The 72,089-nt window shown below is 41.7% G+C and overlaps 2 protein-coding genes across 2 annotated transcripts; one reads left to right on the top strand and one right to left on the bottom strand.

Annotated features, from left to right (window-relative positions):
- The first annotated feature begins 18,520 nt into the window (after positions 1 to 18,520).
- Positions 18,521 to 50,704, top strand: GALNT5 (polypeptide N-acetylgalactosaminyltransferase 5). The gene is made up of 10 exons (XM_032789142.2): positions 18,521 to 20,381; positions 29,901 to 30,067; positions 33,079 to 33,198; positions 34,691 to 34,826; positions 35,213 to 35,332; positions 36,941 to 37,058; positions 38,256 to 38,579; positions 44,101 to 44,181; positions 45,299 to 45,460; positions 50,113 to 50,704. Exons 1-10 carry the CDS (start codon positions 18,868 to 18,870, stop codon positions 50,251 to 50,253), a joined length of 2,883 nt encoding a protein of 960 aa, XP_032645033.1. The 5' UTR covers positions 18,521 to 18,867; the 3' UTR covers positions 50,254 to 50,704.
- A 7,825-nt stretch (positions 50,705 to 58,529) lies between these two features.
- On the bottom strand, positions 58,530 to 69,955 carry ERMN (ermin). The gene is made up of 3 exons (XM_032789130.2): positions 69,501 to 69,955; positions 69,018 to 69,110; positions 58,530 to 61,182 (listed from the first exon to the last, which is right to left on the bottom strand). The coding sequence occupies exons 1-3, from the start codon at positions 69,745 to 69,747 to the stop codon at positions 60,689 to 60,691; spliced, it is 834 nt and encodes a 277-aa protein (XP_032645021.1). The 5' UTR covers positions 69,748 to 69,955; the 3' UTR covers positions 58,530 to 60,688.
- Between the last annotated feature and the right edge of the window lie 2,134 nt (positions 69,956 to 72,089).

Raw genomic sequence — 72,089 nt, 5'->3', positions numbered from 1 at the left:
AATGGCCACAAGATAGATTTCATGCATAAAAGGATGTGTAAACAAAAATCAATTAAACTATAGCACACTCCTGAGATGTGTAGTGCATAGCTCATATTACCTTACAGCCCTGTGATCTCTTGTACTGATACCACAAACTTCTGACAGGTAATGCAGGAAGAATGGTAGGCAGAGTAGTAGCTTGCAATTATCATGAGCTAATAAACTTGATTAGCTCATGATAATTGCCCATCAGGAGATCTCTTTCTCTGGACCAAATTAAGTCTTGGCAAAGCACGTGCAACACCAACAACTTTTTAAACACCTGACTTTAAAGTTCTGAATTTTTTTTTTTAGCATTTTTAATACAGATGTACCTTTACCTGTAGAAATATTCATAATATTTGATGTTAAATTTCTCATTCTTCATAAATTTATGAAGCCCCAGTGATGACTAATACTGTTCAAAAATATATGGACAGCATGATCTGTTGCCCGAGGAGCTCACAGTCTAGCTCGGATACTAGGCTACACCAGAAAGCAGCTGAAACACTGAATAGTACAAACTGAGCAGCTGAAAAACTCTCTGGAAAAGAGTTTTATGATGGGATTTGAAGTGGAAAAGAAGATTGTTTAGATCGTGAGAAGCTGGAGGCAGATCTGGGTGTTGGAGAAGAATGGAAGAAGGAATGATACCAATAATGGTTAAAATATACAAGGAAGGTGGCAATTAAGGGAGAACATAGGGGAGAATGGAAGAGTGAGAGAGATTATTTGAATATTTAAGAGCGATTATCTTCACTTGAAAGTTGCTATGAAGAAGGTTGGCTCTGGGATCTAATTAATCAGTATTACTGAGTATTGGACTGAGTATTTTTCTATACTGCATAGTAGAGATGGGGCACTTGCATTAGACATGTTTGCCTATGTGAAAATCCTATAATGAAGTTGTCAGTATAATAATGAAGTTGCTAACCAGCAGATCTGCTAGTGTTGCTCTGATCACAATGAAATTTGATTATCTTTCTCCCTAATAAGTGCCATCTTCTTTGTATTGCATGTTGGGGCATGTATGTGACTTGGAAAGCCCTGGGGAAGCAGAACAAAGGATGAGTAAACATTCAGTTTTCCGGTTTGCTGTGATAAAATGATTTTACCTGAAACCAAAGCATTAACCATGGCAGAAGTTGTCAGCCTGAGCTTTGCCCAGGTTTATAGCTGACACACCTTGCAAAGGTATTGTCATGATTTGTATTAAGCTCAGAATCCTGAGGACTCTACCTGAAGGTGCTGTGCACAGTAAAAATGCGGAAGAGAGAGAGAGAGAGAGAGAAAGACATATTCATCATTAGGATCCTACGGTGAGGGATTTGAATATCAGGATGAATTAACTTTTCTCCTCACTCTTTCCCTCTATCCCCTGCCTTAGTGCTATCTCCCACTCAGGTTTTGCTCTGTGCCTTTCCCTCCCTTTGTAAAACATAACCTCCTTCTTCTCTCCAGCCTGCCCTCCAAGATGAATTTGACAGCCACCCCTCTCAAGGCATGGGGAAAACCCACATTATCTCCTTTTCCAATCTTCACCTCTAGGCTGCATGGCAGGAAGCCGTGACATCCTTGTCACAGCCACTGCTGTGATTCTTCTACTTCCTAGAATCTGGCTGGATTTTGCAGTAGGGGGAAGCAGGCCAGAGAGCAAGAGCAGGTCAGATAGGAAGAAAAGGTAGCAATAGGGTGAAATGGGGCTGGACTTTTTTTCCTTTCAAGGGTCCTAACCTGGACCCTCCTCAAAATGGTCATAAATTTTCTGTCCTCCCCTAGCACAGCAAATACGCAAGCATATAGCTCAGGAAAATGGCCAGTCTTAATGGTATAAGATATTTCTAAACTTATCCAGTATCCTAAGGGTTTTACGTATTTTAAATTCCATTTTCCCTATTACTCATCAATCTTTTTCTCTAGTTTTGGAGGAGAGAAGTCTTGGGACTCAGGAAGGAAGTGTGAATATTTCAGCTAAGCTTACAGATTTTCAGCTTGTTGCAATAAATGTGCCAGAAAGACAGAAGACCGAACAAATAGTTGGTGGATATGAACCTGTAACAGTTTGCTGCTTGCCCACTCCTTTGAGTTGTCACACTGTGATGATGATTCCAAAAATCTCCAGCTCCTCACCAACAACTTGACAAATTTAGTTTAACTATTTTGATGTAATAATCTAATTAGGTAAACGGTTTCAGCGACCGATTACGTTTTGCTAATTTCAACCATCTGCTTCAACATTTGCTCTTATGTGTACTAGATTTCAGAGCGCCTTTGCTCTAACAATAATTAATGAAACTGTTAATAAGCTACATATATCATATTATGCTGCAATAATTTATCAAAGATAATGTTACAAGACAAATTATATTTAACAATTATAGAAAATGGCTTACATCACTAAATGTTGCACACTGCTAACTAGTTTCTTTACTCTCTTCTTAATGAATTCCCTAATTAATTTAATGCACACTTTATGCATAATTTGAAATTTAAAAACATTGCTGGGTCAGGTTTTACCATCCTCTTTTACATGCTGTCTGCTTCTACAAGATATATATTAGCAAAACATGACCTCTATGCAAATTACAGAGACCTGCTGTTATTTTCATTCTGAATGCTCATGAACACATTCTAAACTGTGCTCTCTCTCGCTCTCTCTCGCTCTCTCTCTCTCTCTCACACACACACACACACACACACACTACTTAGGCCAGGTCTACACGACGAGATAAAATTGATTTTAGATACGCAATTTCAGCTACGAGAATAGCGTAGCTGAAATCGAATATCTAAAATCGATTTACTCACCCATCTTCACCGCGCGGGATCGATGTCCACGGCTCGCCATGTCGAATCCAGAAATCCGTTCATCTTGGTGGAGTTCCGGAATCGATCTAAGCGTGCTCAGGGATCGATATATCCCATCTAGATGAGACGCGATATATCGATCCCTGAGCAATCGATTGTAACGCGCCGATACGGCGCGTAGTCTAGACGTGGCCTAAGATAATGCCCTTTGGTATTCCTAAATTGTTTCTGTTGCTGACAGGAAGAATCTAGCATTACATAATAGTGATCCATGCTTACAAACACCACTTTAGAATTAGGTAATTATTTATACTAAAAAACATAGGTGGCTATTTTAATCCTTTATTATATAATCATTTCCATTTTGGGCAAGGATGTTTTCAGTCCTATGTTGTACTGCCAGCTCCCTACAAATGCAGCATTGCCAACCCCCAGAGTTCAAAAATCATGCGTCAGGCCCCAAATAATAGTGAGATTAGCTTTAAAATCATGGTGTTTTGAAAAAAAAACATTTTGCATTCTGTTTCTTTGCCTTTTCTTTTGTGAGCCATTAGGGTACACTCTAGGTCACATTTTCAAGATTCTTTTCACAACCATGAGGGTTAGACTTTTTTTTTTTTGTTAATGATAGCTGATGTTCTCACCTAATCACATGGCTTCAAGAGCTGGGACTTTAACTAGACCACCAAATATTTTGTGATTCCAGAGAAAATCAGAGGCAACCTTAATTTTGGCATTTCCTAACTTTGGAATGTTTGACTTTGCAGCCTTCATGTTAACAGAACTAGAGTTGCCCATTCAACTAATCCCTTCCATAAACTATTCGACAGTTGCACACTAGGTTTAGCTAGATCCATCAATATAAATAAAGCACTTCTTTCTAGTAGGCATATTATATGTATATAAAAATGTAATATTCTTATGACAAGTCTTGAGTTCTATCCCACCATTTGTAAACATGCTCTAGGATTTGTGTGTGTTTATATATTGATTTGCGTTTGTTCTTTAGTTGTGTAAACAACTTGTATTATAGAAATTATTTAATATAAATCTATAAATTTTGATTTTGAAAGACAACTCAGATACATTTTCACAGTTAAGTAGCAGCCAGTTGTTTGTTCCTGTAACAAAAACCTCAGATTCCTAAACATTTGTCAAAGAACTAAATTATCAGCTTTGCTCCTGACTTCATGGCTAACATTTAGCAATCTTTGCTACTTAGAAGTACAGAAGTTTCTGGAACAATATATGAATGCTGCTTACCATAGAAAATGCACATTACAGTTTTCTGCTATGCTTAAAATTACTTTGTTCCTGATAAAGACTGTGAAGGCTGAGCCAAAGGAAACAGTTATGTAATGCTGTGCTTAAATAAAACCTTGACTTAATGTTAAATGACAAATCTATTTCATTCCACTAAAAATAAGTATTTTGGTATGTTGAAATAAGGTTTTATTTGGAAGAAAACAGTCTGAACCTTGGAGTTATCATTGCATCCAGAAGCCAGGAACTGAAGAAAATGTAGGAAATTCTCTTTTCAGTTTATAAATATCCATCCTAACTCAACCAGTGACACAGTTCAAACACTTAGAATGTATTCCTGAAGTGTGTATGTAAAAGGTCCAAGTTTCAGAATCCTACAGGTATTTTCTGTTTCTTTTTTTACAGTGTTGACCCCAGAATTGACTACCAGGGCCCATTTTAGAACTTTGACATCTCAGATAGGTTGCCCAATTCCTCATTTCGTTTTAATAAATAATAATAATTCATGCTTATCTAATGCCTTTCACCCATACATCTCAATACACTTTAGACAGGTGAGTAGAAATCCTTATTATTGATTGGGAAGCTGAGAAGCAGAGTGGCTAACTGAATTGAACAAGGTCACACACAGCACATTAGTGGCAGAGCTGGAAAGATTAAGGCCTAGCTTAAAAAGCATCCCCCTGAGTGACATAAGTTTCACCAGCGTAAGTGGTAGTATGCACAGCGCTATGTCTGTGGGAGAGCTTTTCCCACCAACAAAGCTAATGCCGCTCGTTGGAGGTGGTTTAATTGTCAATGGGAGAGCTCTCTCTTGTTGGCATAGAGCAACTACATGAGAGATCTCACAGAGGCTCAGCTGCATCGGTACAGTTTGTGCTGCTATAAGGTCTGTAGTGTAGACATAGCTTTATACCCCTAAACCCTGATGGCTGGGGAATGAACAGCAGAAATGAATGACTTATAACCTACTGGGTGAGTGCTGAGTTCAGACAATGCTGCCAAATTTGCAGCCATGGGAAACCCTCGGTCATATGGCCGCACCCCACTCAAGACTGCTTAAAATGTTAGCATGTCATCATGCTTCAATGCAACTTTGTGTGAAGCATGAGCTGCTTTGTGGTGAATGAGATCCCTAGAGTGATAACTTGTGTATCTAATTGGTATGTCTTTCTCCTCTATCATGGCATTACAAAGGGTACATCTATACTACCCACCGGATCGGCAGGTAGTGTTCAATGTATCAGGGATTAATTTATTGTGTCTCATCTGGACGCGATAAATCGATCCGCGAACTGATGCCTGTACTCCACCTATGCAGGAGGAGTAAGTGGAGTCGACGGAGAAGCTGCGGCAGTCGAATGGCCACCGTGAGGACTGCCAGGTAAGTCAAACTAAGATACTTCGACTTCAGCTATGCTATTCACATAACTGAAGTTGCATATCTGAGTTCGAACCCCCCCACTAGTGTAGCCCAGGCCAAAGTCTCCTTTTCTTCTGTTTAACTGGAAACCTCCATCTACTATTTCCCTGTCCTCCTCCACAAATGCATAGCAAGTCTGGACACATTCCCTGTTCTCACCTCCCACCATGGGATGAACTCCCTCCCCTCCCCCTACCCACCTCCACCTCATCTCCAGACAGCAGACATGGCAGAGCAGTTTGGTGGTAGGAAGAGAGAGTTGCACACTGAATTTTGAGCCTTTCTGCCAGGAGCCTATATTGAGTGACTTTTCAATGGGTCCCAGATTTGACTGAACTGGCCCTGCATTGAGCTATCTCCCAGTCACTAGCCCAGCCTTCGAATCATATTTATGGCCATTGTCTCCCATTTACAGTACACTGATTTTAATGAAGAATAAACTATGCCAGTACCTTGATCCTTCTAGTTAATATGCCTCATTACAAAGGCACGTGATAGGAATTTTCATTCTATTAGTCACTCTTTGGAACCTTATGCAGGTCTCCTGCCAAAATCAGCTCAGCATCTGGCAAAAACCCCACATATATATAATTATTCTGGCAGATTGAATTCAGCATTTTGTTGCGCAAGTAATTCACAAGTAAAGCTCCTCTGCAACTTACTGCTCCCAACACTCATGTTAATATGAAAGATATGGGCAGATCTCAGACATAAAACTAAGAATTTTTTTGGAGAAATTCTCTGACTGTACAGATGATCGGAACAAGGTGGAAAAGAACTAGGACACCTCAAACTCTTAATGTTTTAGGTACCTAGAGGTCCCCAGAATGGAGTAAGGGGGAGAATTTCTGACTACCTGCCATATGTGCCACTACTGGAAAGAAGATACTGCGCTGGTAACACTGACAAGGGCCCAATCCTGCAAGGTGCAGAGCACCTCCTGAAAAGGCCCGAATACCCTCAACACTCATTAATGTCTACCTTGCCTTAATTTGCCTTCACAAATTAACTGTCATTATTCTAAGTAGGGTCTCAGCTTTTGAAGGTGGTGCTCCTGGTGATAACATCAGAGAACAACAGTTCAAGTACGCAAGGGTACTTGGAGAAAAAACTGGAATGTTTGAATCTATTCCAAATTACTCTTCATACAGTGTTTTATAACCACACTGCTTTAAAAATCTATCTTCTCTCTCTGCTGGTGTCCTCTCTTCTCTTTCTCACTTGCCTTTCCTGCAGGACTTCCCAGTTTTAAAATCTTTTGTTTTCACTAGCTTATTAAGGATCACTTGCCAGATTTTTCTGAATAGCACAACAGGCTGCAGAAAGTTTGGGTCTTCCATGCTCCTAATGAAAACATAATAGTCAGTGAGAATCAAAACAGAGATTTAAGTTACTGAGACATAATTTAAAAATATGTTTTGGTATTACAAGCAACCTGAGAAAATTTTAGGGTACAATAGTACCCCCACTCTAGAGCAGTCCATAGAGTTTGGGATTCCTAGAATAGCATGAGTCATTGCTGAAAGGAGAATTAGTGACACAGAAACTCAGGATTTTCCTTCTACTCTGTTTGCACAGAATTCCTGTTCACCTTGAATAAAGAGGGCAACGACACAGCTTTGTCTGTCCCTCAGTAGCTACACTCAGACCCTTTCTCAAGCACACAGTGCCAATTTCAGTTTGTGCTCTGTGTGTTATCCCAGCTACAAACACTAACAGAATAATACATTTCTAACTGAAGTCACTCTAAGTCTTTCCTTAGTTCCTCAATGTGAGTTAAAGGTGCAAGTACTGGCTTCACTCTGCAGCCCCATGGTGTTCTTTTCGTACATGTGGGCTGATTGTGGGCATTCTCTTGTGTACAACAACAATACCAGACATGGTGCCTCCAGCTCAGTAGGAGCTTTGGGTGGACATCTGGTCATCTTTGTTATGACAACCGTTTTAAATCAGATATATGCATATAACATTTGTTTTAATAACACCATCAAGTACAGAGTGTTACCTTTCAAATATATTCCTATTTCCTTCTATAGATGAGGCCACTTTCCTTAAATGCATTTGGCTTTTCAATATAAATTGGAACTGATTAAAGACCTTGATGTCAACATCCATTCCTTGGCTCATGTAGTTCCATGTACCATGGAATATTGTAATCCTCTGTGAGAGAGAATTCAAGCCAACAGGTGATCTTGTTTACCCTGTAGAATAATGGGATTAGGCAATGTACGTCATCATTCCTGTAGGCCAGGATGCTGCCTCTAGCAGTGTTTGAGACCTGATGCTTCAGAGAAAAATATAATTAATCAAGACAGTTGCATTATGGTAGGGTAATTTCTTCTTGACCTATAGGCAATCTCCTTGACCCTGAATTTTGCCTTACCTTACCGAGATGCAATACCTTAGACACCATGGGAGTAGCTATAAGGTCATCTCCTCTCTTGAGGCCCTTCTGACAGAAAAATCACCGTGTCTTTAACTCCAAATTTACTTTCCTGCATGGGTTTAAATCTGATCCTAACACTATTCTAATGTACCAATGATCTGGATTTAATTACTTAATTTGTCCCTATAATGGCAGCTGTCTCACATCAAGAAATGCTGTGCAAATGCCTGGAACCTTTGTATTGCCAAGCAGGAAAACTAGAGGATAGAGTTTACAGTGGGAATGTTTGACCACATCAACACCAGCAGTGCATTTGTCATGACACATAATGTGAAGGTAAAGTTTAAAAAAATGCAGAGGGTATACCACCATTCACAGTGAATGAGTCATTCATTGCCCGACTGTTCTAGATTACAATGGTAAGCATTTCCTCTTGAGTTACAGGTAATTAAGAGCCTAGTCTTGCCAGGTGCTGAGTGCCCCCTGAGAGGTGCTGGGAACTGAGGGTCTCCAGCACTTCAGACAATTCCATGACAAACCAGTAACAAAATCATAACTACCATCTAAGGCCCCAACTGGGCATTCAGATCCACTAGCATGTACCCTCCTGCTTTGTGGAGCTTGGCTGAGATGCATGGGTCTTCCATAGTGGAGCAAATGGCAGAAGCAAGACCTAGATCTGCAGTGTGCACTGTAATTCTCAGACATAATTTGTTTTTTATATATTTATGTTGTGTATCACTTTTCAAATGTCAGTGTTATTGTCCCAAATTTTAATGGTTGCAGAGCCATAGTACCTCTGGCTTTGGAATATTACCGTAGAGCCCATCAGTACCTGATTCAGGCAAGTGCTGCGCACCTGCAACTCACTTTAATTTTAGTGGGATCATTTAGCATTTCTCAGAACAAGTCTCAAAAAAGGAAGTGGACGGACGGTCCTGAAAAATAAGATCGTCTATATTATTTATCCACAAAACAAGATGCTAAGGGCCAATATCACATTTTCCCACTACTGTTTCTCACACTCCCTGTGCCCAAGGGCCCTCCCTTCACTTGCTTGATTTTTCCATTTATAACAGCAACACTGGGGGGAAACGTCCTTTTTGTTTTTATTTCCATGTCTCTGAGAGAAGGCAAATAAACAGAATTGTACAGTGCTGCAGCTGTTAATGCCAGTTTCACTACTTAAATGTGATTTTTCTTGCCAATATTTTCTCTCTTTACTTTACTTCCATGGAACAAAATGTCTGTGTGAGCCATCTCTCTCTTCAGATTTCACTCTTTGTGAGTCCGAATGCTGCTGATCATGTATATATGACTCACGCTGCAAAGATGTGCCCTTGTTCTGTTTACACCCTGACCTTTGCAATATTTGCACCTCACAGTGATATCCAACTTCTGTAAGTAGGAAGGCAGTTTTTTCGCAGTGGAAATGGCAAATATTAGCCCTTGGAGCAAAATAATGAATTTTCACAAATTTGACTCAAAGCAATTTTTTGGAGTGGGGACAAGAGGGGGAAAGACGAGGTTTGGAGTGAAATCAAATTTTCATTTGTGCTCGTGTGTGGGATGAGTGGGATGAGGAGCATATGGAAGTTTATCCATGTGTGAAAAACCTGTTTATTCATCTGTATCTGTGATACATGCTTTTATATTCCAGCTGAGAGCTCTACAAGTACAGTGCCTTCTCCAAATTTCACTATGGATTTCTAAAAATGTTCTTATGAAAAAATGTTGATGAAAGAAAAATAGAAGAAGTGGCAATATGGTGTGACAAAGTTCCTCCTCTATCTTGGTGGGTCCGGCGCTTATTGGCAGATTTGCTCGCCTTACAGATTCACCCTGTGGATTGGGAAATAGCCCAGAGACCTTCCCCTCTGGTAGAAGCCAAAGTCCAGGTCAATTCCTCCTGTGTTTGATCAGGAGTTGGGAGGTTTGGGGGGAACTCGGGCCTGCCTTCTACTCTGGGTTCCAGCCCAGGGCCCTGTGGACTGCAGCTGTCTCGAGTGCCTCCTTGTGCAACAGCTACAACTCCCTGGACTATTTCCCCATGGCCTCCTCCCAACACCTTCCTTGTCCTCACCACTGGACCTTCCTCCTGATGTCTGATAACGGTTGTACTTCTTAGTCCTCCAGCAGTGTGCCCACTCATGCTCAGCTTCTTGCACACCTCTTGCTCCCAGTTCCTTTCATGCACTTCCTCTCCTCTGGCTAACTGGCTCTCTTTGGCCTGACCGACAGCCTCACCTGACTCTTAGCAGGTTAATTGGAGTCAGGCGTTCTCATTAGCCTGGAGCTGTCCCTGCTCTGGTCACTCAGAGAACAGAAAACTACTTATCATCTGGCCAGTATATCTCCCTTCTACTACTCTGCTGTTCCCAGCTGGCCTGGGTCTATCACATAGGTCACTCAATGAGTGCAACAAATATTTCACATTTATGATATGCACAGCCATAAGCTATGCACTTCGGAAATCTCTTTGAAGTCCTATTCCAAAAATAATACAAAGTAGATGTGAAAGAAACACAAAATGAAAGATGACGACTAATGTCACTATGAGGACTGAGTTAAGGCTTTTTGGTTGATCTTAACTGTGCATTTCCATGCAGAAAATATTTGTATATTACTTCCTCCATTTCTAAAGGTTGTCTTTTGCTAACTACAATGATCTTTGATGGATTTTTTATAACTTTTTAAAAACTGATAGGTACTCTTAGCCTTGCTTCCATTTTAACTATAGGGGCCAGTCCTGAAAACTCTTAAGAATATGCATAGCTTTACTCATATGAGGTAGTTCCATTGAAATCAAGATAGACCAGGCAGAGCTGAGAAAAAGTTTTCACTTAAAAAGGAAAGAGTTGGAAAAATATCAAAACTGCAGCATCTTGAAAGCTCGTTCTAGTCTTCAAAGGGTAAACACAGACATTTGGGATTATCAACCCTCAAAAAGAGATTGATTTGATTCCACCTCGGTTTTTTTGGTTTCTGTTACTTCGCACATGCATTTTTACTGTGTTTGGCTGTCTCCCCCCCCTCCCCCATTTTTTTTCTGGCGTGTTTCTTTTTCGTTTTCTTCTCTGTTGCTACTGAATCTTGTTGGGTTTCCAGAAACGTATTGCTTTAAATTATTTGTTAATACCAGTATTCGAAGGATCTACAAATATTGGCCAATGCGAGATTTTCACTTTTTCACTTTAACAACTGTATCTTGAATTTCCTAAATGATAAGTAGCATTTTTGTGTTGGCTGGTAAATTTTCATGATAATTTTCCAAGGCTGTATGATTAGCTTTTTACAGAGGAATTTTAGAGGGGACTAGAAAGCCGTTCTGTTGCTCCATTGCTTGTTGTCAAGGGGCCACATTCTACATGCTCCCCCACCCCCAAAGTCTGAGTAAGCAGGATTTGTTCAGGATGTATAGTCAAGATTGCACACAAGGATTACACCAAATCCAGAAGCTGCACCACTGCTCTGCTGCCACTAGTATAACAAGTGTACTGTAGTAGATAGCCACTGAAGCCCCCCTCTATGTCCTTATTGGAAGGACAGGGTTAAGTTTGGAAAACCAAGTAGCAGTGAGCAGATCCATTGGCAGATCCATTTAAAAAAATTCAGAACATCATGACCAAAGGTAGGAGCAACTTAGTCATCCACCACCTTTTAATATATGATGGCTTATAGCAACCCTTTACGCAAAAATACTGGGACCAAATATTAATGATTCTATATACTGCAACATCCACTTGCACCTTAAAGCAAATGAGAAAAAGAAAATAAGTGTATCCCTTTCTGCTAATTCCTGGCAAACCTTTCCTTGCATTTACTTCTGCATATTAATGAATGTAAAAACTATATCATTTATTCTATATTGGTGGCTAACCAAATCATACCGAGAAGGACCCTAGACTTCAGAAAATCAGACTTTGACTCCCTTAGAGAACTGATGGGCAGGATCCCCTGGGAGGATAACATGAGAGGCAAAGGAGTCCAGGATAGCTGGCTGTATTTTAAAGAATCTTTACTGAGGCTGAAGGAACAAACCACCCGGATGTGTAGAAAGAATAGTAAATATTGCAGGGTGACCAGCTTGGCTTAACAATGAAATCCTTGCTGATCTTAAACACAAAAAAGAAGCTTACAAGAAGTGGAAGTTGGACAAATGACCAGGGAGGAGTATAAAATATTGCTCAGGCATGCAGGAGTGAAATCAGGAAGGCCAAATCACACTTGGAGTTGCAGCTAGCAAGGGATGTTAGAGTAACAAGAAGGGTTTCTTCAGGTATGTTAGCAACAAAGAAGAAAGTCAAGGAAAGTGTGGGGCCCTTACTGAATGGGGGAGGCAACCTAGTGACAGAGGATGTGGAAAAAAGCTAATGTACTCAATGCTTTTTTTGCCTCTGTCTTCACGAACAAGGTCAGCTCCCAGACTACTGCACTGGGCAGCACAGCATGGGGAGGAGGTGACCAGCCCTCTGTGGAGAAAGAAGTGGTTCAGGACTATTTAGAAAAGCTGGACGAGCACAAGCACAAGTCCATGGGCTGGATGCACTGCATCCTGAGGGTGCTAAAGGAGTTGGCAGATGTGATTGCAGAGCCATTGGCCATTATCTTTGAAAACTCATGGCGATGGGGGAGGTCCCAGATGACTGGAAAAAGGCTAATGTAGTGCCCATCTTTAAAAAAGGGAAGAAGGAGGATCCAGGGAACTACAGGCCAGTCAGCCTCACCTCAGTCCCTGGAAAAATCATGGAGCAGGTCCTCAAGGAATCAATTCTGAAGCACTTAGAGGAGAGGAAAGTGATCAGGAACAGTCAGCATGGATTCACCAAGGGCAAGTCATGCCTGACTAACCTAATTGCCTTCTATGAGGAGATAACTGGCTCTGTGGATGAGGGGAAAGCAGTGGATGTGTTATTCCTTGACTTTAGCAAAGCTTTTGATACGGTCTCCCACAGTATTCTTGCCAGCAAGTTAAAGAAGTATGGGCTGGATGAATGGACTATAAGGTGGATAGAAAGCTGGCTAGATTCATCGGGCTCAACAGTGTAGTGATCAATGGCTCCATGTCTAGTTGGCAGCTGGTATCAAGCGGAGTGCCCAAGGGTCGGTCCTGGGGCCAGTTTTGTTCAATATCTTCATTAATGATCTGGAGGATGGCGTGGACTGCACCCTCAGCAAGTTTGCAGATGACACTAAACTGGGAGGAGTGGTAGATATGCTGGAGGGTAGGGATAGGATACAGAGGGACCTAGACAAATTAGAGGATTGGGCAAAAGAAATCTGATGAGGTTCAACAAGGACAAGTGCAGAGTCCTGCACTTAGGATGGAAGAATCCCATGCACTGCTACAGACTAGGGACCGAATGGCTAGGCAGCAGTTCTGCAGAAAAGGACCTAGGGGTTACAGTGGGATGAGAAGCTGGATATGAGTCAACAGTGTGCCCTTGTTGCCAAGAAGGCTAACAGCATTTTGGGCTGTATAAGTAGGAGGCATTGCCAGCAGATCGAGGGACGTGATCATTCCCCTCTATTCGACATTGGTGAGGCCTCATCTGGAGTACTGTGTCCAGTTTTGGGCCCCACACTACAAGAAGGATGTGAAAAATTGGAAAGAGTCCAGCGGAGGGCAACAAAAATGATTAGGGGGCTGGGGTCAGGCTTGACAAAGCCCTGGCTGGGATGATTTAGATGGGGATTGGTCCTGCTTTGAGCAGGGGGTTGGACTAGATGACCTCCTGAGGTCCCTTCCAATCCTGATATTCTATGATTCTATGAAATCTGAGATGACTTCTTCATTCAATGGCTGGGCTAATAAGATTTCCAGATTGTTATTAGTTCTGTTAGTGCCAATCTGAAAATAGAAAAAAGTGCAAGGAATACCGTGGCACATGGTCACCACACAGTAACACCATAAGTACAGGATTTCCCTCTCCCTTCTGTCAGATTGTTGGTACACATGCCTGCACTTGGCAGAAGTCTGTTGCAGAATTTTCTTGGGGTCAGACCTCCTGTTAAGAGTTTTTAGCTTGACTGGTTAGAGTCAGGGCCGGCGCTTCCATTTAGGCGACCTAGGTGGTCACCTAGGGCACCAGGATTTGGGAGGGCAGCATTTTGTGGCCCTTGGTGGCAATTCAGCTGTGGGGGGTCCTTCCTCGCTCCATGTCTTCGGCGGCAATTCAGAGGCGGGTCCTTCACTCGCTCCGGGACCCACCGCTGAAGTGCCCCGAAGACCGGGAGCGCGGAAGGACCCCCCCCACTGCCGAATTTCCACCAACCAGGAGCACAGAAGGATGCCTGCCTAGGGCGCCAAAAACCCTGGTGCTGCTCCTGGTTAGAGTCATGAGTAGGGTTATCATGACTGAAATCATAGGTGCCGATTCCTTGGGTGTTCCGGGGCTGGAGCTCCCACAGGGAAAAAATGGTGGGTGCTGAGCACCCACCAGCAGCATCCCTATAAGCTCCCCGCAGCCCCCCTCCTCCCAAGCCTCCTGCCCACCGGCAGGCCCCATGGATCAGCATCTCCCCCTCCCTACTCGTGCCTACTACTCGCCACAATCAGCTGTTTCGCAGCATGCAGGAGGCTGGAAGGGAGGGGGGAGGAGCAAGGATGCAGCGCGTTTGGGGAAGGGGTGGAACTGGGTGTGAAGAGATGGGGTGGGGTGGAGCAGGGGTTGGAAGAGGCAGGGTGTGGATGTGGGCATGGGGGATGGGGAGTTGTGGGGGCAAAGCCTGGGACAGAGCCAGGGGTTGAGCATCCCCCAGCACTTTGGAAAGTTGGTGCCTGTGATTGAAATGCAAAAAAAAAAGGCACTCCTCCGAAAGCAAGCCTGCCATAACCCCAACCACAACAGCCACTTATAGTATCTAAAGAGATAACACAGATAGATAAGATTGATAACATCGCCCGTCTCCTCACTCTCGCATTACTCAAACCCTCTCACACAGACACACACACGGTGTGCTTGTGTGTCAGTGGGCAGACAGCTGCTGTATTTTCAACAGTTTTGATCTGTTACCGCTTAAACTGCAGAAGTGGGAACACTTCAGCATCTTTAGCTGCACAAAGAAAGTTTTAACAGTAAATATTCCAGTGTGTTGTGATAATAATGCAAATCTTTAGACGAATGTAAAAATGATTAAATTATTTTCCTGGCAACTGGAAAATCCATAAAAAAAATCTGGCCAGGCCAGTCAAATACCAGCCAGGTAGTAACCCTGGTCACTAGTGAATGTGTATCATAAGTGCCAACACCTCAGAGGCCAAAGGGGACATTTCCCTCTCTCCCCAACTGAGAAGGAATCAACAATATATTTCATTTGCCCCAAGTTTGAACACTGCTGGCAGGGAGACATTGTCATTCCAGCCCCAAAAGCAAGCTCCCTCTCTTCCTCCCCGGGGCCCCCTAACAGATGATGAACAGAGATTAGAGCTCCTCCAACCACCTGAAAGGTAACGTAGTGCCATATCCATCCAGCAGAGGGAACCAGAGGTACCAGACCAACATCCTTGTTTCTTGCAGCACTAGCAGGAACATGTGGAAGCAGGTGCATCCCCTCCTCACAGGCCTGGAGGACATGGAAGGAGGCAGAGGGTAAATATTAGCCCCTCCTCTCCCCATGGTATGGCGGGGTAGAGAAAAAGTTACTAGTGGAAGAGAATCAGACATATTCTACTGGGGAGACTGGATGTGAAGTGGAGTGGGGAAGACATAGAATGGTGGTGACACACAGCTAGAGGATACAGGATGCTGTGCAGGAGACCAGGGGTTCCAGACCATGTGAGTAGGAGGTGACGCAGCATGTGGGGGAACAAGTCATAGAGCACTAGGGGGACACAGCACATGGAGAGCGACATAGAGCTCAGGGGGGACAGAGTGCCAGGCACGTACACAAACAGGCCCTGCTCACACACATACTTTATGGTATCAGTGGAGGATGTGAGAATTTGGAAGTAGGGGAAATGAGTGCAGCTATGAAGCCAGCTCCCTCCATTCCCCCAACTTTTGGATCCATAGGTCCCACCTACCTTTTTTCTGCAGTTGCACCAGTGGGATCTGCGTTCTAGTATGTGGATATGTTCATGTACTTTTGCTCATCTTTTTTCTTCTCTTGCAGTGTTAGTTATAATGCCCTACCAAATTCACGGCTACGAAAAACGCGTCACGGACCGTGAAATCTGGTCTTTTGTGTGTTTTTACCCTATACAACACAGATTTCCCGAGGGAGACCAGTGTTTCTCAAACTGGGGCTCCTGACCCAAAAGGAAGTTGCAGGGGGGTCACAAGGTTATTGTTAGGATGGGGGGGTTCACGAGCCACCCTATTTCTGTGGCTGTCTTCACAGCTGGTGTCCAGAGAGCGGCGGCTGTTGCCCAGGCACCCAGCTCTGAAGGCTGCGTCCACCACGAGTGGAAGTAAGGGTGGCCATCATTACCATACATGCCACTCTACTCCTGCACTGCTGCTTCAGAGCTGGCCGGCTGGAGAGTGGTGGCCGCTGACTGAGGGCCCAGCTCTGCAGGCAGCAGTGCACAAGGAAGAGTGGCAATACCAATCCTGCCTCCTTCCTTCTTGCACTACTGCTGTGGCGGCTCTGTCTTCAGAGCTGGGCTCCCAGCCAGCAGCCGCCACTCTTCAGCTGCCACTCTGAAGCCATCACCACCACCAGCAGCAGGGCAGAAGTAAGAAGTAGGAGTAGTGCGACCCCGCTTCCCCATAACCTTGTGACCCACCACCCACAGCTCCTTTTGGGTCAGGATCCTACAATTACAATATAGTGAAATTTCAGATTTAAATAACTGAATCATGACTTTACAATTTTTAAATCCTATGACTGAAATAGAACCAAAATGGACCGTGAATTTGGTAGGGCCTAGTTATTTAGGATTCCTGTTTATGGAAAAGTAAAAAAAAAAAAAAAAAAAGCCATTTTAACCTAAGGTCCCGATGTCTACAACTAGAGAACTTTAAATGCTCCTCTGCTCCCTTCGGCTTTTCCTTATAGAACTATACCATACCAAATCAAGACCCTGTATACTGTTATGGCAGAGAACTCCAAGGGACAAATTCTGCTTTCAGTCCACCTCAGTAAACCCTATTGATTTCAGTGAGGTTGCCTCCCTGTAACTGATGTTGGTATTGTAAAAAAGGAACAAACAGCCAAATTCGCTCCTTTAACATGTATTGCGAAGAAGAGCAAATGTGTGCTGAATATGTGAAATCTAGCCAAATATAGCAACAAAAGGTGAACAGTTACCCCTCCTGGTGTTGTCATCTCTGTTCTCTTTTTAATTTAGATCCTGATTCAGCATGTGCAGCAGTGTTCTTCCTCATCTACAGGGATGCTTTCGTGAATTGAGCCTTTGATCATAGGCTTTTTGGGGCAGTGAATCCAACTCCTGGGCCGTAAAGTGTAGTGTGCATTTATGGTGCTTTACAGGTATTAATGGACAGCACTGTGGGGTGGGGTGTTCCTGGGATATTATGGGATAGTCTCCTGGGTGAGCAGACCTACAGAGCAGCTTCTTTGCATGACTTGCTTCCTTGGGAATCTGGCAGTGAATTCACCAATTTTATGCTGTTCAGAACAGGAAGTTAATGCTGGTGTAAACCACAGCACTGCGCCTCCTACTTCACCCTCACCCCTAGTCTGGGAGAGTACAGTCCTAGGGTGGAAGCTAGTGGCAGCTTGGCTGTGGTGTGAGCTGTGCTGCTGTACAGTCACAGCATTGGATGCAGCATGGAAAGGAAAGCACAATGCATGGATGTCCTGAGATCTATGGATCCTTGACCAGTCTGAAGTTACTGGGACACACGCCCAGTCCCCCCAAACGACCACTAGCTTTTCCCCCACACTGACCCCCAAGAAAAGAATGTGACGGGTTTTCAGTGGTATGAAAGCTGTGGAGCTTTTGTCTTTGTTTTCCCCTGGATGCATCTTTGTGCAGGGACAAGGAAAATTTGGCTCATTCTGCTTAAAGAGCATGTCCATTTTTTTGTCTTTCACTTCTTGGACCCTATGTAGAACAGCTCTGTTCACCCTGCAGCTAGCTACACCCCACAGTTCAAGTATATGAACAAGAAGTTTACAAGTTTTAAGCTAATCCATTTACTTCAAGTATATCTGCCATCTGCAGTGTAGCAGGAGGAATACAAATACTCACCAAAACACTGCAGTTATACTGTTAGTCTTCTAATTATTATACTTTTGTTACCTATTGCTAATCAAGATAGACTGTGGTCAGATGTTGAATTTTTGCTACCTTATCTAAATGAGACACTGAGCTATATTTATCCATTGATTTAGAGTTACACTGGAGATAAATTTTGTCCTTTTAATTTATTATTTACTTAAGGTGAGCCAGTGCAGTAGTAACAGTACCTTAGACAAGAAGAGTTAATGAAGGGTTAACTTTCAATACTCTAAGAAAGTATTACGAAACAGGAGCTAAAGTAATTGCCTCTGGACAGATTGCTGTATAAATGGTTAATAAACAGAAGAACTCGGAAGGTAAGAGCTGCACAGAAAGTTTTCTGGGTAATGGACTGAAGTAGTTTCCTTATGCGAGGAGGTGTTGAGTTACAGCAGGAGGAATGAGAGCTGGGTGGAGAGAAAGTACATCTGATCTGCAACCTTTCCCTTCTCGTAGGGCAACGTGTATAATAGTTAAACAAGAAAAGCAACGGGAATATAACGTGGAACTTGTGCTTGTTGTTTCTTCAGTGACCTAACGCCTGTGTTTACTGTAGATGAAATGAAATGCTGCTGGATTAATCATGAAAAGCTGAGGAGACGCAGATGCCCCGCTGTAAAATGCCACGCAGGCAAAGACTGACAGGCAGCAGGATCTGAGGTTTCCCCTGGATCACTAGTCAGACGTGTTCCAGGGAGCGGGGAGTGCTGGCTCACTAAGGTAAGAGGCCCAGGGGGGGCAAGCACAATAAAGAAGACAAACAAACTTTTCAAGATGAACAAGATCCGGAAGCTTTTCCGAGGTAGTGGGAGAGCTCTCGCGTTTATATTTGTTGCCTCTGTCATTTGGTTGATCTTTGACATGGCAGCTCTCAAGCTTTCATTCAGTGAGATCAATACCAGGGTTCTGAAAGATGAGATGATCAGGAGGGAAAGGGAAAGATTCAGAGTTTGGCGAAACCTAGAGAAGACACCTGAAAGCTCCAGAAGGGAACCAAGACCTCCCCCGAAAGGCTTTGAAAGGGGGAGATTTAGTAAAGAGAAATATAGAAATATAGAAGAGAAAGTGGTAGAGGCTGAAAATGAAATAGACAAACAGAATGAAAAGGGAATACCAAAACCAACAGAAAAGAGAAGCATGGCCTATAAGAAAATGATTGTTCCACTTGGGACATTCTCAGTGAAACTGCTAAGCCCCTATCCCTCTGTTCCCATGGAAAAGAAAGAGAGAAAAAAGCATGTAAAGGCTGTAAACTCCACAGACCTGCTGGGAACAAAGCAAACTGTTCCCAAAAGGCTTCAGCAAAACCCATTAGCTGCAGCAACTGGGAGATCAGTTGTCAAATTAACACACAGCACAGCTACTGTAAGAAACAAAGTTGCACAGAAAGAGAACCAACCTGTAACTAAGGCATCAAAGGGCATTGAGAGAAATTTAAAAATTGGGATTACAGAGAAAATCCTTTTGGCTGGATTAAAACAGGAATTGCAAATAGAGGCAAACCCCAAGGAACCTCAGAACAAACCCCCAGTAGCAGATTTGCCAATTCCTGGGCAAATCATCCTTGTAAAGCAAAACAGGATTGGGGTGAAAGCAATAAATGGCACTGAACACAAAGCAAATAGGAGTTTGGATGTACCTGTCAGCAAGCTGGCTGCTGCAAACAGTGCTGAGAAAAAGGGATTGTCCACAAAGACAACAGGACCGGGAAAGCTGCCGAAGGAAGACAAAACAAAAGCTGCTCATGAAAAGAAACTAACTTTCTCTGAAAATCAGTTTGTCATTATTAGTAAAGAAGGGATAAAAATCAACGTCCCAGAAACCCAGAATCTTGTAGCTGATTCTAAAGGAAATTTTACAATGAGCTTGAAAATGAGAAAAGAACAGCAATTTATTAGCAACAAAAGTGAAGATGCCCCTAACATGAACTCTGTAACCAAGACTGCTGAGCTTAATGGTCTAACTAAGAAAGCAATTTTGACTGAAGGTCCCGAGCTAACAAAAGTTCACAGTGTCAGGTTAGATGATAAGGAGCAATTAAGGAAAAGAAATCGAAGTAGCTATACGGTCCACTTTACAAGGGACACTGGGATGCACAAAGTCTTAACGATTGATGTAACACTTTCCCCAAGAAATCCCAAAGCTCCCGGTCAGTTTGGGCGTCCTGCTGCAGTCCCTGATGATAAGCAAGAAGAGGCAAAAAGTAGATGGAAGGAAGGAAACTTCAATGTCTATCTGAGTGATTTGATCCCTGTAGACCGAGCCATTGATGACACAAGGCCTGACAGGTAAGATCTGTTTCCCCCTGCATAAATTCTCTCAAAAAAGTTTGAATTATGTACTGATCAAAAGGATTTGATCATGATATGCGTTCTGGAATGCTTTTAACCTGTATATAAATGGCCCATAACTTTAAATAGTCAAGTGCTCTTTCAAAACTGCAGTGCACTGTTATTAGCCCCATGAAAAGTATCAATGAAATATCTCTATATTTTCAGCTAATGGCCTAATCACAGTGTAGATAAAATTTTCAGCGGTACCTAAGGGAGTTAGGAGCCCCTACCCTATTTTAAAGAGACTTGGGCACATAGAAGCATGCATCCTATTGACTTTCAGTGTGCTTAAGTCACTTTTAAAAATATGACTTAGGCTCCTAAGTCATTTGAGCACACTGGAAAATTTTACCCAGTGTATCTGTTGTAATATCCAGCATTTAAGGGCATCGTAAGCAAAATCAAATACTTTTGGCATATGGATGTTTGGTTTCCAAGTGAATTCTGTCACATAATTGGTCTAAGCACAGGGCTGGTAACTGGTAGCTCATGAGGGCTCATCTTTGCTCTGATAGTGTCTCCCTGTCTGATCTTTTTATTTTCCTCAGTTTCCCAACATAAATGGTGGAGGTAATATTTTATACTCAGCTATTACAAGCATCTTGTAAGGATTAGTTAGCTGATATTTCTACCATGCTTTGAAGATGAAAACCAATATGTAAGTGCTAATTAGTAGTATTTTTAAATAGCATTGTGTATACTGTACTTGACATATTGTTTGAGATATCTGTTAGGTAATGCACCCTTGCCTAAGATTAATCTAAATGACCACTGAGTGGCACTCTTAGTTTAGTGAAGGACCCATTGGCGCTCACTTTCTTGGTTATAGCCCGGGGCAGTTCTGAAAGACAGACGTTTGTGCATTTCAGGTTTAAATGCCTGCACAGAGTGAAAATGTAGATTTCTGTTTTTAAAATTGTTGGCGGGGAAACCAAACATTTCCTTGAAATTTGCAGATGTTCCTGGAAATTTCATTTTTGTGCTCCAGATGCAAAAGTCCATGTCCAAATACAGAAGTGATATGTAAGATACTCGTATGCTGGTCAATAGGTGTGACAGCGTCTCATTGAGTCTAAGGGAGCCTGAGGTAGTGAATTGTAATATACACATAGGCCTGGTCTACACTATGCGTTTAAATCGATTTAAAGAGCGTTAAATTGATTTAACGCTGTACCCGTCCACACTACAACACCCTTTATAGCGATATAAAGGGCTCTTTAAATTGATTTCTGTACTCCACCCCGACGAGAAGAGTAGCGCTAAATTCGATATTAACATATCGGATTACGGTTAGTGTGGATGGAAATCGACGTTATTGGCCTCCGGGCGGTATCCCAACATGCACCATTGACCGCTCTGGACGCAATCTGAAACTTCGGATGCAGCGGGCAGGGTAAAACAGGACAAAGCCCCGCGAAAACTTTTTGAATTACATTTCCTGTTTTGCCCCAGCATGAGCTCTGATCAGCACGGGTGGCGATGAATCTCAAATCCAAAAGAGCTCCAGCATGGACCGGACGGGAGTACTAGATTGATCTGCGTAATGGGGAGCAAATCTGTTGTATCAGGCGCCATTAAGAACAGATAAATGCCAAGCGTTTGAAAAAAAGAATCCCAGGATACACATCATGAGGCTGCAGTGACAAGCGTAACAGGAAGCCAAGACTCAAATGGACGCTCAATGGATGGATGGGTACTGAGACTGCCAGCTTATATCCCACAGTCCACGCGTCTCTGAAAGTATTTGCATCTTGCTGAAGCTCCAGGTCGTGTCAAACCAGTGTCTGGCGATTCATAGGAACAGCTCCTCAGTTTCTTCCCCCCCCGCCCAACCATGTGAAAGAAAGGAGATCATTTATTACGTAACTTTCCAGTGCCACACCATCTGTATAGAATGCTCTGGTAAGCACGATGCCTGGCGCAGTGAAGAGCAGTTCACCCTCTCCCTCCCCTCCCCGGTGGTAGACGGTGACATAGGAACCGTCTCATGAATCTAAAACATGTTGACATCGAGGCACATTGCTGGTTACTACCCAGTAGATATGACAGAATGGCAATAACCAGCTTCATCAAGCAACTGGGGCTTCAGCCCCTCCCTTTCTTGTTAAAGAAAGATTCTGGACTGTCATAGCAGCAGCATGCTGGGCTCCTCTCCCCACCACGCTTAATCCTGACTATCATCGCCGGAGGTGCTCCCTCCTCATTTTATGTCACTAACACTCAGTGTTTCTTATTCCTGCATTTTTTACTCATGACACAATGGCAGGACCGACAGGGCCAGGAAGGGGAAGCAACGAGTGGGTTGTTGCAGGGGCATCCGTTGATACCGACACGGAGCAGCTGTTTCTGATACACGGTCCTCTAATACACTTGCCCTTATTCTAGGCAGACTGACTCTATTTTAGAACAAAGGAGGGATTGACTCAGTCCCAAGTGAGTCATCCCAATTTTGCTTTTGCGTTGCCCCCGGCCAATTTCAGCCAGGGCACTCATGATGCAGCGGACAGTACAGAGGAGAACATAACCGTCATTTCATTGCCAGTTTTCTCTGGCAGTAGACGGTACAGAGACCAGTAACCATCTTGCTATCATTGCAAAAGCAAGTGAATCTGCGTGTAGCGCTGGGGTATCGCCTCTCTGTCCCAGCATCCAGTACACATACGGTGCCAGAAAAAAAAAGCTGAACGGGCTCCATGGTTGCCGTGCTATGCGCTCTGCCAGGGCAATCAGGGAAAACGCGTTGAAGAGATTGTGAGCTGATGTTTTCCCAGAGAAGAATGACTGATGACTTACCCAGAACACCCGCAACAATAATGATCAACCCAGAATTCAAGGGGCGGGGAGACTGCGGGAACTATGGAGCTACGATTAATAGCTATCCCACAATCAACGCTTCAAATCGACGTTAGCCTCCTGGTAAGCATGGACCACAACGAATTACTGTGCCTAGTGTGGCCGCATGAAATCGAATTTATAATATCAGTTTTATAAAACCGATTTTAGCTAATTCGATATTATCCCGTAGTGTAGACGTGGCCATAGAGGATCTGGAAGAAGGTTCAAGTTAAAGTTGGGGACTTAATTTAATCTGCTATCTACTTTTGTACATCTCCCTATTAGCAGCTTTTCTCACTGCAACCTTCTCGCTTAGTCTCTTGGTTATTGTACATTACATTTCATACTCCTGGGGGAATTCTGTGCCACTGCGCGAGTGGAGAATTAATGTCCTTTGCACCTTTTCCCCCCTGAGGAATAATTGATTCTGACAGTGAGGGGAAAGGAAGGTGCAATTATACCTTTTGCCCACCAGGGGCTGATGTGGCACCAGAAGAGAGGGCAGCTGGCTCATAGGCTGGAGCAGCCAGCTGTGGAGAGGGAGGGGGCAAAGGCTGCTTTCCTCACAATTCCCTGCCCACAGGGCTGCTGAAGGGGTCACATATACTGGGGTTCAGAAGGGCTAGCAGCGAGACAGACTGGGACAGGGCACAGGAGCTAGTGTGGTAACAACATTGAGCCTGAGGATGAATGGGTGTGGGGATACAGGGCCGCATGGGGACAGGGGCAACTATGCTTGGCTGAGTGAGGGTGCAGGGACACACAGGGGCAGAGGGAAGTTGGGTACAGGGCCACATGGGGACATGTGCTTATATGCATGGCTGAATGGGGGTGCAAGGATACACAGGGACAGGGCAGATGTGCCTGACTGATTGGGAGAGGCTAGTGGTCAGCCAGGGTCTACATAGGGGAGGCTCCCTATCTCCTGGACAATCCCTCCCACCCAAAAAAAAACTTCTATACTTCTCTGTCCCCCTCCCAAGAACCCTCTAGGTTCACTCCCAGGCTCCTTCCCTCTCCCTCAGCTCCTCTTTTACGCCTGATTCCCCCAAGCCTTTGCACTGCTTCTTAGGGGTGCAGGAAATACATTTCATGTAGTTTTACATGAATTATTACTCAAAGTCCCATATTAATATGCCTAGTAAGGAATCTATTTGACAAAAAACATTTCCTGAATCTTTTTTGTTGTCTGTATTGTTACAGATATACTTGCTGAAAGGTATTCTGAAACAAATTACCAAAATAATTGAAACTGGCATGATTATATTGTGTTATTTTGACAAATAAAGTATGCAGAATTTTGCAGAGTTTTAAAATATTGTACACAGAATTTTTAACTTTTTGGTGTAAAATTTTAGGCACAGAATTCCCCCAGAAGTAAAACTACATTACATTTAGACTCCCTGCGCTCTAGCCTGCTGCAACTTCATGTGCTCACTGATTTCAGTGGCAGTTGCATGCATTTATAGCAGGATTCACTACCCCTCCTGAGTGTTACTTACAACATTTTATACATCAGGTCTGAAGTTGGCTCCATGATCAAAGGTGAATTGCTACAATGTGTAACCTACCTTTGAAGTGATGAGACATTGGAAAAAACTATGATAGTTTTCCACTTTTTATTCTATGAAGCACAGCAAAGCAGAGAAACTACAAGTGATATGAGGCAAATGAAGAGCAAAGAGGCAACACTCATGTTTCATAGAACAAAGTTTTGTCTTGAAATAGTAAAGTGTCACCTGAAGAAAACAAAAGACCCACAGAGACCAAAATCAGGATAGTCTCCTTCCAGTATTATCAGTGCGTGTAACAGGTATATTATAGAACTGTAAGATACTTAGGTAATGAGTCAGAGCTGCCAGGAAGGCTAGCAAGTGGGCATCTACCTTGTTATCACAGAAAACACCATAGCCAAACATGGGAGTGTTGTAGGCATCATAGCAGCTAGGCAAACTGCCCATCTGATATTACAGCTTAGTATTACTGTGTCTGGAAAGAGACAAAAACCATACTTGGCTACATGGAAAGTTGGCTGGAATATTTTCACTGTGCTGGTAGCTTTTTCCATTTCTAGAAGGCAAAGATTTCTTCTTTGTTTAACTTATGGAGTATGCAGTTCCCAAGTTAAAATTTCCCATCAACAGACCCTGTATTCTGCAAAGCTCTCTAACTAGTGGTGTCTGATGTTGGGATAATAATTTAGGTAGAAAAAGAAGATGTAACCAAGCGCAAAAGTATGTACCAACTGGGATAGGCCAGTTGCTATTTAAAAATTCATAACCACTTAAATGGATGCCTTTTTTTTGACCCACATCAGCCAGAGCCAATCCAAATTCTTTGCTCACTTTCCATTGGCAAGGAAGCAATACTGCATGTCCAGTTTTCAAATAGCTCACAGTGCAATAAATGTATTAGAGAATCTGTTTGATAAAATTGCCATTTTTTTCTCTGAGATCTCCTAATCTTTCCCATTTACACCTCAGCTCCCCTTTTAAGCAATGCCTCAGTACTAAGCTAGTGAACCGAACCCCAGTAACCAGGTAGGCCTTAGGAACTTGTTCTATCAGTGTCTTATGCCTTTCTAGCCCTTAACACAATAAAAATAAAAACTCATTGAGGACCAAATCCACCCAGGTGCAGAAGTACACTGGAGGCCCCATGAATAGTGGGACCAGTACAGGAATGGGAAAGATCCTAAGAATCCGTGCGAAGAGAGATCTGGAATACGTAAAGTGGGATGGCCAGTGGATTTGCAAATGAAGTACTGGACAAAACCCATTTGTGGGATTTGGCTAGCAGACAATGGATGCTACTGCACACAAGGGTCATGGAAGGACTGCATAACTGGTCTCCATCTTCTCTGAACTTGGTGGGTATGATTCCAATCCCCCTCCCCTAACTATCATTGTAGTTCCTCTGTGCACAGCTATTTACCTGGGCTTTGCTCATTAACCTGGATTTGTTCCTGAGCATGCCCAACCCATAACAACCTCACTTGGTAGAAGAGCATCATTTCCTACATGCCACTCTGCATCTTGGCAACCAGGTATCCGTGCTCGCAAAGTCATGCATTTTAGCTGCCATTCTAGCAGCAAAAGAAGATATTTTAGGGCACCAACAGTCTTTGACAAAAAAGTGTCTAGTGACACCTCCAGATGATTAATGCAGATTGCGTGCTCTGACTCCATTATACTCTCAAACTCATGAATCGAGAGAACTGAGGTAACATTTTCAGAAGTGCCCAAGTGACTTAGGCTGCTAGAACCTACTGACTTTCAGTGTGTCTTAGGCTTCTAACTCACTTAGACACTTTAGAAAATGTTACCCTGAGCTAGGAAGCAGACGCAGGTCACCCTCATGGAAATGCAGAGACTTATCACTAGGGTGTCAGACCTTGGAGCTATGTTGATTAAAAATGTCATTTAAGGTGGGTTGTTCAAAAGCGTTCACAGTTGGTTTCTCTCTGTTGCTCTCTAAATCAATGGTGAGCTGACTTCAAGGAAAGCAGAGTCAGGCCAACGCTGAGCACTTTTGAAAGTCCCACCTTTAAGCCACATCATTTGGCTCGTTTCATTTAGTTGTCATGTATACATACATATTAATTTCAAAATTTCCCTCAGCTAGTGTGTCAATAAAAGGAAGAATGGACCCACCAGTCCCTGTGCGGGGAACTTATCCCTTTTCCTTCAGGCAAAAAAAGAGACACTGATGCCATTCCTTAATTTAGGTTGCTCCTAAGGGTTGCTTTAAGTCCTTAGGAGCTGTTGCATCATCCACGGATTCATCTTTGCTAGAGGAATTCCGCACTACTTTCTAGATGCTTTGTGCTCCCTAAAAGGCTAGAAAAAGGCCCAGAGATCTGGACTAGTGATAATAAAATTAAGTAGTTAAACATGGATTTAATATTCTTTTTTATATGTTACTCGCCTATTACCACCACTTGCAGTCTATTGAGTCTTGCTTGTGTCTTCATTGTAGGGCTACTTTTTTGCCCCTTAAATCTCTCTTTACAGTGAAAGCTGGCACTCTCAGCATCTCCCTTCTGCCTCCACTCAGGTCACCAACAAAATCATCCATGTTACAAAGTTTTTTAAGAGCAGAGAAGGATTGCAAATTCTCTCCTCTTCCCCCACCCCCATGATAAATGCTTCTCCTGTGGTAATTTCAGTAAGTGTTTTCTAGTTACTTTTGAGAGTCCTGAACTCACTTTCTATCCAAAATCTCCTGCATTGAAGCAAGCTATGTCATTGCTATGGGCCAATGTGTTGATGGTTTCCAACTAAAACATATCAAATATCACTATTCCCTTCTGGCTGATCCAGTGATGACTAGTGTCCTAAGATGAACCCCTTGTAAGTCAATTACAAAATAATTCTCATGCTATAAAAGGGGGAGGAAAGATATACTTAAAGGAATGCTAGAAAGGCTGATCTGAATTTTTTGTATAGCCAGTGCTAGAAAAGAAATCAAAACTGCACTTGCAATTAGCAAGATACAGATAGGCTCTGCCAATACTTCTTTTTTATGGTCCACACTTCACTTTCTTTCTGAGATATGCAGATATGAGAGTTGCATCTGAGCCTATAAAAGTATAATTTGATGGCTTATATTTCCAAATGTAATAAAAAATATGACTTTTCAAAATTATTCTGGCATGTAGTGCTCTGGTGCCTGCTTGTTTTTAAAGGGAAAGTATAAAAACAAATGGTGTTATCTGTTTTATGTTCACCAAGAAGAGCATTATTCCTGTAGTATTCTCAGTTAGCAGGTGGATTGATTGCTCTTCCTACATGTAAGAGGCCTATCCTGGAAGAAAACAGATCAAACCTTTGCCAGGCTATACTTTATCAGTAATAGAGAGCAAGCAAGCCCCAATAATGCTAAGGTATTCTAGGTGAAAAATAATATAATTCTAGGAAGAGGAGTTTGTCAGTAAGATGCTCTGTACTCCTCAAGATCCACTTGAAGATATCAGCGCTTAGGGAGTGAATGTCCCCTTAAGGCACATATCAAAGCCGTAGTTGAATTGCAAATAGAAGATGAGAAAAGCTGCTCATCGACCTTTTGTTCAAGCATTGTAGACCCAGACTTGACCCAGCCATCACATTTTGACTGTCATGGAATAAGATGACAAATTCATAGAAACTGGAGAAATTTTATCACTCCCTCAAATCTGCTGATTTTCATCTTTCCCTGTTTGCTAGGCGAGTAGGCTACATTCAGACCCTCTGGATGGAAGCTGTTGATGAGCATGGAGCATTCATAGGCTGAGTCAGCCGGGGGGTGGAGGGAGGGGGAATGAAGTTCATGTGAAAAGGAAAGGTCTACATATTTTGACGAAGAACAGCAAATGCTTGATGGTTTTAGATTCTGAGATTGTTTGAGAAATGGAACCTCAAAGATAGTTTTGTACGTGTTATGTGTGTACAGATTTAATTACAATATACCTCACATCAGTGCAATGTCATCCCACCCCCTCAAGATTAATCCATTTTCGTCCACTCAGTACAGTTACATTGGGTAAGTTTTCTTCTGCATCTGCATGTTTTGTGTATTGTTACTGTCCTGTGAATAGTCCTTTTTGGAAGTAATTATTTCCCTGTACCATTACATGTACCATTGGATTTTTTTTTCCTATACAGCTGATTTATATGCAGTTTGGAATGTCAAGGAATTCAGACACTCTGTGAATCCTCAGCATTTCTCTCAGTCTTTCTCTGCTTCCAGTTCAGTACAGCATTGTGCAAGTGCCAAGAAACTGATGCTCTGAAAAAACAGCAAGGCCACTGTGCCCACCCTGCTTGTTCTGACCAGGCAGCACTTTCTTAAACATAAAAGTGGTGATACCAGTTCAGGCTGTAGACTGCATTTTCTTTATGAGCAACTGGGGACTGTGCTTGGGGGAGAGACACAGCAAGAGAGAAATGAAGGCATGCCAACAATAAGGCAATTTGAGCTATAAGACAAAGACAGGGCAGCATGAGCTATACAATACCATGAGCAGTAGAGGAAACATTAGGAACAAACACTGTAATTATTTGTTGTTCTTAGGCCCTGATCCTGCAAAACCCATGAGCACATATGAAACTTTGCTTACCCATGAAGTCAATTGCAATCAATAGGAACACTCCCGTGAACAACTGTGTATCTGCTTATTTGGGAGATCAGGGCATTATAGGATGTTTGTTCGTGAAAATGAGATAATTGAACAGTGGCTAGTTTGCAGTAGATGCAGTCTCTGTGAGGTGTTAATACAGGCGTAGCACTCTGTAGGTGGGTAAGAAGTAGGTCTGTGAGTATGTGTGTGCACACGTGAGTGAGGGGACATCCTTGGCCTCTCTGCTGAGACTGCCCCCACTACAAGTAGCAATATATACATTATAAAAATCATCATCTAATGCACCTGAATGCTCATCTTTGTATCACTGGAATTTCCTTATTGGTGTTATATCTTTATTATTCAGAATACTTCTCCCCACACCCCCCCCAACCACCAGCTTATAAATCTCCAAGCTAAACACAAAACAAGAAGCCTTTCAAAGTTTTACTGAAACTTGCAGACGTTTAAATTCTCTGGCCTCATGTACATTGAAAACATCACCTGCTGGATGCTGTTCATTTGTGTTGTTGACATCTTAGGTGTTCAGAACAACTGGTTCACAATGACCTTCCAACTACCACAATTATCATGTGTTTTGTGGATGAAGTGTGGTCCACTCTTCTACGCTCCGTTCACAGTGTCCTCAATCGATCTCCTCCTCACCTGATTAAAGAGATTATTCTGGTGGATGACTTCAGCACAAAAGGTAGGTGAAGCTTCCTTTAAATTCAGGAAATGAATGTGTCCCAGGGCTAAACAGCAATTTGCTTCTCTATACTTAAATTCGATATAGGAGAAGAAATAATTTTCTTCATTAATTTCAGTTTGACCTCATGTTTTAATCATGAAGTTATGCCACCTGGTGCTATAATCACAGTTTGAATTGATTCGCACAGCCAGGACGTGGCCAATGTAGTGCTTGGATAGGAGATTTCCAAAAACACGTCAAAGGAAGTAGCATGGATTATATGATGAATCAGGAGATGGCATGCTTACTTCTGAATCAATATGAAGCCAATGCCTCATTGTGTTATGAATACTGTGATGCTTGAGGCTCCATCTTTCACATGAGATATAAAATAGGTGCTCCGACCCAAGATACTAAAACACTTGCATGACAGTTGGAGTGATAATCACAGAGTCCTGGCCAAATTCAATTACATTTGGCCTACTTCAGTGGCCCTGGAATCTCAGCTAGATACAGTACTGTTCTTCATCTCTTAAGCTATTGTGTAGTATGAAAGCATCTAAATGGTGACTATTATGTACAGTCAAGTTACATGCACAATCATAGTAATTGCAATGCCACTGAGTCTCTGCTTTTTAATTAGGGTGACCAAATGTTCCGATTTTATAGGGATAGCCCGATTTTTGGGTCTTTTTCTTATAGGTTCCTATTACCACCCACCCCCATCCCAATTTTTCACACTTGCTGTCTGTTCATCCTATTTTTAATACTTTGGTTCTCAGTGCTCCACAACAGCGTTCAGCCTTGAATAATTGGGATAATTCTTAGACTGTTAGCTCCTCATGGCAAGCCCTGTACCAAATCAAGATCAGGGCCCAATCATGCTAGGTGCTGTACAAACACATACGAAGACAGGATCCCTATCCCAAAGAGTTTACAATCTAAAAAGAGAACTGACATAAGGAGGATGAGAGGAAAATGAATTAATTCAGTATATAAATGTTATAGACATTTGCAATTTTTTAGGTAAATAAATAGATTTCTACACTATTTTCTAGCAAACTTTCCTTCACTTTTGCACTTTCCTTTGTATGGACTAACCAGCCTGTGGCATAATGAAAATACTGGGCATCTTGCAATAGAAATGTCACGGGTGGTGGTAATTAATGAGAGAACTGTGTTTTATATGGTATTGTATTTCTAAGAGTGGCAGAAAAAGCAGAACTTCTAGTGTGGCCACAAAGTTTAAAAAACTCAGGCCAAGATTTTCAGTTGGCTTTTGAAATGTAAACAATTGTTTCCTTTGGAAAAGTAAAAAAGGACATGTAAAATTCAGGAGCCAAATCCTAAGGCTCTTTCTCAGGCAAACTTATATAAACAGGAATTGCCACAGTGAATTAGTTCAGTGGTCAATTTATGCAATGCCTAGTCTGTAACAGTGGTCAGCTCTAGATGCTTCAGAGGAAGGTGTCAAACTCCACTATAGAAACTCTCACTGAAGCTCTCTCTCAGATTTCACTTTGTCTTTACTGAGGCAAAGATCTGTCCCAATGTATTTAACCCATACGCGCTTCGGATTGCTACTAACTCATACAGCAGGGATTGGCAATCTCTGGCAGGTGGCTCACCAAGATAAGCACCCTGGTGAGTTGGGCCAGTTTGTTTACCTGCTGCATCGACAGTGTCGGCCGACCACAGCTCCCACTGGCCACGATTCACTGTCCCAGGCCAATAGGGGTGGCCAACGGACAGCACATCCCTCACCCACACCGCTTCCCGCCACCCCCATTAGCCTGGGATGATGAACTGTGGCCAGTGGGAGCTGTGATCGGCCGAACCTGCTGATGCGGCAGGTAAACAAACCGATGAGCCACATGCCAGAGGCTACCGACCCCTGTTCTGATTTTATAGGGACAGCCCGATTTTTTGGGTCTTTTTCTTTCTCACACTTTATTCTTTTTGAGAATTTTGTACAATAAAACCCACTCCTACAATAAAGTCAAACAAATATAAAGTGCCACATGAGAATGATGACATGCAATGCTGCATTCCTCACTCAATTTAAGACCAGATGGATTGTTTAACTGTAGCCACTAATATTAGCCGTTGGAATTCAACAGAAAATTTGCAAGGAACAGCAAAACACAGCAAAATACAGTCACCCTACGAAAACCAACTTGAGAGCCAGTTTTTTAATGGGAATTATAGTATTTTAAAGGAAAAAATTCTGATTTTTATAAGTTCTAAAGGAAATGTTAAGTATAAGCTTCAATGGGGAATGCCAGAGGTTGGCAGGGAGCCAATGTCACACAGGCTGGGATTTTCAAACTGAGCAGCAATAACCTAATTCTGCTGTCATTGACATTAATGAGAGTTTTACCATTTACCTGCACAGGAGCAGAGTTTGGCTAATGCTGAGTGCTTTCGAAAATCCCATCTACAGCATACATATTTTTGCCCTGTCCCTTCTGTTTGGCTGTGTTCCAAACTTCCACAGAGCTCAAACACATGATTCATACAAAGGCCACGTCTATACGACGCGCCATTTCGGCGCGTTAAAATCGAAAGCTCTGGGTTCGATATATCGCGTCTCGTCTAGACGGGGATATATCGAACCCAGAGCGCGCTTACATCGATTCCAGAACTCCACCAAAACAAACGGAGTTCCGGATTCGACTTTGCGAGCCGCGCACATCGATTCGGCGCGGTGAAGACGGGTGAGTAACTCGATTTTAGATATTCGATTACAGCTACGCTATTCCCGTAGCTGAAATTGCGTATCTAAAATCGAATTTCACGCGTCGTGTAGATGGGGCCAAAGAGGCTTCCAAATAGTTTGGGGAGGGAGGAAATAGTGCTGCTACAGGGCCTAAGCCAATGCTTGGGAATTTCTCCAAGTAAAAAAAAGCTAGTGCATTTCATAGATGGTTTAAAATTTAGTGAGAAGGAACTTTTTTCACTGCTTTGTTATGGCTTTAAAAAGACAAGCCAATCATCTGTAAGAATTTGCTAATTTCTCTCCTGTTTAGAATACCTCAAGGGAAGCTTGGATAAATATATGTCACAGTTTCCAAAGGTTCGGCTCCTTCACCTCAAAGAAAGACATGGTTTAATACGAGCCAGACTAGCAGGGGCAGAGATTGCTAAAGGTAAGAGGAAAGTTATTCTTATTTGCCATTTTGGGCTTGTCTGAATAGGAGATTTATACTACTGTAACCGTTTATTACTGTCCTGTATATCATAGCATCTTGAACTAATATTAGAGAGAGCTGAATATTATTTGGCAAGTTTTGTCATTGTTTGGCAAAGAATTTTGCAAGTATTTGACCAGCTTGCTATGTTGTACTACTCAGCCCATCACATATTTGGAAAATAAAGGCAAAATTTGCAGGATACATTTATTTGACTTTTTTTCTACCAGCTCTAAGTAACCGGATGATTTGAAATTAGGCAGTAACAAAATAAAGGATTTGAGTAGGATTTGTGAAGTAAAACACAACAATTTTACTGAGCAGCCGAAAAGCTGGCCCCTTTGAGCTATAATGAGTTACCCTGAGGCTCTGTATTTTAGAAATGCTAACATCCTCTGTCTTTCCCTCACCTCTCTTCTTGATGCTCACAGACCCATATCATTTTGTCATTAAAATGTCTGTATTGTCTGCACCAATGATGTCATATACTGAGGGTGTGTGTGCCAATGCAAACACTTGAAATTCCTTCCACACTCCCTGAAATTCACCACCAGATGTCAGGGTAGAGCTCATCCTGACTCTGCTTACATCTACTAACAAACCAGTTTTGTCTGGTATGTCTTAAGCTTGTTTTGTCCATTGTTTTGTTGGCTGGGAACTTGTTTGGGTGGTAAGCAGAAAGGAGTGTATGTTTTTCTGAGGCTGTTGGAATGCGTGTTTGGAGTCATGGGTCCTACCTTTTCTTCCACTTTGCTCAGGAAGCATTTTCCCCCTTATATTGTGCATTGAGTTAGGGAAGAGTGCCCCTTTTCAGACTTACATTCTAGTTTTGCCTTCTCCACTAGGAGGTGCATTTTTGAGTTGAAGATTCCGTCCCAGTGCTCATACCCACTCTGGAGGAAGCATGGAGGGGACATGTTGCAGTTGGAACCCACAGGAGAAATTATACCTCACTTAGCAAGAATTCCTCCTAGATGCTTCTGGGAAGCACTCACTAAAGCAGCAAGGGGAGTTTGCTCCACATTCTGCATCTGACCAGCTCTGTCTGCCAGTTCAGATATGGAGCATGCGCCACCCACCTCTTTGTCCCTTACCACTCATCTCAGATGTTTAGCATCTACAAGGGTTTTAGGAGAGAGTAGGGAGAGTCCTTCCCTGGGATTCTGGCAACCTCTCTGGTACACATTCCCCTCCTGTCTATGCACATGTGCCAGGGCTGGCCAGAGTGTGGCATTTTGTGAGCAGGCAAACACTCTTTGCAAAGCAGTTGTCTGGAAATCATAACTGAGCTCAAAATGTGTTCAGACTGAGGGCCATACTTGGGCTCTTCCTAGGTGGGTTCATGGGAGTAGAGTATTTTTGTTAGGGGCAGTAGTTGCTGGACATGGACTTTACTGAACATATTTCATTCTCAGAAATGAAATAATCCCCTCTTGGTTCTGCCCTCTAGGTGATGTATTGACATTCTTAGATTCTCATGTGGAATGTAATGTAGGATGGTTGGAACCACTTCTGGAAAGAGTTCGTTTAAACAGAAAGAAAGTAGTGTGCCCAGTTATTGAAGTAATCAGTGACAAGGACATGAGGTAATTCCATTCTATGCCATATTGTACTTCCAGATCATAATACAAGCAACTTTCACAAAAGAACACTTACAAATACAAGTATCAAAAATATTAATTATGGGAAGGCAAGCTACTTAACCTGCTAATTACTTTTCACAAATTATTTCACTTAAGGAATAAAGAAAAAATTTACATGAACAAATATTATAATACATACAGTCATCTCAGTTACCACAATTTTCATTTACTGTTTGGTAGGTCATGAATGCTTAGTGCTCAGAGAAGATACATGAAGAAATTATTGAGATTTTTCCTTTAATTATATAGACAAGTTCATTTTCACTTACTCCTTTTGATTATGAGTCTGCTTAAAAACTTGATATTATAGCTTTCTCTTTCTGTGTTAGTTACATGACAGTGGATAACTTTCAGCGTGGGATTTTTACCTGGCCAATGAATTTTGGATGGAGGCAGATTCCTCCAGAGGTCATTGAGAAAGATAAAATCAAGGAAACCGATATCATAAGGTAAGTATATAAAATTAAGCACTTTGTGAGCAGAAATGCTCCTTCATCAGAGCTTCAGACAGCTAGTCTTCTGAGGGCCAAAAGTTCCCCTTTTACATAAATGGGCACAGAAAGGCCAACATTCAGAAAAATCTGTGAAATTAAGTTGTGTGGGAAGTTGCACCATCTGATGTGTGCCAACCTGAGTCACAGAGAGCACAGCAGGCATTGCTCAAAATCCCATGAACTGTAAATATTCTGCCGGACACTGCATGTCCTTAAGGGCTTAAGCATAACAGGTAAGGGATGCCAGTCCTGGCATAGCCAGAGATAAAGGTCATGTACTAGAACAATCACACTGCAGCAGCAAATGGTCCCTTTATGTCAGAAGCCACACAAGCTTTTGCAATTAGATGCACTTAAGATCAAAAGGACTGGGCTGACTTTGCACCTACCAGCCATAAATCATGTTTGGTTTGTTGTCAGCACTTGAAGTTAGGGGGCGGGATTCCTCAGCCAGTAAAGTCCACTTTGTGCCACTCGCTTTTTCCTTTGGTGTAGGAGGAGGGAGGTGATGAATCAGGGTTGCAGCAGAGTGGGCTAAGAGCTGATAAAGGGCATGATAGAATGGACCTCCCCCACTAGTGTAAGGACACAGATGGACCTCACACCAGCAAATAGACTCGATCAGCTCCCAGCAGCTCTGACTTGTACCAGGGCTGGACAGTGCCGGATCAGAGAGCCATAACTCATTCCTACACCTCATCCCCCTTCACTGTGTTCAAAACTAAATGGGTGATGTGGAGAATCCAGCCCAGACTGTTTTAGGAAGTATCATACGGAGTAAGTTTGTCTCTGATTCCTTCCATTTTCCTAGTGACCATCTCTCCTACACACCGTTGTTTGCATAGGATGAGAATCATCTGTATGGTGGCCTTTCTGGTTTATATCCATTCTTTTTGTATTACCTTGCTACTTATCTCATGATTCTACTTTGCACCACTGATTAAAGCATTTGGCCTCTAGTCTCTAATGGGAAAAAAAACCTCTAGAAATTAAAGCTAAAATTTGAGCCCAAGATGATATTTCAGTTCCTCTGGCACCAACCTGGATAGACAGACAGACATATCAAACTGTTATCAGAAAATTACCTTAGTGGTTCATTGAAATTTTCAGCTTCTGCTCAGCCACTTTGCCAAAGCATACGGTACTTTCTTCTAACCAAGGCTTAGCCTCATGTTTACTTTCCATCACATGCTTTTTTTAAACATTAGTATCCATTTTGTTAGTGTGCTTGCCTGTCTACAGCGAGGTAACACACATGGTGCTCTCCCTGCCACTTGGTTAACTTCAGATTTTAAACAGTGTGGTTTTGCATATTTTCATATCCAGTGGGTCTCTCTATTTCTTCAAACTGATCTGTTTGCTCTCTCTGTTCATTAACTATCTAATGTCTGTTTAGTTTCCATTTCTGTAAGTGCAAATTAACATAGGGTGTTACACTTAGCACCTGTCACAGGACAGCTGGGAGTCCATGATTTCCAGGCTATCCCTGTGTAGGGGTGCTGTGGCAGGTGCATTTTCGTTGTCTCACAGAATACCAATGTAAGGTCTGTGGTTCATTCCTAGGTGTCCCGTAATGGCAGGTGGATTATTTTCTATTGATAAGAAGTATTTTTTTGAACTTGGCACATATGATCCTGGCCTGGATGTTTGGGGAGGTGAAAATATGGAGCTTTCGTTCAAGGTATGCTGCTTTCCTAAGTAGTAATAATGTTACTGAATGCTTCTTTTAGTCAATTTGAATTCTCGTAGCCTTTAAATATTATTATCTCTGAATCTCATTGAGGCCCCAATTCAAATTCTTCAGTGCTTTGCTGAATCAGGGCCTTTACTAGCAGTTAAAGATGAACTTTGAACCCTCCCGATTTAAACAGTAACTCTTGCATTCACGTTGTTGCAAAAAGGAATCATGGCTTTGAAACCCGAGGCTCTCCTCCCCTTTCCAAAGATTGCTGTGGAAATAACTTCCTTTTTGGCCTGGAACATGGGCCACAAGCTATGCTCGTCATTTATTTATGATTTTTTGCTAATACAAGCCAGGTGTAGAATTATTGTTCAACTCAGCAATGCTCGGAGGATTGTTTATCAGTATTTTCAAGTTAGTCTGCATGAATAACACACTTGACTTGATTTTTAACAAGACCTCTCCCTGACCTCCATTTTTGTAGCCACAGTTTTTTCCCTGAAAATAATTCCATCTATAACTCATGGGTGAGTGTATTACAGATCCCCCTGTGTACTGACCTCCAAAGAAAAGGAGTTTTTAGTGCCAGTCATTATAAAGGCTTGGCTCTTCAGCTCAAGCTGTAGCAGTTCACAATTTTATCTCAGGAGGTCTCTTGTTCAATTCTTGGTCTATCAGCCCAAGAGGCATTTATCATATACTGCCAGTTAATTGCTCGTGCAAACACTGTCATTAAGGCATCTAAGTATTTGAATTGCAGAGATAGACAAAGGCCCAAGAAACCTTCATTTTCATCCCAAAACAGGGACCAGATACACCAACTACAGTCTCTGCTAGGGAAATCTCTAAATGGGTCAGGAAGAGGAAGGGCTTTGGCTGTGTGCCTCCTCTACACCAGCCTAGAAGTTGGTGAGATAGGCATATGCTGCTCTTCCCTAATGGATGGAGGAGTGGGTGTGGCCCCCTGTTTCCTGGGGAGCTCTGAAGGGATTGTACCTGATTGAGAGGGTTCCCCCTAGGGTAATATTGCTCCACAGACCATTTCCCATTGGGCTCTCTTCATTTGAGCCTACACATAAGTGCAAGTTACACCCACAAAATTGTGTTGTGCCTACAAAAATTGAGGCCACTTTTCAAAATCAGATTTATTGTATACCATTTACCAACATTTTTATCAAATCAAACTCTGTTTGCCAGGTCTGGATGTGTGGAGGAGAAATTGAGATCATCCCATGCTCCAGAGTTGGACATATTTTCAGGAATGACAACCCGTACTCCTTCCCTAAAGACCGGATAAAAACAGTGGAGCGGAATTTGGCACGTGTTGCCGAGGTCTGGTTAGATGAGTACAAAGAATTGTTCTATGGACATGGTTACCACTTAATCCAGAAAAACCTGGATGTTGGAGACTTGACTCAACAAATAGAACTGCGGAAGAAGCTTAAGTGCAAAAACTTCAAGTGGTATCTGGAGAACATCTACCCAGACCTGGAAGCTCCTCTTGTTAAAGCCAGTGGGCTGGTATGTGAACTTTACAAGGGAAAATTACACAACAAATGCATATTTACATTTCTCTGCTAACAGCCACTCTTTTTAAACTTACTTTCTATGGTTGGGCTGTGACACACAAGCTCAATGACTCCTAGAGGTGTGGAGGGCCTCATACTGTCTTCCTCAGCCATGGTGAATTTCACCTTTACTGCAGATCATGGTTTAGGACAAAATGGTTTCATTATGTTGTAGTAATTTTCTTTGCTCTATGACAGGTGACAAATCTGAAGATATGGCCCATTCGTTGGTATTTCTGTGGTTCTCTTCACATTTTCTATTGGGTGATATTTCTGATAATGAAGATTCCATCTTTTTTGCACTTCCCTCTTTTTTCCCCCCCAAAGACAAAATTTTACATTAACAAGCCTCTTCAGTGATAACTGACATGATACATTACCCCATAGTAGTCAAGATAATAGTGAAACATCTGAACAATTTACCTAATTTCCAGAGTTTATATTTCAGAAATCTTGTGGTTACAGACAGAGATATGGTGGATGCAGAGATATATTAGCTATAATCTCTAGTATTTTTAGGGCTTCAATAATTTATTCATGAAATCAATATAGTACATGAACAATAATTATTTTGTACTGAGAGCCTGACACCACTAGAGTGCACTAGAAATCTATTTTTCTCTTCTACAATAAAAACAGCCTCATTTCTGTTTTCAAACAAAAAAATAGACGTATCCGCCCAAACACAGTCATTTCTAGGGTGACCAGATGTCCTGATTTTATAGGGACAGATCCAATTTCTGGGTCTTTTTCTTATATAGGTTCCTATTACACACCACTCCCATCCCAATTTTTCACATTTGTTGTCTGGTCACCCTAGTCATACCTGTACCAAAGTGCAGCTAAAATCCGGTCTCCAGTACTTATACAAATGCAACAAAGGTATAGTGGACAGAATACTTTTTCAGAAATATTTTGGGTTCAATCCTGCTTTCCCTACCCACCCCAAATTCCCATTGATTTCAATGGAAGTTGTGGTTGTGTAAAGAATGTAGCAGGATCAGGTTGTGTGTATTCTCTGAATTTACTTCCCTTTAATTTCCTCTGGTATTATATTCATACCATTCTGTGAATTTCAATATCAAGTGAGTCTCATTTTCACAATGTGCTAATTATTCACATATTCACCATCTCTTTATGTGTGTGTGTGAAGAAAATGTAGATTCTGATCTTGGTCCATATTTCTTCACCAAAGTTCAGGGCAGTTGGAAACATTTCTAAAAATACAAGAGCATAAAATAGTCGCTCCTGAGGCATCATGGACATGCTACTTCATTTATAATTTCAGCATAAATTTAAATTAAAAAATCTGAATGTTAAGAACAAGTGACAGTGATCCCAGGTCACAAAATACTTTGTTACCATATGTAGTTCTGTCAGCTTCTGAAAGTCTTTCTAATTTTAGAGTTTTAGTTTAGCAAGAGTAGCACTCCTGAAAGTAATTGGTCAGATCCTCAGCTGTGCTTGTGCTGTCCTGCTGAGGGCAGGAGCATAAGTAGTGTTACACCCGTTGGCATGGATGCTGGCTGTGGGGCAGTTCAGCCTCCCAGTACAGCTTCTATTTACCTCCTAGGTTATTCCAGCAGTCAGGAGCAGACACGGCCATACTCTACCACACCTCAGACATGCCTCTGAGGCCAAGGGCAGTGCCAGGGGTGGTAAAGAGCTGCTCAGTTGACTATAAACTCCCAGATATTTCTCTACCCCAGGAAATCAGAGAAGAATCACAGAACATTAGGGTTGGAAGGGACCTCAGAAGGTCATCTAGTCCAACCCCCTGCTCAAAGCAGGGCCAATGTCCCTGGGGAGTCAGTGAAGCTGGGTTAAGGTTGCTTTACTTTAGCTGTGATGTGGACCATATTTTCCAGTAGAGCTGATCAAATAGCATACTACAAATAAATACTGATTACTGAAATAATCATTCAGAGGCTACCAGTAGGATGAATAATATTCATCAAAACTACTTGGAAAATATTTTATTAACAGCAGATTTACTCACAGAAATCAGGATTAGTTCATAAAAGGTTCAGTAATCTAAAAAGGGAGGAAAGCGGCTACATTTTTTTAATGATAGCTCAACCAGCTATAATTTTCAAATATTGCCATGATTATCTTAAAATACAATAAATATTCCTCAATTAGAATCATAGAATATCAGGGTTGGAAGAGACCTCAGGAGGTCATCTAGTCCAGTGCTTCTCGAAGCCGGTCCGCCGCTTGTTCAGGGAAAGCCCCTGGCATTCCGGGCCAGTTTGTTTACCTGCTGTGTCCGCAGGTTCTGCTGATCGTGGCTCCCACTGGCCGCGGTTTGCTGCTCCAGGCCAATGAGGCTGCAGGAAGGGTGGCCAGCACATCCCTTGGCCTGAACTGCTTCCCACGGCCCCCACTGGCCTGGGACGGCAACCCGCGGCCAGTCGGAGTCGCGATCGGCCGAACCTGCAGACGCGGCAGGTAAACAAACCAGCCTGGACAGCCAGGGGCTTTCCCTGAACAAGCAGCAGACCGCCTTCGAGAAGCACTGATCTAGTCCAATCCCCTGCTCAAAGCAGGACCCAATCCCCAACTAAATCATCTCAGCCAGGGCTTTGTCAAGCCTGACCTTAAAAACCTCTGAGGAAGAAGATTCCACGACCTCCCTAGGTAACCCATTCCAATGCTTCACCATCCTCCTAGTGAAAAAGTTTTTCCTAATATCCAACCTAAACCTCCCCACTGCAACTTGAGACCATTACTGCTTGTTCTATCATCTGTTACCACTGAGAACAGTCTAGATCCATCCTCTTTGGAAACCCCTTTCAGGTAGTTGAAAGTAGCTATCAAATCCCCACTCATTCTTCTCTTCTGCAGACTAAATAATTCCAGTTCCCTCAGCATCTCCTCATAAATCATGTGCTCCAGCCCCCTAATCATTTTTTAGTCCACTGGACTCTTTCTAATTTTTTCACATCCTTTCTAATTTTTCCACATCCTTCTTGTAGTGTGGGGCCCAAAACTGGACACAGTACTCCAGTTGAGGCCTCACCAATGCCGAATAGAGGGGGATGATCATGTCCCTTGATCTGCTGACAGTGCTCCTACTTATACAGCCCAAAATGCTGTTAGCCTTCTTGGCAACAAGGGCACACTGCTGACTCATATCCAGCTTTTTGTCCACTCTAGCCCCTAGGTCCTTTTCTGCCGAACTGCTGCCTAGCCACTTGGTCCCTAGTCTGTAGCAGTGCTTGGGATTTTTCCTTCCTAAGTGCAGGTCTTTGCACTTGCCCTTGTTGAACCTCATCAGACTTCTTTTGGTCCAATCCTCTAATTTCTCTAGGTCCCTCTGTATCCTATCCCTACTTTCCAGCGTATCTACCACTCCTCCCAGTTTAGTTTCATCTGCAAACTTGCTGAGGTTGCAATCCACGCGATCTTCCAGATCATTAATCAAGATACTGAACAAAACCAGCCCCAGGATCGACCCTTGGGGCACTCCGATTGATACCAGCTGCCAACTAGACATGGACCAATTGATCACTACCCATTGACCCCGACGATCTAGTCAACTCCTCATCTGTTATAAATCAATATTGTTCCATTAACTTCCTTGTGTGTGATCTGAAGGCATTTGGTACCTGGCAGAATTCAGCCCAGAATAAGCAGCATTCTGATATAAACTTCAGAATGCATAAATGCCCTTAGAATCCATTTGTCTGGTCATTCAAACAGCAGTACAAGAAAGCTTAGTGCAAGCCATAACTTCTCCAGATGGTCAAGCTAACAAGGTATCATGATGATGACTCCCTGATGTAACGACAATTGTAGAGAAAATAGAGCAAAAGAGGCAGAATGAAGAGATACAAGACACCTGAGAGACCTGAGGCCACCTGTACTGCAACAAAAACAAAGGAACATCTGGAAAGAGAGAAAATATTTAGACGCTTTTTAAAGAAAAAAATTCTCATTCGCATCTGCACTTTCTAACTAGCATTTCCTGACAGACAATGTTCGGTCACTCATTCTTTTTTTCCCCTCCAATATGATGCAAAAGTTTTTAAAGATAATCATAAACCTTTTGGCTAAGTTAGAATGGAAATGCCTTCTTTCCAAAGTGTTGGTGTGTACACAACTGCTGCTGACTCTTGTAATACCATAAGTACCAATACTACCCTTTCACTGATTGGATCAAGGGCAGCCAACCCTATCTGTGAGGGCTGAAGAGTTATCTTAGCAACATGACACAGATCACATTATATATAATAAAATTAAATAGATATAAAAATCCACAAACAGTTTTCCCTTTGGGGAAGGAGAAGGAAAGAAAAGGATACATGACAGATACTAGACATGTAATTTAATTCCCTGAGGGGAGATGCTCAAATGCAGCAATGAAGAGTGCAGTATAATAGCCTGAATAGAATAGAAATGTATCCCACCACTTGTGTCCTAAATCCATCACCAGTCAGAGGTCTGATGACAGCAGGTAGCCTTTGCCAGCTATTATGGTTTTTGGTTTTGTTTTTTTGACCTTCTAGTTAACAAAGTGTAGCTGCATGACTAGCTCTGAGCAGTTTTTAACTCTGAATTAGCTTTGGGTGGCCAAGATAACTGGAGATATCTGATCTCTGATTTGATTGGCCAGGCAATCAAATTGTCTGCATAAGGTCAATTTAAGAGGATTTTTCTCCTAACCTGCTGCCCATTTGGGTTGGTTAGACTGTGCTGCAGGAATGTGAGAGGATTTATAAATCATTTTTCAATAACAGTTACAGCATAAGAAGCAGCAATAGGAAAGCTGTGCCTAACAAAAAACTTACTCTCGCTGTCTCCTGTGTTCCAGAACAAGGCTAATGTAAAGCATCTCTTGGCAGACAAAAGAGTTCAAGCAGATATTGCAGGCACACTGACACCAGCAGAGAATATGGTCCGTTATCTTTAGTTTGCCTAGATTACACTATGTTTCTCTTATAGAGAGCATCCAGTAAAAGAGATAATGCTAACCAATTATTTCTGGAATAACTCCCTGCGTAGACAAGCCCTAAAAGATTCCTGAATAGCTATTCCTGGCTAAATCCATGTGTGGATGCTCTTATTCTCTTGTCCACCCATGGAGTTAATCAGTAATAGTTAATCTGCTTTCAATTCATCTCCTATCTTATTCCAGATTAATTTTCATGTAGAGACAAACTCTTATGCTAACCAGAACACCTCATTGTTTTTATGCTTATTAGAATGTAATACTCTTAAATATTAATATATTGGGTGACCTTGGGCAAGTCACTTCCCCGCTCTGTGCCTCAGTTACCCCAACTGTAAAAGGGGAAGAATGATACTGACCTCTTTTGCAAAGCGCTTTGAGATCTGCTAATGAAAAGCACTGTATAAGAACTAAGTATTATTATAATTGTTCTATTTTCAGTGTTCTGTCTCTTGCGTTTTTGTGCCTCACTTTGATGTTATTGCCTTTTCTGAATTTCCATTTTTAATTTTGCTCCCAGATTGTTAACATAGCCATGGCTAGATGCATTACTGTGGAAAACTCCACTCTGGCCTTTGAGGCTTGTAACATTAGCAACAAGGTAAGATGTATTAGAGATTGCTGGTATGTCTATTGGATGTCAAATATTGTCAATTTTATTGCTTATGCTAAGGAATCTCCCTACCCACCACCTCACTGACTTGAAGTCCATCTTGGAGGTTCATGTAATCCTTACTGCCAGGACACATTGCCAAAAGATGCCATCTTGTAAAACAAGAAATGAGTACTGGGCTGTGTTTGTAGAGGCAATAGATAAGAAATGGAGCCTGCACCATTTCATGAAAGCACCGAGACCCCCAAAACCAAGTAGAAGTCTGCAATTAGCTGAAATGCAACTCAGATGCAAAATTCCATACATGCCTATAGTGGAGAGAAAACTTTAAATACAGTAGACCCACTAGCGTACTCTACCACAGTAACAAAGCCAGCATAGGAGGGAGGATACATGGCAGTTGCTCCAGGAACAGGGCTACTTTCCTTTGCTGTCTTTTATAGGAAGTGCCTCCTGATGGGAATACCCCACTGATTATGAGCCAATATAGACATCAAGAGTCACTGACCTAATGGGGGCAGGGTTGGCCTTTTGTCATTGGGCGCTGTTATGCCATCGGGGGAGGCCAGTCCTGAAGCCCCACCATTGCAATCTGTTGACAAATCCCCTTTTCAGAGTTTGTTTGGGTGCTGTCTCCAACTCTTCATTTCTACAGTCCAGTTTATAAAAGATCCTCTCATGGATCCTCTCCTCTCCCACACTCACAACTACCCTGTACTCCTTTCTCTGTGGGCCACCAAGAAATGCTTTGTTGACCATAGTTTGAGAATCCCTGTAATAGTACATTGTTAACGCAAACATTAGAAAACTTTGAGTTATTGGGCTACGTACTGGTCTCAGCTACAGCCGTTTGAGAGACGGATTGTTTTCTAATCAAAGTTGGAAGTAGTCTGGTTACTGAGGTCACCAAGAGCACGATCAGGCCTTAGACCAGAACTTTATTCTGTGAATTCGCTCCAGATTCACACTAAAAGAACAGAATCTGGCATATCTGGAATAATTATACAAAGCCTAGGGTTATGTGGTTGGATTTTTTAGACATGTAAAGGGAAATAGCTCACATAACCCAAACTGAAATCAGTTTGCTATTGTTTCTCCTCCACAGAACCAGAAGTTCAACTACACTTGGCTGAGACTAATAAAACATGGGGACGTCTGCATAGCACCAGTAGATGCAAAGAGAACACTGGGCCTGTACCCTTGCGATAACAGAAACAATAGCCTGAAATGGTTGCATAAATCATTGGTGGCCTTTCAACCAGAACTGGTAAGTAGAGCATTTGTAATGATTTGCCCTCCACTACCACTGCAGTTACACCTAAAATAAAACTAAATAAAGGAAAACAATACTTATTGCTGGTGTTGTATGATTGTCATGTGTTTGGCAGTGAGAGAGACTATTCCAAATTCATAAAGATATAAAGAGAAACACACAGTTTGTCTCTTTGTGAATTTCTGAATAGATATGAGGAAAAAAGAGATTGATAAAAATTGCCTTTTTCCTAAGGTACACATTACTTCAAATTATTTCAAGCACTCTGATCGTTAGTCTGCAAACGCAGTTTTCAATCCTCAGGATTATTTTCCTCCAAGTTACACTGAAAGCTAACCAGCTGCCAGTGATTTCACTACCATGGCCCCATTTACCTTCAGGGTGGTGTATATCAGTGTGCTGCCTTAACATTGCATCAAGCAAAATGTAATATAGTGAAACTAACCACACATACACAATCATTCAAATGACATTTTGTTCTCTTTTTTCCTATGCTTGCATCCAACAAAGTCAAAGATTCAGGCTTGTAGATAACTCTAAGCATTAAAAAGTTCCATGAATAATTAGAAATGATTTTTCCCCCTCTGAAGTGACATGCTTTTAGAGGAGCCTTCAATTTAGGAAACAAAAGTATAGCTGTTGTGTAACCTGATCGATATTCAGTAACACATTCCATTATTGACTCTCCTTCCATTTGTTTCTTTTTAGCCAATCCAAAACAACAACAAAACCCTCCTCAACCCCTCCCTCCCCTCCCCACTCGCCAAATCCAAAGCCAGGATATTTTGTAAAAATAAAAGAAAAATGCCAGCCATTTATGAGACCAGATTGCACAGTAGGTACAGTGACAATTTTTGATGGTCAGAAACTGTTCCAGGCTGAACTTCAAGCCTTAAACTAGATACATGTGATGGTTCCTGCTAGGATACAGAAAGTCATGTTTCACTTTACAAAGCCACAATACCCAATTCAACACAATTGGACACAGATGATTGTACCTGCATAGGACTGAATTGGTGACAAGCCTGAACTATACCATTTAGTTCACTGAAGTAGATCAGATTAGTTTTTAGGAAAGCCCTGGACACTGGAAGCATATAGTACCAGCCCTCTGGGGAGAAAGACAGTTGAAAGTTATCACTGTGAGTCCCCCTCCTTTGAAATCAGCCATAAAAACTCACAAACCAAAAAGCCTTGAATGCCTTTCTCTCCCACCCCCCACTAATGAAATATTATCCTTTCTGGGCCCTCTGAAGAGCATAAGAACGGCCATACTGGGTCAGACCACAGATCCATCTAGTCCAGTATCCTGTCTTCCGACAGTGGCCAATGCCAGGTGCGCCAGAGGGAACAGAACAGGTAATCATCAAGTGATCCATCCCCTGTCACCCATTCCCAGCGTCTGGCAAACAAAGGCTATGGACTTGTAATTGTACAAAGAAAAACAAAGCACTGCCCAACATGTTACTATTAACATCTCCTGAATTTGGGTGTTTTATTTTATTTATTTTGTTTTGAATATTAATGAGGGTGACTATTATTCATTATTTGTATTACTATGTCATGTAATGAGGGCTATTTACACTAGTAACTGTACATACATATAATAAGAGCCACCCTATGCCCTGAAGAGCTTTTAATCTAAATAGACGAGACAGGGTGGACGAGAGGAAGTATTATTATTACCTCTATTTACAGGTGGGAAATTGAGGCACAATGAAATTAAGTTACTTGCTCAATATTAAGGTTTATTGTATCTACTATTTTTAAAAGTCCTGGAGGGAAAAACAAAAGTTTATATATTAAATATAGTAATTGGCTTTGTAACACAGGATTAAAGCTCATATTTTTGTGTTAGCATAAAATATAACCCCAGAATTTGAGAATGAGACAGCTGAGTGATTCTTATTTTGCTGAGGAATGTGGAAATTGCTTTATTGTTAAGGTTGCAGTTGAGTTTCCCTTTTAATTCAAATTTGGCCACCACCTAAAATCCACAAAATGTTAATCTCAGAATTAGTAGGTTAGTTCTGAGGCAAGGTAGAAATTTTCCACAAAAATTGAAATTTATTGAACATCCTAACAAAGATAATCAAAGTTCAAAATGTCTAACTCTTCAACCACACACAGAAAAAACCAAAAAGATGTGAGAAATAAGACTTAGGGTTTGAACCAAAACTTTCTAGATGAGATTAAAGTTCAATTTCAAAAGTTATTACTTTTTAAATCGGAAATATCACTGGGGACCTTCTGCACCGCTGAGCTTCATACAGCAAGTGAAAGAACTCTAGAGACATTTAAATAAAAAAATAAGTCACTATCACATTTCCTTGCAGAAACAGAACTTAGAATGTAAATTGCTCATTGGGGATGTGGGGTAATGGAGAGAAAACATCTTCCACCAAAAGGCTTATAAATGGAGCTAAGGAACATCCTTGGTTCTCCCCTCCTGCAGGTCTGAGGAAGTCCACACAAAAGGGATTTAATCTTAATCTTCCCCTCTCAAGCCCAGGGTTCAAATCTGGGGTTGTGGTTAGGGTTCATCTCTAACTAAAAATAAACATGGCTTTTTTGGTTTACTTCTGTGTGTGGCCAATAGAGTCAACACTGCTCTGGGAATGGAAGACTGTCATGGGGTTTACTCACCATTGGTGGCACTCCTCCAGGCCATTCCTGGGATTAGCTCCAGCCAGGTGTTACGCCATCTCCTGGAAGTGTCTCTCCCATTGTCCTCTCATTCTACCGAGCCCTCTCATTCTACAAATCACAGCTTCCTCTGACTTAAGCCCTACAGCCAGATCACTCCATGGTTCCCCCTTCCAGGGTAAATGTAACCAGGTTTTTCCAGGATGCCCAGGCAGTTTGCAGTCCTCTGCCTGGCCTGTGCCATATCCCCAGTGGTTGGTAGGAGACCCCAGGCCTACCCACTGCTCTGGGTTCCAGTCCAGGGACCCTATACCTGTAACTATGGCCTGCTTTCCCACAGCCCTTGTCACTCCTTCCCTGGACTCCTTCCTACCACTCCCAGTTCCCCTCATTTCTCTGGGTGTATTAACTCCAAATCCCCCTCCCTCTTCGCAGGGAGCGGCTACAGCCTTTCCTAGCAGCCTTTGTCTGTTACCAGCTTCCTGGCTTTATAGGCCCCACCTGTTCCTGCCCAGCTGTCCCTGGTTTCAATCAATTCCCTGCTCCCTGGCTCCCTCTCCAGGCACAGCCTGTACAGTTAATTGGCCTGCCGGGCCATGTTGTGTGGGGGTAGACACCCCACCACAAGGGCTACTTAACTCTTAACACAGTCAGCTGGTGGAACACAACATCGCTCTTGTCCAAGTCCTACAAAAACAATGGCTATTGTTAGTTTTGTTTCGAATTGTTCAGGAATGATAGAGTGTAATGTTAGAAGTCAGATACATTTAGAGTTCAGGGGGCATTAGGACAATCCTAAAGGCGATTAAATTTGGAGCCTAACAGGACTGAAGCATTTTGTGGTGTTCTGGCAAATGTTATTTCTGCAACAACAACAACAACATCATTCCTGAATAATATACAGTTTGGAGAGGGCACCAATATAACCGAATCTCTAACTTTCTAATGTGCGTGTCACTGTACTGTCTGCAAGAAAAAAGAGCATTATTGCAATCCAGTTAGGTTCGCATTCACTGGCTTTCCATATGGTACTGGATGCTGTTTTTCTGAAAGATTATTTGGAAGCTGATTACAAAGGAGACTAGTTTGAGTTACTATATAACAAGGGTTAAAAACTAGTCACTCCAGCAACTGAATATTGCAAACCAGAAAACAAGGGGGAAAATGGGTTAATGCTGGCCACAGGAATAGTGAAGTCCTCACCCCTTATCAGGTGTCATAGTTCTCATCAGAACAAAGGCACGTTCAATGCATTTGTCATGCACATACAAAGCCTCAAATAAAATAGTCAGTTGGTGATTTCACTAATATTTCACTAAGATACATGACTGAAATTATGCTATCAAATATTATACAATAAAGCAATAATGTAAAAATGTCCCTATCACTGAGGATACTTGTAGTATTACAATACTTGCCATATGTATAAGTAGGTTAAAAAAATTGCACACAAGTTCAAAAGGATAAGAATAAGGCCCCTAATCATTCAAACGCCTCACGATGTCATAATCCAATTTAGCATCCCAGCTCTTGGACTTAATTAACAAATTACCTAACACACTTTTCATCATAGTAAGTGTGTTTTTACTTCATCAGCTGCAAAATATCACAACATGAAAATCAAAGTCTCCTGCCATACGTTATTCTATATTGCAAATGCATCTGGAGTCATTTCCTTTGCATGATAATTACCATTCAGACAGCAAGCGAACTAATCTGTTAATTTCCAAAGAATTAAAATCCCATGAAGCACAGAAGGTGTAATATAGTTCTAGTTCAACAACAGGTGTAAGCTTTGGATCCCACCCAAAATTCCCTTTAAGCCTATGAATGAATCATTACATAATGCAGAAATGCAAAAATGGGCGCATCCTCGGGAATCAAAAATCTCCACTAGGGAACACTGAGTATAATTTCTGAAGCTTTTTTTTCCCAGTTGCAAATAACAACAATTGCTGTATGAGTCCTGTTACCGATTGTCCTATGCTGTTTCTTTTTAGATGGATCACATGGTTTTAGAACACCTTCAGCAGCCAACATGTTTGGAAGTGGATCAGTCTCACAAAATCCTGAGGGTTAATGCCTGTGATGCCTCAAATCCTTATCAGAAATGGCAGTTTGGAAATTATTATGCTGACTGAAGAGAACACGATCAAAACAGAAACAGAGAATTCAAATCGTGTGAATTCAAGAATGACATCTGTGAGACCTGTGACAGCAATTACAAAATTGGAGGTTCATTTCCTAATGGTAATTTAAATCCGTCATTTTAAATCACCATATTGAGAGATCAAAATATCAAGCGACAGCACATCTGGTTTGATGTGGTTTAAAACATTCAGGCATATTTTCCACTCACTGTGGGGCACTTGGGGAAGGTTGAATGAAAGTTTTTTCAGTAAATGGAAATACTTTCTAAAGTTCCTCATTCCCACCTTAAGCAGACCTTCACTGACTGGCTTCAGAGAGATTAATGCAAGCTACCAGAAATAGTTCCAGGGTTCAACCCCTATGACTGCACGTAGCATCTTGTGCTGCTGTTTGGAAGATCCACATTTGCTCATTTATCCCGTCACAAACCAGCAAAATGAAAGTACCTAAAAATCCATCCAGGATCACAGGAATCTGCTCCTACCAAATTGGATTCACTGATTCTGAAAGGTAGGTATCTGGAGCCACCTTTGAAGCTTGGTTTCCCATGATAAGAGCCCATCTTTAATCACAAAAAATATAAACCTTTAAGCACTTCTAACCTGGCAGCAGGCAAGGGTCTATAAGTGCTGTATTTGCACACAGGCACCGTGAATTTGCTACCTTGGTTTGACCTCCTGCTTCCTAGATGGGCAAGGAGTGGTTAGGCTGCAAAGCAGTGGGGTGTGCCTTATCTAGCTTTACAGCTAACCCTCTGGGCCAGTGCAAGAACAGTATGAATGCAGTAGACTTTAAAGAGACTCTCCATTCAGCCCTTCTCAGCCAGAAGGACGTGCCTCAGCACAGCACAGAATCATGAAAAGGGGAAATAAACCAAACGGTGTGGGAACCGTGTGCTGATGAAGATCCTCAGAAAGGGCCTGCTTAACCTGAAAAAAACAGACCTCCAGGAACTTGTTTCTCGCTACTAGTAAATCCAAGATGGCAGCCACACACTGTTGGGCATGATTTCATGGCCTCTGGGTTGGCCACATGTTATGCGATAGTACTGTATATGTATTCAATGCAAAGCAAACCAGAAAAGCTTAAATAATGTTAAACTTTTAACACAAGGGGACAAAAGATGAGAAAATCTGCATCTATGTTAATTGCCTGTTCCTTTCTCATGCCACTGTGGAAAAAATGGAATCTGTTTTTCTTAGAATAGAAAATGATCTGTCATGGAAGCTTTGAATGTTTTTGCACCTAAGATGAGTGAGAAGGTGGGCAGTTGTTAAAAGTATGTAATAGCAGATTAGGCTTTTGCTGAATACATTCCTGTCTGTTGAGTGTAGACATCCATATATTTTTTTTAAATCCATTTGATTGGCTGAACTGTAGCTGGTCTATGATGCAAACACATAGATAGGGCATTTTCTGCGCTTCACTGGCAGAGCCGTGCATTGGTGGGAGCAGAGTGGCGGTGGCAGCTCTGTACCAGGTAGAAGCGCAGGACAAGAATGTCTCAGGGTGGGCAGAATGCAGCATGTGCACTAGCTGACTGCAGAGGGGCGACGTCTCCTAACTGACTTTGCCCGCTTGAAGTCCCAACATCTTGGATGGCATAATAGCTGGTACTATCTCCTTCTGCTCTCCTCAGCACTAAATAGTTTCTATCTTGCTGCTAGTAGGGAGAGAAGATGAAAGTGATTCCCTGTGTCTGCTTATGCCCCAGTGCAGCCATATAGCGGAGGGCAGGAGCTAGCCTTGGTATTGTATCGATTAATGATAAAGAGCATGTGATGTTACTCTTTGACGGGCAAAGCAGTTGTTATAAAAATTGGCTAGAATGTTTGCTTTTTACAAACCAAGCTTGAACCTTTTGAAAAGTGTAGGACTGGTTTATTAAAAGAGCCCCTCTCATAGCCTTACCATCTAACTCCATCCTGATGAATCTCTTTGCCTGGCCTACACTAGCACCTATCCACAGTCCTTCAACTCCCCTCTTATGACTACCCATTACCTCCTTCAGACGACCACCAGCTATGCTGACCAGTTCAATAGGCATGGCAGGGTCATGAGCCTTTGGACTGGCTAATACCACTAGCAGCAGTAGCTCCTTGCAGACCCTGTGCCCAGCTGAACATATGGACTCATACCCTCCTGAGTCCCTTGTACATTTCCTCAGAGCCAGAGCACAGTCAAGCCTTATACTTGTTTTGCTTTGCATTCTCTTCACTGGAAAGCAACCAAAGGGAACACCAATAAAAGTTGCTGCCAGAGAAAGGGTATAATGGTGCCTCTTTGTTCTGATCTTCCCTTTTTGTGCATAGAACCCTCCAGACTTGATTTAGAATATTCATAGGAGGGGGAGACAGCAAGTCGGAGCTCCACATGTCCAGGAACAGGAGTTGTTCTGTGCCTGAAGAGAGGGTAGAAGATCGAGTGAAGATCCACCCTGCAGAATTGAAGGCAAAATTGTCCCCTAAGACTGTATGTCCCATATTTCCATTTCAGACTTTCCAAATAAGTTTTAAGCCTATGAACGTAGAAGCTGAGGACACGTAAGTGCTAACCCTTCTCTCAAAAAGAGTTGATTTGAAAGATGGGTTTCCATGTTTACTCTCTTAGACCAAAGTGCTACAGTTGTTAAGTCAGTGGGACATATAGGGCTAGATTCTCCCCTGCATCTGGACTTCACCCAACACAGAGGAATTGGGGGAGATGTTAGGGAGCAAGTTAGAGCCCCTGAATCTGGCCTGATCCTGGCCAGTCTGCAATGGCTCAGCTTAGAGGCAGTTCTGATTTATATCTCTGACCTAGGATCCCTAGGGGACCCTACACGAGTGGAGGATTCGTTTAGTGCAGCAGAGCTCTGCTAGCCTCCTTATCCACCCTAATACTCCCCTTGTGCCATGGGTGGTAGGCTGATACAGGAGCCGGCTCTGACAGCTTTACTGCAGCAGGGGAATTCTTCACTGGCTGTTTGCAGCCAGAATCTAGCCCATAACATTAAAAACCCCATTAAAGTAACTAAGAGTTTTGTCTGAAAAAGGGCTGCAGAATTTAGTGCTTCCTGTTCTTGACCTTATTCATGTACCTCACATGGAAAATAGATGTAGTGCAGTAAAAATGAGAACTCACCTTTACTCTTACAGCTTTTGGAATCAATACACTCAGCTGACAAAACTCAACATATTGAATACCCCTCTGAATTAACTCTCATGTACGTTTTTCATACTGTGAAACTTTTTAAAAGATCTTTTATGTCTGTTGTATGGGAAGGGGGGAATCGTACTGGAATAACTGTCATCATTTAGCAAAAGAACATTTATTACTTTTTTGATAGGGTCAAATTCAGCTGCGATATGATATCTACATCCAGGGTATCGTAATGTTTTGCACATGGGACTTTCTCCTTGAGCTTTTTATTATGCCTTTTTCATGTTTTTGTTGTGTTTTGTAACAAACTGGAGATTCATGTTAAGTGTGAATGGTCCCTAATAGAAATGTAATTCTTACACTCCTTGGCCATTGCCTTGTATGTTGAAAAATTGGTTTATCCAAATATGAGCACATTGCCTTATTTCTCTACATACATAGGACTGAACGTTCAGCTCAGTTCGTATCTTGCTGTTCATGCCAGCCAAGCCTTCTTCATCTCTAGTGTTTACAGGCGGTTACACAATAACTCGTCTTTTCTCTTTGATTTTTCAAAGGGGCCTCTGCATAATTTTACCTTTCACATCAAGGTGCAACACTGACAGTATTTGACAGGCTGAGCCTGCCAAAATATTGATTTGCCTAACAGACTTTCACAGTTGGTTTCTATCCTAACTGTCTTCCTGATTTTTTCCCCTTTTGTAATAAAACTAGCCTGCAGTGACTATCAGAAAAATTACACAGATGTTGTTTGTGCAGTCATGTTTTATCAGACGCATGAATTTCATTAAATTCTGCTTGCTGACATTCAATCATTTGTCACTTAACATGCACCAAATGGTCATATGTCATGGTCACTTCACATTTCCATCTTGTCACTTGTACTGTTATTCCTGATTTGTGTAAATGTTCACTTCAGTGTTGATATCTCTTACTTAACATGTCTAACATGTCCCTAGGGACTACTGGTAATAATACTGTTGCTGTTCTGTTACACAATATTAAGAAACACTCAGATTATACCAATCAACGTTGTCTGAGAACATTTTTCTGGCATACTCAGGAAATATTCAAAGAAGAAGGCTGCATATGTTTTTCTTGGTTTCATGGAACCACTCACAATTATATTTGTCCAAGAGGGCCTTCGAGAGCCCGTGAGGCAGTGAAGAACACCTTTATCCCTGCTCACTCATTGACATTCCCATGTAAGAGACCAGATTACCATTACCACCTCCAGTGTCCTTAGTTCACGGATGCAAATGAAAATCACTTCTAATTAGAAAAATGTGAGACCATTTACTAGAATGAGCCTTACTCCCTTTGGCAACTCTTCTACAAGCGTGCATATGTTTCCGGCTCCTCTGTAGCCATGAGTGGCTCTGACTTGTTTGGCTAGGATACAGACAGATGATTATCATGCTCATCTTTTCAAAAATCAAATAAACAATTTTAAACACTTTCCAATGATGTTATTCACAACCTGAGTACCAAATGCTGCTCTCTGATACCTTTCATGTCTTTGGATTATAGACATTAGAGATGCACAAGACTTCTTAAATCATATTCCATCCCCCTGTCGATGAGGGATCATCTATTATACATATATTAGAGCTATGATCCAGGCTGTAGTCAGAGTAGCATGTGCATTTAAGATAGAAATTAACACAGTCTCATTCCTATAAGGATGATGAAAAAAGCCGATAACACTGAAGTTCACATCAATCTTTTCCAGAGATTTTTGCCAAAGACAGCAAAAATTAGGATCATTCCAAAACAATAGAAATATTTACCTACATCATCTAACTTTTCTAATGAGTCATAAAAGTCACTACATGAGAAGCTTGGGACCAGAGCTTTGGGACAAAGAATTTGGCACTTGGGAGGGTAGGTGCTGCAAAGGCTGTTGGCAAACTTGGTAGGTCCTTGATTCTGAGCCTCTGCGTGTTAGTCCAGTCCTCAGGAGCAACTTACTGCAGCAACAGCCCTGTTCAAAGCAATAACAGCCACCAACAGGTCATTCCAGCATCCAGAAAATGCCAAACCACAGTACTGCTTGTCATTCCTCCTTTACCCCCTGGCCAACTGCCCTATGATGGAATCCCCGACTAGCCAGTTATGGTATGTCTACACTGCAACCAGGAGGTGTTATTGCAGCATGTACAGACATACCTAAACTAGCTTTGATCAAGCCAGCTCACTAAAAATAGCACTGAAGCTGTGGCAGCACAAGTGGAGGTCCCATGCAGGATAGTACTTGGGCTGGCAGGCTGTGGTGACACCATGTCTACAATGCTATTTTGAATAAGCTGGTTTGATCAAAGCTAGGTTGGGTGTGCCTATACCTGCTGTGATCGCATTACCCCATTGCACTGTAGCGATACTCTTAAATCAATTTTAGGCCTGTTTTGGTAATGTAAGCTGTGCAAACCAGCCATCTAGCAGTGGCCAGAATCTGACCCATGGTCGTTGTCCTCTTGCGGCTCAACTGTTTAATTGAAAATGGTGCTAGGTACTTTTTATGTTTTAAGCAATGAATTGTCCTATGTAGGTATCATTCGACATATAACTGCTCTTCCTGAACTTAACCCTTTTATTTTAGTTTCCATTTGTACCTATTCAAAACATTGAGATTATTTCTACCTAAAAGCATTTTTTGTGAATTTTAAAATGTACCCAGGGACACTATGCAATGTAAATATCTCAAATGTAAAAGAAATTTTAAGAGTGGTAGCTTTGTTCATGACCATGTTGATGAGAAAGGTGTACATGTTTATAAAATGTGAACAAATGTCTTCTATAAAATGTGATTTATGGGGAGTTTTAACAGTCCATATATGCTGTAAGATAACAGGCCTTCACCATGTCAATTTATCTAAGTAGTCTGGATCCAAAAGGCTGAAGTTGAAAATCTGATTTGATTTGTATACAAAAATAAGTTAGAAAACATGGCAATAAAGGACTGTACATGAATATCCTGTTCTGGAGTGTCTCTATGGTTACTGTGTCACTAGCTCTCCTGAATTCCAAGGAATGTTTCCTTCTCTGGGTTACTGTTGGGTAACACTGCAGATCAGTGGCAGTCAACCTGCAGCCTGTCAGGGTAATCCACTGGCGGGCCACGAAACAGTTTATTTACATTGACTGTCCGCAGGCACAGCTGCCCGCAGCTCCCAGTGGCTGTGGTTTGCTGTTCTCAGCCAATGGGAGCTGTGGGAAGTGGCAACCAGCATGTCCCTAAGGCCTGTGCCACTTCCCGCAGCTCCCATTGGCCAAGAACGGCGAACCATGGCCACTGGAAGCTGCGGGCAGCTGTGCCTGCAGACGGTCAATGTAAATAAACTGTCTCGTGCCCCACCAGCAGATTACCCTGATGAGCCGCAGGTTGACTGCCACTGATCTGCAGGCCGCAGGTTGCCTGTCACTGCTGTAGATTATTAAAATGCAAAGCCCTTTTAAATCTCCAATTCACTTTGTACTAATAATGCTGTTTATTTGCATTTTGCATTTCACTGAGTTTAGCTAATGAAAATAGACCTTCCTCTATTGAATCTGATTGTTGTTCATGGTAATTGTTGCTAACACAGCAGGAAGATGTTGAAATCCAAATTAAAATGTTGCCATTTAAATAGTTAAATTTTAAAAAATGTATCCATTGGTATCAGCTTTTCTAAAACCCTTAAAAAAATTTCAAGTGTGCACCAACATCACATGACAGGGTACCTTCACTGTGGAAAGGAATCAAGTCTTTGAGATATGTCTGAGCTATGCCAATTGGTCATCTATCATGAAGCCTGATCCTGCACGATTTAAGTGAATGGGAGTTTTGTCACTGGATTCAATGGAAATAGAATCAGGACCATAGATCCTTCCATCCTATAAATATTCCCTTCCCTTTGTTCTACTCCTGAGATGATGGATTTCATAGATTATCGCCTGCTGAAGACTGCCGAAAGTCACAACTTAGCCTCTGGCTGCACTCACTCCTCCCAAGACTAAGCTTATTTGACCTACAAGTAATAAAAACTAACCCACCCCATTCCACTCCACTCCACTCAGAAACGTGTGCGTGTGTATTTATATACACATACACTTGCAGAAAATTGCCTGCTTCTCTGAGGTAAAGTAGTCCATTTTTTTCTGTACAGAATACTTTTAGCCATATTGGCCTTTGACAGAAATAGAATAAATTCCATGACTTTTATTCAAAGGCAAGTGTTAAGGAGATTGAATGGCGAGGCAGGGAACTGTTAAGCACAAGGGGCCACATTTCAAAGGCACTTAGGCCTCTAAAGATGCAGGTAGTTGCCTAGTGGGATTTTCAAAACCATCTCAGTAGGTAAGGCACCTAAATCCCATTGACTTCAGTGAAACCTAGATATCTAACTTCATTATGTGCTTTTGAAAATCCTACTATGTGCCCATCTGCATCTTTAGCCTCCTAAGTGCCTTTGAAAATCTGGCCTTTAAGTGATTGGTTTCAAATAAGACTCAAGCAATTAGAGTACTGATAATCAAAATCACATTGCAGCCAGTGTTTCCCACCCTCCACGCTCATCCTCATCCCAAGAAGATTCCACCTTTTACTTTTAGGCTACCCATTCTAATCCAGCCCCAGGTTGGTAATCATTGAAATTCATGACTATTTTGATGGCTGTTTGGTGGCCACATGAAATGAATTGTGATCTCGTTCCAGCTTCTGGTCAAGAAGTATCTAGGTCATAAAATCACCAGCACAATTGGTTCTAATTGTCACCTTTACGATTGTTTCAACAGCAATTTTTAGTTTGAATAGTCCTGAAGATAGAATTGCCTTCCAGCAGTAGAGACAGTCCCTCCAGGATAGGATTGAAACACATTGGTGGGGTAATGTGGGGAAACTTACATTGCTTATGTCCATGCTGTACCTGTTCAGTGGATAATCAGCTTCATTCTCCAGGGGTGTTTATCTAGCATCTTTCATAAGCCAGTTAATTAACTCTCAAGTGGTGAACTTGATGGGGTCTGGTTCTTCAGAAATGCTTTTCAATCACAACTTCAGAAGTCAATGGAAGTTACAGGTGCTCAGCACCACTGAAAGCCAGGCCCAGCAATGAAATACTTTTTAAAGAAAATAAGTAATTCTCACTTGAATGCCCAGGAATGAAGTCTGGTTTATCTCATTTTTTTAATAAAACAGCAATACAACTTCATAAGAGCTAACCACTGGGTTTTCACAAACCAAAGAGCAAATAAACAAGGCTGAATAGTACAATGAGCACTGTGTTTTGTTTATACAATGAAGAATTGTCTTTTATTTTTTTTTGTTGCATATAGCCAATACATAATTGCCTTTTATGTAGGACAAAAAATTCAGAACAATATTTGGTGCTGCTGAAAATGTAACACTAGTTATAAAAAGAGCCATTATTCTAGCAGGTATGGTAGATTCCCCTGTCTTTTACACTGAGTTCCAACTTCCTTTCTAACCTCCTCTCTCACTCTTGTTCTGTTGCTGACCACTTTCCCAAACAAATTCCTTCTGGGATGAAATTTGCCAAGCTCGTCTCAGCCCAAGGTGAATTTTTCTTTAAAATATTTGAGCAATGTCAGCTCATGCAGACTGTAGTTATTCAAGAGTTTACAAATATACTGAAATGTGCTCAGGCAACTTAAAACAGCTGATGCTTCAAATGTGCCTGGTTTTGAAAATCTCACTAAGATCTGAGATTTAAGCTGCATTTAAAGAATATTGACTATTTTTAAAACTGATAAGAAATGTTGTGAGAAAAGCTTGGATCCAAAATGGCAGCATTTGAAGAGTACTGATTTTCAGTGTTGTGGGTTTTGATCAGGCAGACAGACAGACACAAACACATGATATGTGCCATATATATGTATGTGTATAAAATGCTGACCTTCAATTTGTATGGTACAGTATCTATGCAATTTTCTAATTTACCAGTAACTGATGGAAGATTCACAAAAGATACATATGAGCTGTCTGGATATTAGTTGCCACAGCTGCTCATGGATAAACTAACCATTCACATCATGTTTAGCCAGCATGCTTTCTTCCCCTCCCCTCCCCTTTTTTTTGGCGGGGGTGGGGAGAGAGAGAGAGAGAGATAATATTCATGTAAGCTCTGAATTGAAAACAATTACATCTCCCCCCACAGTAGCTGGCGATACTCTTACTACAGCTGACACAGGCTACTAAGGAAGGAATTTTATTATGAAGTGATTCTCTGGGAAAGGGGAAAAGATACCAAAAAAAGGGGCTGCTTTTAGTTACTGGAGATATTCTCATATAGCTTAAAATTATGTTAACTTTTTTTGTATTCATTTTATATTTAACTTAATCATATTAACTAAAATATATGGACTGAAACAAAAATATCTATTACTGTAATGAAACCATTTAGTGCAGATCTGAAGTAATATATTATTGTCTATTTCCTAAAGATTGAGAATATATCAACCCAAGAATGAGTTTAATTGAAACATGAACATTTTAACAGCAAATGCCAACATTTACAAAATGAATTATATATGGTGCCAGCCATTAAGACCCAAAAATTAAGAGGTGCCCTCAGATGATACTAATGGTATTAGATGCTGGATGTAACTGTTTGTAATTACACCAGTGCATTCCAGATTAAAGTTATATATTAAGGAGCACTACCAGGTGTGGGCCAGAGAAGGAACCTTTGTCAAATGAAAAATTATGTGTTTATTTTCTGTTAATCTATATTTATGTGTTTATGCAATTAGCCCTTTATTCCATCAGCACAAAGTGGAAACGGACTGGTGATAGCACAAGGCAGCTTTAGTGCACTGTAAGACACCAACATAAACAGATTTCAAAACAGAGAGCATTGCTGTTGCAAACAGTTGTCTCTTTTATTATCATTACTGCACTCTCTAGTTTTACTGGAACTGTTCTGCTGCCAACTAATTACCAGAATGGCAAATAGCATAGGTCATTTTCTGCTGCGTGCAGCTACAGAATTTCCAATTAGTTCAAAAAATTTCTAGTGCCTGAATCTTGTTACAAAAAAAGGATGGGGGAGATGGGGATGGATAAACTTTAAATCAGGTTGTATTATATTTAGCAAACTGTTGATTTTATTTTTCTCCTATGGATGCTTCTGTATGATTTCAAAGTGAAATACAGAGGTTAAATTTTCACAGTGTATTATGAAATTACATACAAAAAGGATATAATGATGACTTGATATGACATGAAGCGATACGTCTTGAAAAAACAAAATGCACTCTCAGCTTAGGCAAATTCCCCACCTCAGTTTATAAATGCATCATGGACTCAAATTCATCAATTCTTTGTTTAGTGTTTCCTTTTCTGATCTTGCGATAGGAGATTGTATTGTATCTAGAATAACTGTGTCTAGAGATATCATTTTTTTTCCCTGAGCCTGGCTGCTCCTCAGGTTTCTCAGCCTGGAAGTTAAAACTGGGGCTGGTAGGAGAGCATTCCTCCCTGTCATTTTCTTGCTTCTTTAAAGGAGACTGCCCACCATTTTCTTTCTTGCTTTCTATCAGCTGTGCTTCCTCCTCCTCCTCCTCTTCCACATTCTCTCTGTCTTCTAATTGTGTGTAAGCTTTAATTTGCTCCTTGGGTTCAAGCATCCACACTTCTTCCTGGGCTCCTGCTGTTTGAAACTCCTTGGCCTCATTAGCATGAGTAGCTGTTTCTTCCTGAGGTTGCTCTGTGTTCCTTTCCTCCTGTCTAGTTATTTCACATTCTTTGGTGCTTACAGGAATAATCTCCTCACAGGGCCCTGCATCAAAAAACAAATTAGTTTCGGATAAAGTATGGGATGGGGGATTTCTTATGCTGCAATATGTTAAAGTTGTATTTGAATTTTAGTCTGGATTTCCATAACTCACATATGCAGATCCCACCACCCTGAAAGTGCAGGATAAACTGAACAACCATTTTCCAGAACAGGACTATGTGTCAGGAGCTAGCTATATCTTGAGGCTGGATTTTCTATCACCAGGAACACTCAGATATGCGCCACACCTTCTTTGTTTATACCAACCTGCCCATTGGTGGATTTTGTATCTAGAATAACTATTTGTACCAGTTTGTGGTTTTTACCAGTACCCTCCTCTATACCATCTATCACACATCCACCATCTGTCCCTGAAAAGGAGAGGTAGTGTGGTAGCACATGGGCCTGGGAGTCAGGGACACCTAGAATCTATTCCTGGACCTGCTCTGTGATGCTTCCCTTCTTATCCTTTGTCTGTTTAGACTGGAAACTTTTGGGGCAGGAACTGTGTCTCTCATCATGTGTTTATATAACACCTAAGCAGCATGGGGCTCTGATAATGGTTGGGGCCTCAGTACTGTAATGCAAACCATAACAACTTCCTTCTTCAAGGAGAGGTGTTTGTATGTACACACTTGAGTACTACTATCTAGTTAAAATAAATAAACCATGTGGTTCAACCCCCCCAACTGCATGCAAGTAACCTTGTGTTCATATTGTCTTCAAGCTCTTCAAACCCCAGCCCTTTCTGTCCTATTGTCTCCTCCTAATCTCAGTTTAGAGCCTGATTCTGAAAATTGTTATTACTAGGTATTAGTGCTCCCAGGCATAACTCGTTGACATGAATGGTACCACAGACAGAATTGGGCCCTTCAACTGTAAATTCTTTAGGGCACAGATCACGAGCTTACTTGTTTTGCAAAGTGCCATGCACTTCTATAGCATTATAGGTGTGATAAATAATATCAATTTGTGCACCTTCATGATGCTGGAAAATGATGGCTTGTGACATAATGTGAAAGCAAATCTAAATATAGTAAATGTTTTGCCAAGGTTTGTTATGGCTAATGTAAATAATCCGTCTTAATGCAATGTGAAAGTCCTGAAATCAAGCTCTCAAAAGTCAGGAAATGCCAAAAAGTCAGGAGATTAGAAAGGTGTCATGGGCCATGGTTTCTCTTTCAACGTCAACACGGTCACAATCTTAGAGTCAAATGATGGCTAGGCTCCTGCATGGGGGTGGTGGGTGAGAAGGGGCTCAAGGAGCCTTTCTACTCTCTCATTAAGATGGGCATGCTGGCCTGCCACCTCCTTCCAAGAGTGCAAGGAACTAATGCAGCCCATGCTCTTATGAGGCAATCTTGTGCCATTAATATTGCATTAACATAGTATGTATGGGGCAGAGGGAGGATTGCTGGACTTGTTTGGACTGGAGGTATGGGTGGGGGGAGTTGTGTTGCTTTTTTGCATGTTTATTTTTACAGAAAAGATCATTTCAGAGTTATTTGTGGCTTGAGCTGCCAAGCTCAACAGGCTTCATCAGCTAAGCTAGCTCCGGAGTCAACCTCAATTATCTTGAGCATAGTTAACCAGAACTTTTGGGGCTAGAGTCACAAAAAGACTTGGGTGCCTAACTGCCAGTTCAGACTCCTAAATCCCAGATTTAGGGGCTACTTGTATTCACAAAAACCCAGCTCAGCTGCCACCTAACCCTATAAGCACCTATACTCACTCAGCACTTACATTTCAACTGTACAAATTCCTTAGGTGCCTAAATTTCTGTCTCTGGGCATGCGCACTGCTGCCTAGGTCTAGGCATCTGAACTCCTAAGCTCCAATGTGATTCACAAATGGAGGGAAGAGAGGTGCTTCACCGCCTAGCTTATCTGTAGGGCCCGATCCAGTAGGCATGCTCAGACGCTGCCTAACTCCACACAAAATGGCTGAAGTAGGATCACCTCTCTCATAACTTTTAGCCCAGAGATAAGGTTACTAACCTGGCCTGTGGGAGAACTCTGGCTCAAGTCCCCCCTCTGCATGATGAGGAGAACAGGATTTGAACAGGAATTTGTCACCTCTCACATGAGTTCCTCAACCACTGGGCTATGGGATATTCTGATAGGGGGCAGCCTCAGTCTCCCCAGTTGAAGCTATTTCACTTTGGCTAAATACTTAAAGAGTCAGTGGGCCAAAGAACAGAGGTGAGAATGACTCGATGGCCTGGTGCGTGGGGCACTCACTTAGGAGGTGGGGGACTCAATGTCCAGTCCCCTCACTCCAATTTATTTAACCAAAGAGGAACAGCTTCACTACACAGCTAATGCCTGCTTGCTGTGTTCCCATCCTCCATTGTTCAGATAACAACCCCCTTAGTCTGGGACATTATATGCAGCAAACCAGACAAGGTTTCCAAGATAGCTGAACATGGAACCAGTGTAACATCACTTCCTTGTACAGTTGTTTGCCTCCACAGAGGGAAGGTTCTACCTGCTTCTCCTGCAAAATGTGTCACTCCACTTCTGGATCAAGAGTTACAAATGTGCTATAAATTCCCTCACCCACAACAAAGAGGCTGGTTCTCCTCACAAGCTCAACAACATCTTGCTCAAAGACTATTAAGCCTATTGAGTTTGCAATCTCTTCCTGCTTCTGCAAATGAGCTTGTAAATTCCTGTAACGAAACAATTTTGCTGTGTGTGTTTTTTGAAAACCACAATATTTTTATAAGTGCACAGCTAATAGCTCACCAGAATTTTCTGCTGCAAATGCTCAGTCCTGTATATTCAAGCCTTTAGGATTCAGTTTTAAAACCATTTTCCCCTCAATACAGGCCAGATTGTGATATCCTTACTGGTGCTGAGTACGCTACATGGCGAGTATCCCCAATAATGAGACTCACTGAAGAGAAAGATGTTAGGCAATGTGAGTAAGAGATAACAATCTGGCCCTAAGGGCCAGATTCTCCTCTACATTCCTGTTCTACTCAGTTTAGGGAAGTGGGGGAGGAGAAAGATTTAAGGAAAGAGTTATGACTCCCTAATCCTGTGGATTGGTCTACAATGACACAGTCATGAGTTAGGGTCACCTCAGGGTTTATACCATTTAAATCTTTGGCATGGGACCTTCAGCCAATGGAGAATCAGGAAGTTATGTTCTTGATCATTCTCACCATTCTCAAGGAGGCACAGCAAAGATTTTATCCCATGAGTCATAACAGACCATTGTTCAGTAGATCCGGGATATTTTCTCTCTTCAGTTATGGATGTGTTACTGACAGACCAGACAGCACGGCATTCTAATCCTTGATTCTGTCAGACGTTGCAGCTTAAAAGGATTGAACACTGTTTCCCTTGTGGCCAGCTGTGGTGGTTTAAAGCAGAATGTGGGTTCCCAATTTGAAAGGAGGCTTTGCCATCTGGAAGAGACAGCATCCTACATCTTCAGGCATGGGCTCACGCTGCAGATCCCTGGGCTGCATCAATTGGTTTTTATTTCATTCCCTCACCAAGCTGCACACCAATCAGCTCAGCACAAAGACTTAGCAGCATTTTGCAGCAAGTATGCTTTTTCCTACCCTGTGAGAGGCTGTAGGAAAGCACAGTGAGACCCCAGAAGCATGGAATCAAGCAGGAGTCCATCCTAGGGTTCTAGGAAATTTTGGTATTTCTGGACCCCATTAACTCATACTCTACTACTGGTTATCAGCACTTTAGTCTTCATCTATTCATAAGAGTAAGACCCTTCCAGGATAATGAGATCTAGATAAAAACATTGGAACAGAACTGCAATAACTTAAACAATGTTTTCATCATGGTATCAATGAGAGTAGACAGGCATTTTTCCAACCGTAATTTGTTTAAAAAAAGAAACTTAAAAAACAAAAGGAAAAAAAAGACTAAAAAGACAAGAAAAGTTGGAGTTCCGGGAATAACCTGCTGGTTTGAGCTCTTGGAATTAAAATGAATTTTAAGTGAACTGGATTGATATAAGTGAATATACAATTTGCTAATCTCTCTTCAGGAAATGATGAGTCATCATATGTTCACTTGTTTAGTGCAGACAATTGGTTCATCTACTCTAGTTTCTAACAGTAATTGTATCATGGCCTACACTTGATGCTTCACGGGAAGAAAAACCTCAAGAAACATGATTTTTGTACTTTGCCATTAGGGGAAACCCCACGCAAATCCCCACTCTAAATCAGTGTATGCCCTGAAATGAGAGACATTTTCTCTCAAAGAATCAGCAGAAATCAGAAGGTGGAGACATATTAGGTCATCTAGACCATACAATTCTGCCAGAAAAAGGTTTAGTCCCTAGAATAAAGGTAATGGAGCTTTCTGTAGGAAAATATTCCACAGATTTAATTGTTGGGACATTTTGCCTGATATTTAAAGTCATCTTATTTAGCTCCAAACATATGGTATTTTTATGTTTTTGTTATTTTTCCAATGCAAAACAGGTATTACTAAAATCGGTGAGCCTTACACCCATAAGGGGAGAATAAAAGATTTTCAAGAAAAAGGAAAATGAGTCCCAAGTTTCAGTGAGCTGTTCACTTAAGGTTCAGCCTACCCTTCATTCATTCATTAAATGTGAGATATAAAATTAAAATTAAATCTCAATTAAGCACTGGTTTCTGTGTGCTGAAAGCCTCAATAACCTAGCTTTGAGGAGTGTCCAGCAAAGAAATAAGTTTTAATTAATACTGCCTTTTCCCACTCTGTGAAACCTTCTTGCTCCAGGGCAGCCCAGAGGATTCAGGGGGCCTTGGGTCTTTGGCGGCGGGGGGCCCCTGCCGCTGAATTGCCGCCAAAGACTGAACACTTTGGCGGCAGGTCCCAGGGTGGAAGGATCCCCTGCCGCAAAGACCTGGAACGGAAGAATTTCCGGGGGTCTGGGCCCCGCGAGAGTTTTCCAGGGCCCTCGGAGCGAGTGAAGGACCCCACTCCAGGGGCCCCGAAAAACTCTCGTGGGGGCCCTTGCGGGGCCTGAGGCAAATTGCCCCACTTGCCCCCCCGGGTGGTGCTGTCTTGCTCCAATGGCCACAATTAAAAAGTGAGCATTTGCTAACAATTACCACAGGGTGGTATCTGAGATACACTATCACACTTGCCCTTTATAACTAGAATAAGAAGCTATGTGGTAACTATGTGGTGTCTATTACCAAACGCTGATATTTTAATAGTACTCACTGTTCTTCCTCTTTATGGTTCTGAGAAGATATAACAGTACCTGACATCATAAATACCAGGAATCTCATTAAAATTTGTGCAATCCATAGTATTGTGAGGTCCCAGAATGATACATTCTGAGATACCATCAGTGAACCAGGAAGATCTGAAAGAATTTTAGAGGAGGGAAGATAGAATAAAGAAGAGTCTAGTTTAAAGTTATTTCTGTGCTGGATGCCCCCACTCCCCTAGCCTTGTGAAGGTGGACAATCAGCTCAGAAAGGTGTTGTTGTTGCAGTATAAAGGTGAATTGTGTTGACAAAGAGTTGGGAGCTACTGGAAAATGTATCATTCATGCACTGTCTTTGCCATTAGGTCTTTCAATGGGATGGTAGTAGATGGACCCAGTGAGAATCTGAAATAAAGGGGAACTGCAAAGTGAATATCATCATTGTGTTTGCTCCATTTAGTGTTGAAAGATGGCCTCACCTCATGATCTCACACTATTAATGCCCTTCCTCCACCACTTCCCTTGTTTTGCCAGAGACTTTGGCAAGATTTTTGGAGGACCTAGATTGGTGCTATCAAAGGAAGCTGACACCTCAGCAGATGGTCTGACAGCTAATTAGGAATGGAATGTTGAAGCTTGCACATTCCCTGCCATCTCAATATCCCTACCCCCTCAGTTGAGATGGGAGAGCTGCAACTCAGTTTCAGCCTTGTAGGAGGTAACGCTCATTGGAGGCAGTGTAACTGGACTGGAAATTAGGAGATCTACTTTCGATTCTACTTTTAATTTCCAGCTCCACTGCTGACCTGATGTGTGAATTTGTGCAAGTTGCTTCACATTTCTGTACCTCTTTTTCTCTTCCCAGCCTTTCCTGTCTTATCTACTTAGATTGCAGGCTCTTTGGGGCAAGCTGTCATTCACCATTCATTTACACAGTATCTAGCTTAATGGGAACCTTATCGAAGCTGGGACCTTTAGGTACTACCGTATTGTAATACAAAAAATAATTAATAATCCCATCATCCAGGTCCTCCAGAGATCTTACCCAAAATTGTCCCTCCACCAAAAAAAGAAGGTAGTCAAGATCTGATATTTCTAAAGTAATAAAACAAACAGGAAAATAACTTTCCATTATAAAAATAATCAGAGTTGGATTTCCTGCCGTGCAGAGAGCAGGGAAGTAGAAAACACTGACCCACCAGAAGAATGAAGAAAGGCTTAAAGGAGGTTTCCATGACTGCTAGGGAAATAGCTAGAGATCTTGGGGGAATGACTAAAAAGGACACTGGAAACTGAAACAAGGTAAGAGGATTGTTATGGGTGGGTGAGGAGAGAAGAGGAATTTAACAGTGTGGTGAAAGCGTCCTTGCCTTGGGAAAGAGCTGTTAGATGAGCCAATGCAACTGGCATAGGTATTCTACATTGGCTCATTTGAGGCCCAATCCTGTTCTTATTGAAATCCATTGGTGTTTTGCCACTGAGGTCAATGGGAGAAGGATCAGGCCCTAACCAGGAACCAGGATTCTAGCAAGCCTTGAGATTAAACTATACAGTGAGCGAGGCAAAACAGGTCCATTAGACCAGTTTTCCAACGATCTCACCCTCTCCGTACACTGTATTTTTACAGTGCAACAGTGACATCCAGTTGCCAGCTGGATTAATCACAGGTGGTTTGTATATTCCCTCAAGACATGTTCTATACTTGCTTCTCCCATTCAAAGGTGGCAGACTACATTTAGATGGGTATCTCCTATTTGTCCTATTTGGCACATCTCTATTTTAAATGACGCTTTAATGTTATGACAAATGATCTATTCAACATTTTGCCTGTGGGGTCCTAAGTATTAATTAGGCTAAATTGGTTCAGTACTAAAAAGCTGCCTGCAATTTAGAGATAAAGTGCTTGTGGCCAGGCGTTGGGGAGAGGGGAGTCTGTGAAAGATGACTTACTAGGTTTTATTGTACACTTATAAGGCAACACTGCTGGAATATAGATGTCACCTTAAGAAGGAAAAGCCTTTCTCAAACCTATGGAGCTTCTATGAAATATAATGTAGCCACTGATAAACATTTATATATTGTTCCTTTCCTTAATCAAAGCAAATGTAATTATCCTCAGAGTCTGAGGATACCATATTTGGTAGCATTTATACAGCTCTTCTGCACCTATCCCTGAAAGTTCCATATAGTAATTCTCTGTGTTCACATGATTATAACATTGAAATATTTTTCACACTTGAATCAGAGTTATTTTTCTGTATTTTTCTAAATAGATCTATATTGTATTTGAGGAGGTGGTTACTATTCATGTGCAAGCAGGTATGGTAAGAGCTGGAGATACTACATGAATGATATTACAGTCAGATGGGCTTATGAAAAAGAAAGGTAACTATAGCAATCACTTCTCTAAACACTAATAATCAGATCCGCTAATTCAGGCATGTTGCACCTTGAAGTACCAGTGATGTTTTCTAAGGTTCAGCAGTGCTATAAATCATGAGTGACTTACTGCTCATTGCAGAATTAGAATTCAGAGAAGTTTCCTATCTTGTTATTTGGAAAAATAAATACCCGTGCAATTGTTCTCTTCAAAAGCCATCCCTATGTTCATATGGTCAGCAAAATACCATACATCAGACAGCATTTCTCATTACCTTCTCTTGATTTCTCTTCATCAGTTCTTGTGTTCTCAGAAGGGATGTCAGCTGATCCCTCCTCTAGAGTTGCATTGTTTTCCTCTTGTTTTTCTTTAGAAGACACAAGACAGTGAGAAAGTGACTAATGACAGGAGTTAGTAATGATGATGATGACTAGTTTTCATAGTTACATATGTCACCTGTATATGATAAGTGGAAACTAAAAACTGCTTATCTCTTCAGCTCTTACTTCATCCTGCCATGCTTGTAGCAATACTGTAGACAGCTAATAATTTCTCCTTCTCATTGTTTCCATTCCTTTTTAGTTCAAATTTATATCTGATTGTGAATCACCTCTTATCCTGGTTTATGTCTATTCACGTGTGTGGAGTTTCTGATAACATGTAAATTACATTCTATTATTCATTATGCTATATGTGAAATAAAGAATTGGGTTTTTTTTCCCCAAACAAATTGAAAAGAGGCAGTATTGTACTTTACCTTCGCATTGCTTCTCCCCGTCAAGAGCAACACATATTGTGTTGTCCTCTACTGAATTCTTGTTATCCTCTTGATTTTCCTTTTTAAGTGGAGCTTCAGGACTGGTTTCTGAATTTTCACATGGAACTGTCCCAACAGATTTTGCTATTTCGTCAATAATATCAATGACCTGCAGCTGAGTTTTTTCAGGTGGTACATTCCCATTGTACTCAAGTATGCTAGATGCAATTGGGACTTCTTCTGTCATGATTACTGTAGTGTCCAGTTAATTCTTTTGGGTTGTACACTTTCACTGAAGTCCCAGTATCCTACAACCGCTGCAGAGAAAACAAGCTATCCACCTTATTACCTTTTTCACTGTTCTGCCTCCCCCCCTCAAATAGTCAACAAGCTTTTCTTCTTCTGAAGGCGTTGTAGCAAAACAGAGAACAGAGTAACAATGTCAGGATTTGTCTAGGATTTGCCAGCAGTCCCCTTCCATAAAACTATCCAATCAGCACCTTGCTTGTTGCTTAGAGTCTTCCAGTGGCATAATTAAATGCACCATTTTAATTTACATAAACAAACAATCTGAAGCAACAAAGCTTTTGTGCTGGCATGCAGAGTAGGTCTTTCAGCATGTCAGCCCCATGGTAATAAACAGAGATTTTGTACTCTTGTCACAATGGCTCTTTGTGTATTCGCCTTGTAACAGGAGCAACAATTGTTCTAAATCTTTAAGCCATAGTGAGTGACCACGTTTATTCATAGTAGTTATGTGTAACCAGCTTAACATTCCCAACCAGGTTTATGATCTGGTAAACTTTGAAATACTGTTGGTCAGACAATGGCTTCATTTTCTATTTGGTAAGAAATAAACTAGCTTGTTTAATAAGTGCACATATTTTGCATACAATACAGTATAATGCTACTTTCTTTAGTACAGCATCACTCAGGCCAAAAAGCCTTTACAGGGATAGGGCTAAACCATGAGAAGTGCTGAGCATCTGCCACGGGCATTTAATTCAGTGGAAGCTGCAAGCACTCAGCATTTTTCAAAATTTTGCACTTAGAAATAAGACCAGAGAATTAAAATGAAAAACAAACAGCAGCAGGACAGGCACAAGGGACAGAAACATTTTGAGATGAGATTTGAAATGAGAAGGTGAGTCAATGAGGCGGAGAGCTCCAGATGACAGGATATTTCTAAGTGTTACCGTGTGTGGTAGAAAAACTTCCAGTAAAATGAGGATAAAGTCTCAGCAAACAGCCTGGCTCATAATATAACATATCAACAGTGTTTCCACATTTTGCCAATCCAAGTTTTAGTCCCAGCAACAATAATATTCTCTATGTTAAATGAGCATAATAGGGGCAGTGGCATGAGATTAATACGTACATCACTGATTATCAACCCACAAGCTAACTGAGTTTGAGAAACTTTTTATAAGGTACAGTACTCACAAAGAATGAGTGAACTCATTGCTATAGTTCACTGGGAAGCAGTTGGCTGGACCTGGGTGTCAGAGGCATTTTCTGCCCATAACTGAACTTGTCCTCAGAGTCTCTTCCACATGCCTAGCATCTTAAGCCAAGTTTACGTAAGAATGAAATCTGCTTTAAATGTCTTTTCATGTCAGTACTGTTACACCCTGACACCCCAATATTCACCACTGTCATGTAATTAGAATATGTCTTATACAAAGTATGCCTTTGTGAGGTGTCATTCTAAAAGTTTTGATCTGGTAGACAAAGATATCTCATTGGATTGCATGTACTATCATCGTGTGTGAAGTTATGAAGTTTGGCTATGTATGTGCTGCTGAAACACGTCCTGAGGTTGAAAACACCCATAAGCAGCCTTTCAGTAAAAAGGCCAAACAATGTTGATGGCTTACTGAGGAAATAAATACAAGCACAAGGATTACCCCAGGAACTGTGTACAATAGAAGTCTCTCAGAGACAGCACTACACAATGAGAACTGTTTGACGCAGGTCACAGCAAAAGAGCAAGTGGGGAGAAAATACAAAAAGAGGAAAATGACATGATGGTGGGGCGGGAAATCTCACTCTCCCTACAACAACATACCTGGAAACACCTGAGGAACAAAGACTGAACCGTGGAAATTGATGGTCCCAGGCTAGAGGGATTTTTAGCCTATGTATGAAAACCTGGGAAAGCCAAGGCAACTTGTGCCTTAAGAATCTGCCAGCCTGTTTATCACTCAGGGTGAGAATTTGCTAATTTATATCTTACCTATCTAGTGTGTTAAGCTCAGTTTGCGTTTTTTGTTGATTTACTAAGGTAATCTGCTTTGATCTATTTGTTATCCCTTATGATCACTTAAAATTTACCTTTTGTAGTTAATAGACATATTTCTTGTTTATAACATAACCCAGTTTGTGCAATTCATATTGTGGGGGGGGGGTCACAAAAAGCTGTGCACGTCTCTCTCCACATTGAGGGAGAGGGAGAATTTTTATGAGTTTGCGCTGTGCAGATCTTTCTATACAATGCAAGACAGTATTATCTTGGGTTTATCTCCCAAACAGGGTGTGCACATGAGTGCTAGGGGAGTCCTCTCACACAGAACTGACTTCAGTCTATGT

The sequence above is a fragment of the Chelonoidis abingdonii genome, chromosome 10 (genome assembly GCF_003597395.2).
Source record: "Chelonoidis abingdonii isolate Lonesome George chromosome 10, CheloAbing_2.0, whole genome shotgun sequence".
Taxonomy (NCBI): Eukaryota; Metazoa; Chordata; order Testudines; family Testudinidae; genus Chelonoidis; species Chelonoidis abingdonii.
The sequence above is the reverse complement of the archived record's forward strand: the minus strand, read 5'-3'. Positions and strand labels throughout refer to the sequence as shown.

Coding starts and splice junctions, on each gene's coding strand:
- GALNT5 (XM_032789142.2), top strand. CDS start 18,868: ATGAACAAGATCCGGAAGCTTTTCCGAGGTAGTGGGAGAGCTCTCGCG. Junction 37,059..38,255: donor ATATGGAGCTTTCGTTCAAG/GTATGCTGCTTT, acceptor TCTGTTTGCCAG/GTCTGGATGTGTGGAGGAGA. Junction 44,182..45,298: donor CTTGTAACATTAGCAACAAG/GTAAGATGTATT, acceptor TCTCCTCCACAG/AACCAGAAGTTCAACTACAC.
- ERMN (XM_032789130.2), bottom strand. CDS start 69,747: ATGACAGAAGAAGTCCCAATTGCATCTAGCATACTTGAGTACAATGGG. Junction 69,111..69,500: donor CGGGGAGAAGCAATGCGAAG/GTAAAGTACAAT, acceptor TGTCTTCTAAAG/AAAAACAAGAGGAAAACAAT. Junction 61,183..69,017: donor TGAAGAGAAATCAAGAGAAG/GTAATGAGAAAT, acceptor TTTTTGATGCAG/GGCCCTGTGAGGAGATTATT.